The 72,089-nt window shown below is 40.2% G+C and overlaps 1 protein-coding gene across 1 annotated transcript; it reads right to left on the bottom strand.

Moving 5' to 3' along the window:
• Positions 1-24,358: 24,358 nt before the first annotated feature.
• LOC310642792 (ankyrin repeat domain-containing protein 26-like) lies at positions 24,359-60,182 on the bottom strand. Its single transcript, XM_083366718.1, has 9 exons — positions 60,088-60,182; positions 57,149-57,242; positions 56,356-56,423; positions 50,460-50,562; positions 44,457-44,509; positions 37,987-38,139; positions 26,515-26,732; positions 25,161-25,223; positions 24,359-24,494 (listed from the first exon to the last, which is right to left on the bottom strand). Exons 3-8 carry the CDS (start codon positions 56,404-56,406, stop codon positions 25,169-25,171), a joined length of 633 nt encoding a protein of 210 aa, XP_083222844.1. The 5' UTR covers positions 56,407-56,423; positions 57,149-57,242; positions 60,088-60,182; the 3' UTR covers positions 24,359-24,494; positions 25,161-25,168.
• Between the last annotated feature and the right edge of the window lie 11,907 nt (positions 60,183-72,089).

Here is a 72,089-nt window from a genome sequence, read left to right as displayed (position 1 = left end):
TAAATTGGCATGCTACCATGTTTAAAATCAATGGAATAAGTTACACCTCACTTAAATTTCATTAGTCTCAGTGGAGCTTTACCTTTCATCTATTGAATACATAGTTCTGATTGTTTGAGGCTCTAAAGCAATTGCTTATAATATTTCTATGATCTAATAGTATATCTAAAATATTAGATATTAGACTGCTTCCTTATTTACATTGTATATTATACATTAGAAGTATATTTCTATGATGTAGATTATTTTCAACAGGTAATAATGGGTTTTATATTTTTATATTCTAAAAATAAGTCGCTAAAGTTTTACTGTGGCCACATTTACGTTCTAAAATGTAATTGATGAGGTGCAGTGTCTCAAAATCGCAGTATTAGTATCATTTTCTTTGGGGGAGGGAAATGATGCAAACAGCAGAATGCATATCAGATTGTCAGCCTATAATTTGCTATTTACCTTGCTCCAGTTCTTTGATGATACTTTTTTCTAATTCCATCCGCATCTGAAATTATATTTAGATTATGATTGAAACACTAAGTATAAAATAAAAATATATTAACACAGTATCACTTAATAAGATATTTTAGCAAATTTCACATAGCCTAATATTTTAGTTTTTTAAAAAATATATCCCAGTTTTCAACTATCATTGATCAAAACTATATATCATGAATTAGCATTGATGGATCAACACTTGCTGATAATATGATAATATCCAATCAAAGGTACTTCATAGATAGCTTAAAATGCAAAATCAAAATGTTTTAACTAAACAACTCCAGATCTTCACCTATAAATATTGATGGACGTATAATGTAGCAAGCATTGTCTGTGTTTCAAAGGGAAAAACAAATTAGGCAAATGGAAGTTTTCAAGAAGACATGGCTAAAGTTCATACAGTGTTTTGGACACACATCTTATAAATAATGAGTCTTGTTTTAATAGCCAATCGAATCTCAAAAAGAATCAAGCAAACAAAAAACAAGGGGTGACATGATAGCAGTGTTCCAATATCTCAGGGGCTGCCACAAAGAAGAGGGAGTCAAGCTATTCTCCAAAGCACCTGAAGGCAGGACAAGGACCAACGGATGGAAACTAACCAAAGAGAGAAGCCACCTAGAACTAAGGAGAAATTTTCTCATAGTTAGAACAATTAATCAGTGAAACAACCTGCCTCCAGAAGCTGTGAATGTTCCAACACTGGAAGTTTTTAAGAAGATAATAGACAGCCATTTGTCTGAAATGGTATAGGATTTCCTCCCTTAGCAGGGATTGGACTAGATGACCTCCAATGTCCCTTCAACTATATTATTATTATTATTATTATTATTATTATTATTATTATTATTATTATTATTATTATTATTAAATACTTTCCCTGTCTTTTCTCCAATTTAATTTTTATTTTTATTTATTTGTATCCTGCCTTTATTATTTTTACAAATAACTGAACGTGGCAAACATCCAGCACAACTTCTGAGAAAGACTGTCCAGAAAGAGAAAGAAACCAAAATTTGTAATCTAACTTGTGTTACCTACAATTCTGCTTCAGTTCTTAATAAATTCATCTGCTCAGTGTTGTCCACTCAGTCATTATGCTTACCTTCTGAAATATATCTATAAAAAGGAACTTTACAAATAATAATAATATATTACATTTATATGCCACCCAATTCCCAAAAACTTTGAACTATTTGGAAAGTAAAAATAAAAATCTTTATGACCCTTTATAGTTATTTCTCCCCTTCATAGATTACTGCCTTGTCGTGGCGAAGGGGCTTGCGTAATTCAATGAAGCTATGAGCTATGCTGTGCAGGGCCACCCAAGACGGACAGGTCATAGCAGAGAGTTCTGACAAAACGTGATCCACTGGAGAAGGAAATGGCAACCCACTCCAGTATCTTTGCCATGAAAACCCTATGGACAGTACCAAAAGGCAAAATGATATGACGCTGAAAGATGAGCCCCTCGGGTCGGAAGGTGTCCAATATGCTACTGGGGAAGACCAGAGGGCTAGTACTAGTAGCGCCAAAAAAAATGAAGCAACTGGGCCAAAGCTGAAAGGATGCTCAGCTGTGGATGTATCTGGTGGTGAAAGGAAAGTCCGATTTTTTCTCCATAGGAACCTGAAATGTAATATCCATGAATCAAGGAAAGCTGGACGTGGTCAAACAAGAGATGACAAGACTGAACATTGACATCTTAGGAATTAGCGAACTAAAATGGACAGGAATGGGTGAATTTAATTCGGATGTCCATCACGTATACTACTGCGGGCAAGAATCCCTCAGAAGAAATGGAGTAGCCTTCATAGTCAATAAAAGAGTAGGAAAAGCAATACTGGGATAAAATCCCCCAAATGACAGAATGATCTCAGTTCGAATCCAAGGCAAACCATTCAATATCACAGTAGTCCAAGTCTATGCCCCAACCCCTGGTGCTGAAGAGGATGAAATTGACCGGTTCTATGAAGCCCTACAGTACCTTATAGAACTAACACCAAAAAATGATGTCCTTATCATCATGGGGGATTGGAATGCTAAAGTAGGAAGCCAAAAGATAACTGGAATAACAGGCAAGTTTGGCCTTGGAATACAAAATGAAGCAGGGCACAGGCTGATAGAATTTTGTCAAGAGAATATGATGGTCATAGCAAACACTCTTTTCCAACAACCCAAGAGACGGCTCTACACATGGACATCACCAGACAGTCAACACAGAAATCAGATTGACTATGGAGAAGCTCTATACAGTCAGTAAAAACAAGACCAGGAGCTGACTGTGGCTCAGATCATGACCTTCTCGTTGCAAAGTTTAGGCTTAAACTGAAGAAAGTAGGGAAAAGCACTAGGCCACTCAGGTATGAACTATATCATATCCCTGTTGAATATACAGTAGAGGTGACAAATAGATTTAAGGAATTAGATCTGATAGACAGAGTGCCTGAAGAACTATGGACAGAGGTTCGCAACACTGTGCAAGAGGTAGCAACTAAAACCATCCCAAAGAAAAAGAAATGCAAGAAAGCAAAATGGCTGTCCGAGGAAGCTTTGCAAATAGCTGAGGAAAGGGAAGCGAAAGGCAAGGGAGAAAAAGAAAGATACACCCAATTGAATGCAGAATTCCAGAGAATAGCTAGAAGAGATAAGAATGCCTTCTTAAATGAACAGTGCAAAGAAATAGAAGAAAACAATAGAATAGGGAGGACGAGAGATCTCTTCAAGAAAATTGGAGATGAAGGGAACGTTTTATGCAAAAATGGGCATGATAAAGGACCAAAAGGGACGCGGTGGCTCAGTGGGTTAGGACGCTGAGCTAGTCGATCAGAAGGTCGGCAGTTTGGCGGGTCGAATCCCAAGTGCTGCGTAACAGAGTGAGCGCCTGTTACTCGTCCCAGCTTCTGCCAACCTAGCAGTTCAAAAGCACATAAAAATGCAAGTAGAAAAATAGGGACCACTATGGTGGGAAGGTAACAGTGTTCCGTGCACCTTTGGCGTCTAGTCATGCCGGCCACATGACCAGAGAGATGTCCTCGGACAAGCGCTGGCTCTTCAGCTTTGAAACGGAGATGAGCACCGGCCCCTAGAGTTGGAAACGACTAGCACGCATGTGCGGGTGAACCTTTACCTTTTAAAGGATCAAAATGGCAGGGACGTAACAGAGGCAGAAGAGATTAAGAAGAGGTGGCAAAATTACACAGAAGAACTATACAAGAATGAGCTTAACTGCTCGTCCCTGATAACCACGATGAGGTGGTCACTGACCTCGAGCCAGACATCCTAGTATGTGAAGTGAAGTGGGCCTTAGAAAAACTGAGCAACAACAAAGCTAGTGGAGGTGACAGTATTCCAGCTGAGCTATTCAAAATCTTAAAAGACGATGCAGTAAAAGTGGTACATTCAATTTGCCAGCAAATTCTCGATCCACATACTGCTGGAGTCTAGCTTTTAGGATTTTAAGCATAACTTTACTAGCATTTGAAATGAGTGCAATGATGCGATAGTTTGAACATTCTTTGCCACTACCTTTCTTTGGAATTGGAATGTAAACTGATCTTTTCCAATCCTGTGGCCACTGTTGTTTTTTCCAAATTTGCTGGCAAATTGAATGTACCACTTTTACCTGGCGGAAGTGCTCCCCTGGTCCCCGTAGGGCTTGACACCCCCATTTCGGCTGCTTCGCAAACTGCTTCCTCCACCCCACCCCACCCCACCTCACCCCTCCCCGCAAAAGATGCCGGGGTCGACAGCGTTTTTTCTATCCGGAACAAGCAAACACGCAGGCAACCCTGCACTATTCAGCTCAGTGAAGTCACGCTTGAAACGGCTTGAAATGCCCGATCAGCTGATTTTCGGGGCGGAAAGCATGCGGTGTTGTTGTGTTTTTTTTCCCTCCCCCCGAAAGTGAACGGCAGCTTTCCGTACTAGTGAATTTGTACTGCCGCGAGTGACAACTGACAAAGCTTGCCAGTGTGATCTTGATTTTGGAACTGATGAAGTCTGTTAACTAATTGATTGGCACTCCGGTCGCTCATCGCCGTGAAACTAGACCTTGTTTTTGGGTTGTTTTTTTTTACTTTGGGCTGATCAAATGGAATAAATGGAATAAATAAAAACACTGGCATGTCAAGACACCAGCACAAAGACCAAGGTACAAGCAGCTCTCCTTCAGTCATTATTGAAACATTTGATCAGCCCAAATTCTTCTTCTTATTATTATTATTATTAAATCTGTTTTTTAACCAAGCATGACTTCACTGAGCTGAATAGTGCAGGGTTGCCTGCGTGTTTGCTTGTTCCGGATAGAAAAAACGCTGTCGACCCCAGCATCTTTTGCGGGGAGGGGTGAGGTGGGGTGGGGTGGGGTGGAGGAAGCAGTTTGCGAAGCAGCCGAAATGGGGGTATATAGAGGATGGGAGGTTCCCACCGAGAGAGCCAGCAGAGTTGTTGTCGAAGCACGTCACACGCCTTTCCAACCACCAGAGAAGGGAGGAATAAGAAAAAAAAACACACACACACACACACACCAGGAAATCGAGGAAGCTTGCGTAAGATCTGAAGGAGACACGATCGTGGGAAAGGCACCGAGCGTGCCGTGGAAAAAAAAGAAAGGGTGGACTTGGGCTCGGCTGGTTTCGTAACGGGAAATGGGAAATCCCCGCAAAAGATGCCGGGGTCGACAGCGTTTTTTCTACCCGGAACAAGCAAACGCTGCCCCAAAACTGGGGCGTTTCAAGCCATGGCTCCTCCGGCAACAGTCGCTTAAGCTGCAGTTCATCCGGTTCCCCCAGCCTTTCCAAATATTCCAGGCTGGAGCATTCACTCCCTCCGCAGTTCCTCCAGCCATTACGAGCCGTTTCTGGTTAAGTTCAAACAAATACAAGCAGATTCAAGCCGTGGCTCTTTCCGCCCCGAAAATCAGCTGATCGGGCGTTTCAAGCCGCGGCTTTTCAAAACGGCCACAATCTCCCGGCAAGACCTCCTCTGCAGTTCCTCCAGCCATTACAAAGCAACTCTGGTCAAATTCAGGCCGTTTCGGTCTAATTCAGGCAGATGCAAACAGATTCAAGCCGCGGCTCTTCCACCCGAAAATCAGCTGATCGGGCGTTTCAAGACGCGGCGTTTCAAAACGGCTACAATCTCCCGGCCAGACCTCCAGCTGCCTCACCTGACAATCGGGGAGGGGAGGGGAGGGGGGGAGGAAGGAGGAAGAAACCAGCGCACCCTTTGCCCTTTTATTGTCGCAATCGAAGAGGCAGGAGAATGCGGGGTGGGGAGGGGAGAGAGAGAGAGAGAGAGAGTAGAAATCCCTATTTTCGGAGCCGAGAAGAGAAGCGCGGCTACAGCAGTCGCTAGAGTTCCCCCCAAGGGGGCGGAGAAAGAAGAGCATTCACTCCCTCCGCAGTTCCTCCAGCCATTACGAGCCGTTTCTGGTTAAGTTCAAACAAATACAAGCAGATTCAAGCCGTGGCTCTTTCCGCCCCGAAAATCAGCTGATCGGGCGTTTCAAGCCGCGGCGTTTCAAAACGGCCACAATCTCCCGGCAAGACCTCCTCTGCAGTTCCTCCAGCCATTACAAAGCAACTCTGGTCAAATTCAGGCCGTTTCGGTCTAATTCAGGCAGATGCAAACAGATTCAAGCCGCGGCTCTTCCACCCGAAAATCAGCTGATCGGGCGTTTCAAGACGCGGCGTTTCAAAATGGCTACAATCTCCCGGCCAGACCTCCAGCTGCCTCACCTGACAATCGGGGAGGGGAGGGGAGGGGGGGAGGAAGGAGGAAGAAACCAGCGCACCCTTCGCCCTTTTATTGTCGCAATCGAAGAGGCAGGAGAATGTGGGGTGGGGAGGGGAGAGAGAGAGAGTAGAAATCCCTATTTTCGGAGCTGAGAAGAGAAGCGCGGCTACAGCAGTCGCTAGAGTTCCCCCCAAGGGGGCGGAGAAAGAAGAACTCTCGGAGCGTTTCTTTCGTAAATACGCGCGCAGGCACACACTCGCCCAGCCGCGCGCTTCGCCCAGCTTCTCGCGGGGAGTTTGCAAGCCCTTCGTTTCTCTTCAGGGCTGTCAGAAGGGCGAGCAAGTCTCTGCCCTGCCCTGCCCTGCCGTGGGGGTGGGGAGCCAAGCGCGCTTGACGTTCCTGGAAACGAGAAGGGCCTGCGGAGACTGACACCAACCTGAGTGCCCAAGCGGGTCTTCTCAGCGTCAGGCAAAGTAGCTCATATGCAAAACAAGCCCGGCAGAGGAGCCGGAGCAGCTCCACTGCTGGGGGCGTGTCTCGGCCGGGCCTTGCAGGATCTGGGCCGGGCGCCTCTGCTCGCCGCTCCGGCTCCTCTGCCGGGCTTGTTTCCCATGTGATTCCGGGCCAGGTGCTGCTGAGGGCGAGCAGAGGCGCCCGGGCGACCCCAGCAGCGTCAGGCAAAGTAGCTCGGCCGCGCGCAAGTCCTCGGTAAGTTCTTTTTTTTGTTGACTGGAGTATAAGCCGAAGTGGATTTTTTCAGCCCAAAAAGTGGGCTGAAAAATTCGGCTTATACTCAAGTATATACGGTATATCATCTGTCTGGTCTACCTAGAAAGCTGACTTCACAAGACATTATTCATACTGGTCCTAATTAAAATTAATCAGATATGTTAGTCAAGATCATTGCTAACTATTTGAAACTTAAATGAGATTAAAACATGGCTAACCTCTTCTAGATTCTAGCAAGAATTTCTACCTAGAAATATGCAACAATAAACTAGATAACTCTAAACTCTTTGTTTGAATATTTTGTTATCTTTAAAATGGCAACAGTTCAGCAATAATTTGCTATAAGTTGATACAAGGTTACAGTTAGGAAAAGAGGAAAAAAACAAAACCTTTTCTAAATTATTTAAATGGTATAAAAAGCAAAATAACTTATATAAGTAATACATAGTTTGCAATGTATTAATGTTTATGGTAGTTTTTCATTATTTATTAAGATCTGCATTCTGACAAAAATGTTATGGATAAACCAGGAAATGAAACCTATAAGAAAATTGGAAATAGGATTTCCGGTGGCGGCGCGGCGCCGAAGACAGCCTTCCCTGGCTGCCCGCGGCTCAGCTGTTTGTTTTTTCGCCCGAAACAGCGCCGATCAGCTGTTCGGGCCAAATTGAAGCCCCCTCCTCGGGAGAAGAGGAGGGGGTGAGGCCCCAGGTAGGGGTAGAGTTCTCCGAGGCCGCCTGAGCTTGGAGCTTGGGCGGCTGAAGGATTGAACTCCCCCGAAGCCTGGGTTGCTCCCAGCTGGCCGTCGTCTCTGCTCCGAACTTCTTGGAGCAGAGCCAGGCATCTGCGAACCATCCCTGCCTGAAGAAAGGACTATGATTTAAAGGAGCAGGCAGAGCGGTACAAGAGGAAAAGGTGAAGAGGATTATTTTACTATACTCTCGAACTTGTTGGACTTTTTAAACTTTAATTGAAAGTGCGTCATAATTGAGGATTAAAAGATGGCGGCTAAACCTCCCTCTAAAACTCTTCGGAGTGGAGGATCCTCGCCGGTGCAACAATCATCACTACAGGCGTTGCACCCTCCTGAAGTGCTGACATCGAAGGATTTGCGAGATGCTCTGGATAAACATGCCCAGGTACTTTTGGAATCAATTAATCAATCAATTGCTGATAAATTTGCACAGATGGAGGAGAAATTGGAGAAATTCGAGGAAAGAATGGAAGAGAGGATGGAACAGAAGTACAGCGTGATGAGGGTAGACATTTTGACTTCAGTGCATAAAGTGGCGGAATGTGTGGATGATTTAGATGAAAAAATGGATGATTTGGCTCAAAGGAATGCTATATTAGAAGTAAAAGCACGGGAGAATGAAAATGTAAGAGGCAAATTGGAAAGGGAGTTAAGCCTTGCCCAATATTACCAGATGCAGTTTGCTGTCAGAATCAGAGGTTTAAAAGAGAATGTTAAAGAAGATTTAAAGCAGCTGATCTCTGAGGCTCTCGAAGGGGTATTGAATCAGCCAGCATCTGAAATAAGAGCAGCTATGGATAAAGTGTTTCGGGTGAATTCATGGATTGCTAGACAGAGAAAGTTGCCAAGAGATGTGGTGATTTACTTTGCAAAAAGAGAAATTAGAGATCAAGTTATACAAGCTGCCTATGATGCTAAGGTTGTGATTGCTGAACAAGAAGTTTTGGTTTTAAAAGAAATTCCTCCAAGGATTTTAAGGGGAAGAAAGGACTATACATTTCTTGTGCAAGAGCTTAAGCAAAGAGATATAAGGTTCAGATGGGAGATTCCAGATGGGCTGATGGTGATGTATGAAGGTAAAAGGTACAGGCTGATTACTGTGAAACAAGCGCGTGATTTCTACAATAATGTCTTAAAAGCAACCCCATTAACGCTTCTGGAAGCTGGAAAGGGATCTGGAGAAGAAAAACAACAAGAGGAGGAAACAGAGGAAAATGGTGCTGGAGGAGATCAAGCTACAACTTCTTTGGATGATCCTAGAGAGCAAAGAGTGACGCGTGCTGCTTTAAAACGAGCAAAGAAAATAAAAGAACAAGATCAGCAAAAGTCTTCAGATTCTTCACAACGCATTCATAGCCAAGCTGTGGGAGGAGCACGGCCTAAGGAAGCTAGTCCTATCAAAGCTGTGGTCCAAGAGCTTTTCGAGGATATACATGGCAACTAAATTTTTAACCTGGAATGTTAATGGACTAAATTCACCGCAGAAGAGGAAGAAAGTTTTTCAATATTTAAAACAATTTAAGATAGATGTTATATGCCTGCAAGAAACGCATATTAGAGTTTTGGATCAAAAGTACTTATTGAACTCGAGGCTGGGTACGCAATTTGTTGCTTCTGCAGAGAATAAGAAAAATGGAGTGGTTGTTTATGTTAAAAGTGCCTTAACAGCGGATTTAATTGAAGCAGATAAGCATGGAAGATATGTTATGATCGAGCTGTTGTTAGAAGGTAAAAAGACGCTTTTAGTTGGATTATATGCACCAAATCAACAACAAGCTGACTTTTTTACTTTACTTCATACAAAGCTTACCCAGTTGGATTATAAATCTTTTATTTTTATGGGGGACTGGAATGGAGTTATGAATGTACAGTTGGATAAGGCTGGAGCCTTCAAGCGCATTCCAAGTCACGCTAGACTGCCTAAATCTTTTTTTGAAATGAAGGATGACCTGGAATTGCGAGATATTTGGCGGGAGAGACATCTGCAGGAGAAGGATTATACTTTTTATTCTGATAGACACCAATCTTTTTCGAGGATTGATTTTATTTTGTTGACTAATGATTTTCTTTTGAGAACTAAAAAGGTGAAGATCTGCGCAAGAATTATCTCTGATCACAGTCCAGTGTGGTTGGAGATTGATAAGGAAAAAGGAGATAGGCGCTCATGGCGCGTAAATGAGAATCTGTTTAGAAATCAGAGAAATGTGGAAGAATGCAAACAGCGGATGAAGGATTTTTTTGAGATTAATATGAATAAGGGTACCTCTATGGATATGGTTTGGGATGCTAGCAAGGCCTATATGAGAGGGGTGTTGATATATATGAATAATAGACATAGACGTGCAGTGGAAACTAGAAGGAAAGAACTGGAGAATGAAATAAAGGAAAAAGAAAAGGCTTTGATTTTGAACCCAGAGGATGTGAAGATCAAGGAGGCTATTAGACTGTTAAGAGGACAATTTGATAAATTAATGGCTGATCAAGTGGCGACTAATCTGCGGTTTGCTAGGCATAATACTTTTTGCAACGCTAATAAACCAGGCAGATGGTTAGCTTATAGATTGAGGAAAAAACAAAGGGCATCTAATATAGATAAGATTGAGTATAAAGGAAGGGTTGTGTATCAACAGAATCTTATTAAGGATGCCTTTGTGGATTTTTACTCGAAATTATATATTAAAGAGGACATTAATGCAAAAGATATTGATACGTATTTGGAGAATGCTAGCATCCCGGTTCTTACGCAAGTACAAAAAGAGGGGATTAATCAACTGATTACAGAAGAAGAAATTTTTACAGCTATTAAGGAACTGAAGGTGGATAAAGCACCAGGCACGGATGGCTTGACTGCGGCCTATTATAAAAACTTACAATTAGAGATGATAAAACCGTTAAAGGAACTGTTCCAGACAATCCAGAGGGGGGGAAAGGTGCCACCGTCTTGGAGAACAGCTTTTATCTCTTTGATTCCGAAGGAAGACCAGGATGCTACTTTAGTTAAAAATTACAGACCGATATCGCTTTTAAATACAGATTATAAGATATTTGCTAAGGTTTTGGCTAATAGACTGATGAGGGTTCTGCAACAGGTGATTCATGGGGACCAAACGGGGTTTATTAGTGGAAGACAAATGAAAAATAATGTGAGACATATAGTTGATCTGTTAGAGTTTTTGGAAAGGCACAACCAGATCTCTGCTGCGCTAATCTTTTTAGATGCTGAAAAGGCTTTTGATCAATTGAACTGGCAATTCTTGTTGAAAGTTTTAGACAAAATGGATTTTGGGGAAAATATTTTACAACCGATTAGGGCATTATACCAAAAACAAACTGCCCGAATCATAGTTAACAATAGTTTGACAACAGCATGTAATATTGAGAAGGGCACAAGGCAAGGGTGTCCGCTATCGCCCTTGTTATTTGTGTTAACATTAGAGATATTATTGGTTAAGATTCGGAATTCGGGAAAAATTAAGGGGATACAAGTTGGAGATCAGGATTATAGATTGAGAGCATTTGCAGATGATCTGGTTGTTACAGTGACCCAGCCAGAGAACTCTGTTGTGGACCTGATGGAGATAATAACATAATATGGGAAGGTTTCTGGATTTAAAGTAAATATACAGAAAACAAAAATTTTGGCTAGAAATATGACAGTTTCGCAGAAGGCTCTCCTAGAAGGATTAACTGGATTTGAGATTGTTAAAAGGGTTAAATATTTGGGGGTGATTTTGTCGCCCTCTAATACAAAGCTATATAAAAATAATTATGAAAAATTATGGGGGGAAATTCAAAAAGAAATGGAGAGTTGGGAAAAATTGCAATTGTCTTTGTTGGGACGGATTGCAGCAGTGAAAATGAATGTCCTGCCCAAATTTTTATTCTTATTTCAAATGATACCGATTCTTAAGAAAGATTCTAACTTGGAGGAATGGCAGCGTGGTATTAATAAATTTGTGTGGGCAGGGAAAAAGCCACGAGTTAAACTTAAGATTATGCAGGATACTCGTGAGAGAGGTGGCCTTAAAATGCCTAATTTTAAATTATATTATGAAGCTGCTGCACTAGTAGGAATAAGTGATTGGATTAATTTGACACAACCGAGGTTATTAAATCTTGAGGGCCATGATTTGTTGTTTGGCTGGCATGCATATCTGTTGTATGATAAAAAGGTAGATACTGTGTTTAGGATGCATATTTTAAGACAGGCACTGTTGAGAGTCTGGAAGAAGTATAGACATAAGTTAAGCAGCAAGATACCATTGTGGGCAATCCCAAAACACGCAATAGAAAATATACATGCTGGTTTCAAACACGATGAGACTACTTATAAGGAAATTTTAAGTTTGGAAAGGAATGTTTGGTGCTTGAAATCATATAGCTTCTTGCGAGAAGAGAAGGTTGTTCAGACTTGGTTTCAATATATTCAGTTATGGGCCAGGTGGAAAGAAGACCAGAAAAATGGATTTGCAATGACTGATGAAAATTTGATAAAGCAAATTAGAAATCAGGGACCAGCACATATTAAACGGATATATCTTGCATTGATAGAGATCGATTCAGAAACAGAGCTTGTTAAGGATTGTATGATAAAATGGGCCCAAAACATTCAGGAAGTTATTACAATGGACATGTGGGAAAAGATTTGGGTGAGGAATGTAAAATTCACTCAAGCTCAAAATCTAAGAGAGAACTTTTATAAAATGTTTTATAGATGGCATCTAGATCCTAAAAAGCTTGCAAGTATGTATCCGAATTACCAGCCTAAGTGTTGGAGGTGTGGTGATGAAGATGCAACATATTTTCACATATGGTGGACATGTAAAAAGGTCAAGGCTTTTTGGATAAAAGTCTGGTGGAACATGCAGAAGATTTTTAAACGGAGGATAAAGTTTTGTCCGCAATTTTTTTTGTTGGGAATAATTGTGGACGCTACAGTTGTGGACTCCAAGTTGATGTTGAATTTAGTTACGGCAGCAAGACTTTTGATAGGTCAATATTGGAAGAAAGAGGAATTGCCGACTATACAAGAGTGGATTTTAAAGGTTTCCGACCTGGCGGAGATGGCGAAGATTTCGGCCTATTTGAAAGATTACTCGCAAGAACATTATATTATGGAATGGAGAAAATGGATTGAGTTTATCCAGAACAAGTATAGGGTTAAGAAGTTTTATGTAGCATTCGAATAAGTCTTCTTTCGTGTTTTTTTTCCTTTTTTTTATTTTAGTCTTCTATATATATTTAATAATGCTAAGTTTTGTTTGATCCTATATAAGTTAGAGAGTGATGGATTTTAGAATTTATAGTTGTTAGTATATGGTTGTTTATGATTGCTTTTTTATATATATATACCTTGTATTTAGCTCTGGGAAGTCGGGGGGGGAGGGGGGTTGGGGGGAGGTAGGGGGGGGAGGAGGGAGGGGGGGAGGGGGGAGGAAGGGGGGAGGTAGGGAGGGGAGGAGGGAGGGGGAAGGGGGTTTTTTAAAGGAAAACTGTACTTTAAAACTTTTCAATAAAAAAAAAAAAGAAAATTGGAAATATAATTTATAGTGAGGGAAAAAATTATTTGATCCCTTGCTGATTTTGTACGTTTGCCCACTGACAAAGAAATGATCAGTCTATAATTTTAATGGTAGGTTTATTTTAACAGTGAGAGACAGAATAACAACAAAAAAATCCAGAAAAACGCATTTCAAAAAACCTGTAACTAGATTGTTTACATTGGAATGATCATAAATCTCAAAGGATATATTGCATTATGCTGCTCAATAACCATCACATGGATTTTTATTTGATTTCTTATCTATGGGAAGTGATGGACATTAACTATATGTTGAGAAGCTTAGTTTAAGAATCTATTTATATTAAAAATATGCAACTGTATTATGAAGTATATATCAGAAAACTGTATGTAAATTTCAGACATATTCTATAATATTTATTTGTATATTTATTATATTTAAAACATTACAAGTATTTATATTTATTATATAACCCCACATAACATGTGACACTGGGTCGTTTATAATAAAGAGATTAAAAAAACCCAGCCACACCAGGCATCATCCAACTAATTAACTACAAGGCCAGCAAATGGGCTCTGTTTATAAGCCCAGAGCTCCAGGCCCAGGCGCCAAACTAAATTCTTAGCAAATTCAAGATGGAACTGAAAAAACCTCTACTATCTTTGAATTACATTAATGTATCTGTGATCATTTTCAGAGATCACTGAATCTAAAATATAATTTAATATAATTTTCCTTCCCCATAAACAATAAACATTGATAAAGTATATTTATTTTTGAATTACTTTTGTTGGTTTTGCTTGAACACATATATCCTTTCATTGGCTACTTACATTTTATTCATAAAATGATATAATTACCAGATTACATTATGGTAATAAATTATTTTTATGCTATAGGAAGAAACTCATACATGATGTAATTTTACTCTATACCACTTCCGGAATCTTTTCCAGCAAACAGTATTTTCCTTTTTTCTCCATTGGAAATCCTACCAAATTAGCCTGGCATCCCAAATGTAGACAGCTTCTCCAAGAGTATAATATAGGTAGTCCTTGACATGATTTAGTCCTTAGCAGCTGTTCAAAATTAAAGTGGCCGGCCAAAAGCTACTTTCAGCTTGGTCCTGAGGTTATAGCCGCTGCAGCATCTTTGTAATTGTTCCCCTTTATGACCAACTGCAGGGACATTGTGGCTTCCCCCACCTATCTCCCCTCTAGAGCTCTACAGGTCTTAGGCCGGCTTCCCACCCCACTGGGCCCACGCCTTCTTCCCCACTTACCTTTCAAAGATCTCTGGAAGGACAGGCTGCCTTGTTTCTGGACCATGTGACGCGATCCCATTTTCTGAGCAATTGCACTGAATTGTGGAAAATTGAAGACACTTCTGGGATCATGCCACATAGCCCAGCAACTAAGTGGCTTGTCATGTTTTCCTAATGCGAGCTCCACAATATTCCACATCCTTCCCTAGCTTGGGTTAGGGAAGCATAGCAAGCTGCTTTGTTGCTGAGCTGCACAGAGGGATTCCAGAAGCAGCCATTTTACAAATAGACATGTTGAACTGTGGCCTTTGGGAAAGTGGTGGCCACTTCTAGGATCACACTCCATGGCTCAGCAACAAAGCAGCTGCCTTTTTCCCCTAATCAAATTCTGGAGCTCTGGAGATCATTGATGTGATTGGAGGAGCGTGTGGGGTTCAGTGGGTGGGAGGCGGACACAAGGCCTATAGGACCCCAAAGAGTACTGAGTGATCCAGAGGGTGGTGAAGGCCTTGGGAGATCCAGGGCAGAGCTGTATTCAGCTTCCCATAGCTTCCCCTGGGGCTCAAGGCATCCCATGCTACGCTTAATGACTCACAAGTTAATTTAATGACCGCACTGGGAAAGCAGGGATGGAGGGCTTTAAATGAGTTGATCACAGGGGTGCTTCACTTAACAGCCATCACAACCTCTGACCGTAATGAGCGGGCTCCATGTGATTCGAGGACTACCTGTATTATTTCTGTTCTTCAGAAAGATTTGACACTGGAAAAAATTAAAAACTATTCCTTGATATTCAAGAGATCATCTGATATAATTTAAAAATTCTAGCACAATAATTAAAAAGAATTGTTCAAAACTACCATAAAAATAGCTTAATAATCTATTTTATTATTTAAGTAGTCCTCAATTTACAACAGTTCATTTCGTGACCATTTGAAGTTACAACATCACTGAAAAAAGTGACTTATGGCCATTTTTCACATTTACAGCCATTACAGCATCCCCATGGTCCTATGATCAAATTCAGATGCTTGGCAACTGACTCGCATTAATGGCAGTTGCAGTGTCCCAGGATTATGTGATCATCTTTTGCAATCTTGTGACAAGCAATGTCAGTGAGAATCCAGATTCACTTAACAACCATGTTACTAATTTAACAAGTGCAATGATGCACTTAACAATTGTGGCAAGAAAGGTTGTAAAATGGAGCAAAACTCATTTAACAAATGTCTCACTTAGCAACAGAAATTTTGGGCTCAATTGTAGTTTTAAGTCAAGGACTGCCTGTATTTTAATTAATTAGTATTCAACCAATCTGTAACAAACTTCATCTGTCACATTTCTATTAAACAGGTACTAAATAAAATTCATCTGAAGCATTCAGTAACATGTGGTTATCAACTGAAGGTTGCTTTGAAATAAAAAACTACCCTCTTGCAAAATGTTCTGAAAAATCCACCTATATTTTGAATGGCTGTTTTTAATTTGAAAAAGGAGTAGTTTGAATCTGAAATAATCTGTTTACAATCTGAATAAAATATATTTTAACATCATTATGATATACCCACATATGCTAAATGGTAGTGGGAATCTGAAATATAAGATTTTCTTTCCTTGTACAAATGGTGAAAAACATATAATGCTGGTCTTTGACCATAATAAAAATTGATTGATTGACATAATGCATGCTATACAGTAACTGTTACTGAGTAGTATCATGAGAAATTTATAAAAAAATAATAATCCAAAAATTAAGTAATTCTTGCAGCAACCTAGTATTTTGCTAAATGTTTCATTACAAATCACCTTTGTAAACAAATGTTTCCTTGTATATTATGAAGTGAACAGAAAAATACTAACTATCAATACTACAAGAAAGGGAAGCCAAATGGGGACCTTCCAAAGGATAAAAGATCTTCAGCAACTGGGCAACTTAATTCTAGGAAAGGCCCTCAGATAATGATGCCTAAGTCTAAGCCATTTAAGGTTTTAATGGTCAACACCAACATCTTCATTTGTAATCAGTGTGGAGCACAATGGAGATGGAAATGTATACTGCCTTTGAAGCTGGTATTAAACTGTTTTACTAAATGCAACGGAAGCAAAACTTTTAACAATATAAGTAAAGTTCAGAACAGAACAGAGAAAAATGCTTCTTTCTGTGAGCATATGGAGCTTAAAAGCCGGCAGGTCCAGTTTAGATGGGAGATACCTATTGGAATAGTGGTGAATTATGCAGGGACACGATATAGACTTAATACAATTTCAAAGGCAAAAGATTTTTATACTTATGTCCTGAAAGCAGGTTCACCACCATCTCTACAACTTAAGAGAATAGAAGAAAGGCTGGAAGATAAACAACCAGTTGAAGGTGCAATGTCACTTGCTGTTGGAGATTTACCGCAGGCGGAGCCTATTGAACAGAGTTTGGTGTTAAAGGATGATCCAAAGGAACAGAGGATGTCTCGGGCTGCGTATAGACGTAAAGAAAAGGAGCAGAAGCAGAAGGCTAATTCTGGATCAATAACACAAGGCCCAATTACTACAGAGCCTGTGGGAGAGGAACGACCGAAGAGATCGACTGATCTTCAGGCAGTGTTCCAGAGGCTCCAGGCCACTAAGGATGGCAAAGCTTCTGACATGGAATGTTAATGGCCTGAATTCACCACAGAAAAGAAAGAAAGTATTTCACTACCTGAAACAACATAAAAATGACATTGTTTGCTTACAGGAGACTCATATTGCTGCAAAAGATCAAAAGTATTTGATTAGTTCTCAGTTGGGATCACATTTTATAGCTTCTGCCCCAAATAAAAAGGGGGGAGTGGTTATTTATGTAAGAAGAGATTTATCGGCTAGATTAATTGAATCTGATATACAAAGAAGATATGTTATTTATTGAATTAGTGCTACAAGGCAAGAAAGTTCTTATTATTGGATTATATGCCCCTAATCAACAGCAAAAAAAGTTTTATAAGTTTTTACATCACAAACTAATTCAATTGGATTACAAATCTGTTATTACGATGGGTGACTGGAATGGTGTTTTGGATTCAAGTAAAGACAAGAAGGGATCTTTCAAAAATTCTCCTAATCATTCTAAATTGCCTAAAGCTTTTTTTGATTTGAAATATGAGTTGGAATTAAGAGATATTTGGTGGGAACGGAATGTGGAAGATAGAGACTTTACTTTTTTTTCAGATAGGCACCAATCGTTTTCCAGAATTGACTTTTTTAAAATTACTACTGATCTTTTCTCCAGGGTCAGGAATGTTAAGATCTTTCCTAGAACATTGTCGGATCATAGCCCTGTATGGTTGGAGTTATTTGTTGAAGATGGGAATAGATCTTGGAGATTGAACGAAAATTTATTCAGATATGAGGTGCTTTCGCAGAAATGTAGAGAACATTTTAAAGAATTTTTTGTTTTGAATATGCATAAAGGCACATCGATGGCAATGGTTTGGGATGCTAGTAAAGCTTATATGAGAGGGGTTTTGATTCATATTTATTTATTTATTATTGGGACTTATATGCCGCCCTATCTCCCGAAGGACTCAGGGCGGCTAACAACAATAAAATACAATGATACAAAAGTTAAAAAAGAAATTAAATTAATAGCCCCAATAGAATAAGCTAAAATTAAAGTTAAAAATTAAAAAACATTTTAAAATCCCTGTCAGTCCAGGTCAGCCTGATGGAAAAGAAGTGTTTTGAGGCCGCGGCGAAAGGACTGGAGATCCGGGGCCATCCGGAGCTCAAGGGGAAGTTGGTTCCATAGGGCTGGCGCTCCCACAGAGAAGGCCCTCCCCCTGGGGGTCACCAGCCGACATTGTCTAGCCAATGGCACCCTGAGGAGGCCCTCTCTGTGTGAGCGTACTAGGCGATGGGAGATCGTTCCCAGCAGCAGATGGTCCTGCAAGTATCCCGGGCCTAAGCCATGTATATGAATAATGGATATAGGCATAAGCAGATGCAAAAACGTAAACAGCTTGAAGAAGAGATTAAATCGAAGGAGAAAGCTTTTATTTTGAACCCATCAGAGAATAGATTAAGGGTTTCCATAAATTTGTTGAAAGAGCAATTTAATATGCTAATGGCTGATCAGGTTGCAATTAATTTGCGTTATGCGAAACATAATACATTTTGTAATGCAAATAAGCCTGGTAGGTGGTTGGCTTATCAATTACAGAAGAAACAGAAATCACGTATTATAGAGAAAATAGAATATAAAGGTAAAGAGGTATATCAACAAAAGTTGATTAAAAAGTGTTTTTTAGATTTTTATACAAAATTATATGCTAGTGAAAATATACAAGCCTTAGATATAGATAAGTACCTACAGGCAGCACATTTCCCTAGACTTTCAAATGAACAACAAAAGGAGATGAATTGTTTAATTACTTCTGAGGAAATTATTTTAGCAATCAAGCAGTTAAAAGTGGGTAAGGCTCCTGGTACAGATGGATTATCAGCAATTTATTATAAAATATTATCTGCAGAGATGATAGAACCATTAAAGGAACTCTTTAATAATATCCAGATTGGAGGAGAAGTGCCTCCGTCTTGGAGAAGGGCTTTTATATCGCTGATTCCAAAGGAGGACCAAGACCTTACCCAGCCTAAGAATTATAGACCTATATCGCTTTTGAATACAGATTATAAGATTTTTTCAAAAATATTGGCAAATAGATTAATGCAAGTTTTGAAGCAAATGTTTCATAGTGATCAGTCTGGATTTATAACTGGAAGATATATGAAATATAATGTAAGACAAATTGTTAATTTAATTGAGTATTTGGATAAGAACAACCAAGTCCCTGCGGCATTGATATTTTTGGATGCTGAAAAAGCTTTTGATCAGTTGAATTGGCAATTTTTATTGAAAGTTCTTGATAAAATGAATTTTGGGGATAAATTTTTACATTCACTTAGGGCTATATATCAACAACAATCGGCACAAATTATAATTAATGGGGGATTAACAGAGGCATTTAAAATTGAAAAAGGCACAAGACAGGGATGTCCACTATCACCATTGTTGTTTGTTTTAACATTGGAGATTTTACTGATTAAAATTCGTGAATCAATTATAATAAAGGGAATAAAAATAAAACAGAATGATTATAGGTTAAGAGCCTTTGCAGATGACTTGGTTGTGACATTATCTCAACCGATTCAATCGGTTATAGACTTGATGGAAATTATAACTCAATATGGGAAAGTTTCTGATTTTCAGGTAAATAATAGTAAGACTAAATATTATCTAAAAACATGACCATGAATGAAAAGGAAATGTTAGTTAAATTGACAAGTTATGAAATAGTGAAAAAGGTTAAATATTTGGGAGTATATATTACAGCCTCTAATGTGAAATTATATAAGAATAATTATGAGACATTATGGTTAAAAGTACAAAAGGACTTAAATAATTGGAAAAAACTACAATTATCTTTGCTGGGGAAAATTGCAGCTGTTAAAATGAATGTTTTACCAAAGTTTCTCTTTTTGTTTCAAATGATACCTATTTTGAAAAAAAGATGCTAATTTGGATGAATGGCAGAAGGGTATTAATAAATTTATCTGGGCGGGGAAAAAACCAAGAGTTAAACTTAAGATTTTACAAGACGCACGGGAAAGAGGAGGACTTAAGGTGCCTAATTTGAAATTATACTATGATGCAACAAATAAAAGAACACTTTATCTTGAGGGATGGGACTTATTATATGGGTGGCATGCATATTTAATTTATGATAAAAAATTTGATAAGGCTTTTAAATCTCATATTTTAAGAAGTGCTTTATTGCGTGTCTGGAAAAAGTATTATTATAAGTTAAATTATAAAATACCAATCTGGGAGATTCCTGGACACGCGATAGAGGGTGTATTTATGGGTGTGAATTTGGATAGGATTTCTTATAAGGAATTACTTAGATTGGTAGGGAATGATTGGCAATTAAAGTCGTTAGCTGAGTTAAAACAAGAAAATATTGTACAGTCCTGGTTCCAGTATAGTCAATTGCAAGCTAGGTGGAAGTTAGATCAGAAGGTTGGTATTACATTAATGGATGAAAATTTGGTAAAACAGATTAAAGAACAAAATCCAGCGCATATAAAGAGAATTTATAATGCTTTAATAGAATTGGATTCGGAAATGGAATTAGTTAAAGATTGTATGGTAAAGTGGGCCCAAAATATTCAAGAACCAATCCCATTGGATATATGGGAGGTAATTTGGGTTAGAAATGTAAAATTTACTCAGGCCCAAAATTTAAGAGAAAACTTTTATAAAATGTTTCATAGATGGCATCTGGATCCTAAAAAGTTGTCTTGTATGTATCCTAATTTACAGCCCAAATGTTGGAGATGTGGCAGTTTGGATGCTACTTATTTTCATATCTGGTGGACTTGTAGAAATATAAAAGCTTTTTGGATTAAAATTTGGTGGAACATTCAAAAGATTTTCAAGAGAAAGATAAAGTTTACTCCACAATTATTTTTATTGGGTGTTATTACAGATTGTGATATTAAAGAAACTAACCTGATGTTGAACTTGATAACAGCTGCAAGGTTATTGGTAGGGCAATATTGGAAGAAGGATAGCTTGCCTACTATAGAAGAATGGACACTTAAAGTGTCAAATTTAGCAGAAATGGCTAAGATTTCTGCTTATCTGAAGGATCATTCACAAGAAAGATACATTTCGGTCTGGAGAAGATGGATAGACTACTGTATATTCAGAATAAATATGGGACTAAAAAGTTCCATTTAGCTTATGAGTAAATTTTAGATTGTTATTATTATTAATAGTTTATTATAGTGGAATTCTTATTAGTTTTAATTACATGTTATTACTATTATTTTTATATTGTATTGTTTAATAACTTGGATATTAATTTGTTTATGTTTTTACTATTATTATGTTCACTTTTATTTTGCTTGTATTTATGTTAAAGGGGAGTTAAAGCGCATTATGAACTTGGTTATTTATATAGTTGGTTAATGTTAGTTAGATTATGATTATTATATTTGTAACCCTGTACTCAGCTCTGGAAAGTGGGGGAGGGAGAGGGGGGTTTAGGGTGGGTTGGTTTTGGGGATTATATTGTAACTTTTATAAAACTTTTCAATAAAAAAAAGAATAACCACATAGAACTGGTGGTCATTATGGTCTTTAGTATCTTTAACATCTTGATTTAAGAGACAACATCATTCAAAAATTTCAATGCATTTGTCCAGTCTGCTCTAAAAGCCCCCAATTTTTAAATAAAGTTTGTTTTAGTGGTGTTGTGTAATATTTTTGTTTATTGGGTGAGGGAAGAGGGAGAGCAGGGAAGGGTAATTAATTCAGCAGTCACTTTAACACAAATAGACCTTAGATAGCAACAGGCTAATAACATCAATGTGTGTGCTTTGGAGAGATTTTGTGAGTTCATAACACATAAACTAGAACTGAATTCAGACTTATATGAAATAATTTGAGAAACTGAATGCTTGAGAAGACTGCAGAAAACAACTTGCAAAAGCCCCTATTCTTTTTTTTAATTTGAAAGTATCATGGTCAGAAAGATCAATACTTTACTTAGGGGTTTCTGATTAGAATGGTTTTAGGAAAAACGCTTTATAAAATGCGTTGTGTTGTTTTCTGCTATTATTTCTATTTTAATTAAACAGTAATATCTAAAAAACACCATGGGAATGAAAAAGCTGTGATTTGCATACAATTCCCTTGTTCCCTTACCTTTTCAACCACTCTTATTCAACTTCCCAGTTCTTTTTATGCTATCTTTCATTTTTTTCTTGAAATTCCATTAATTTACATTCAGATTCCTTTTTAGACTTTTTATTACTGCTACTTCCTTTTCTTCCCCTTTCATTTTGGACTAATTTGTTCAGTACTGAACTTGTTGTAGGAAGTTTCAAATTCACATATTCTGTTCATTCTTTAATTCATTATGTCTTAGCAATTTATTATACACTTCTCTATTTTGTTTCATTGTTCCTTTCTTATTGTTAAATGAAGTGTTAAATTACAGTACAACTTATTACCAGTTTCTAGTGATGGCAAACCAATGGAGAGAATTGTTGCTGCTATAATCATCATCATCATCATCACCATCCAGCATCATTAAAGTACAATTGTATAACTGTGAAACATCTCTCCCTATCTGCCCATCCCAACAGAAGGAATAGGGTAGGCTCATTTCATGTCCTATTCCTTAAGCATTGCCATCTTGGAGTCTTTGGAAGTACACCTTTTATGCTGAAGCCTCTGCCCTATGGTATGGCTTTTCCCCTGAAACTTGACAGGTCCCACGCCTTCTGTCTTTCAGGAAAGCCCTTAAAACCTAACTGTTCTCCCAAACATTGGAATAGGGCAAAATAAAGCTAGGATGAGAATGTGGCTATGGCGCCAGCTTTTTTTGTTTTTATATTGTTTAACTGGTTGTAAGCCTCCCATAATTGATTTATGATGGGAGGTTATCTAAATATTTTAAACAAACAAACTGAAAAGCAACATAGGCTACAAAAGTCAGAATGTAGTATTTATAGGAAGAAACAGCAGCAAACACTGAACTTTCACAGAAATGTTTGTATCAAAGTTGGAGTCTTTATTTCTATCAAAAGTGCTATTATATATGCAAACATAAGAATTCCATGCTTTTTTAAAAAGGCAGGCATTTTGTGCCTTTGTGATGGACTTTAGATATCATCTGGTCTATTAAGTTGCAAACCTTACTTTTTGCAGCTATTTGTAAATTCTCTAAAGCTGGGGCGAGTACTGTATTTTTCCGTGTATAAGATGCTATTTTTTTCCTGCAAACACCCTGTTCAAAAATCAAGTGCATCTTATACAAGTGCAGTGTCTTATACACGAAATAATAATGGTAACCTCCACAGCCCAGGACATGCCTGTGTGGGTTCTTTACATGCCGCTGCCATGCCACCTGGTGCAGGAGGATATCGCTGGCCCGAGATGCTGCCTGGATGGGGAGAAAGCCGGCCCGAGATGCCGCCTGGTGCTGGAGGATCGTGCTGCCCCAAGGATGCCGCCGGTCCCACTGAAGCCACCTTCTATGACCCGTTTTTCACTGGCAAAGCTCGGGCTAAAGCTGCAAAAGGCCCCGGGAAGCCGCCTCAGTACAGTGATTGACAGCCGAGGGGGTGAGCGGGACTAAGCCCACAGAGCGCCATCTGATTGGAGAAAGTCGCCTCCCTTGTGTGATGGCATGGCCACTTGTTTTATTGCCACTAAAAATGTGTTCTGTTTTCACTGTTTTGATTACCAATAAAATAGAAAATATGTGCAAAACTATAGGTGTGGTTTGTTTAATATTTAAAATGTTGATTTCTGAATTTTTGTTTAGAAAATTGGGGGCTGTCTTATACAAGGGTGCATCTTATAGACGGAAAAATATGGTATCATGTTTCTAAACTTTGCTACACATTTGGCTCTAAATTTAACTGATTAACCACAAAACAATCAAATTTGACTTTTAAATAATATTCAAAATTTCAACCAGTATTTTAAGCATTCCATAGAGCCTATCTATACATAATTTTATTGTTAAACTTCCATAAAAGAACAATAGAAATTAAGTTGTCAAGTATTTGGGGCTTTCATTGTTTTTCTCAGAAAAGCGCTATGCCTAAGACAAGGTAAGGAGTTAAAGATTGTTTGCAAAATGAAATAACTATTCACTTAAATATAACCTAAAGTTTGAACAGAAATTACAGTTTAGAATGACATTCGCAATTACTAACCTTTAAAACCTTAAAAACCTTTCTGTTTTTTGATGCTAATGCAGTTCCATTTGTGTTCAGAAATCCTCCTCCAAGGTTAAGAGATTTATTTCCCATGTGAACTGTTTCCAGGACAGGACTTGAAGAAAGGCTTCCACTTAAAAAGCTGTTGGCGAGTAAAGATTTGTTTTTCTGACGCTCATGATAGAGTTGAGTGTTGGCTTCTGCTAGTTTTGCATTAGCTCTGCAAAAGGTTTGAAACAAATCAGTAGTTAAACAAGATATCATCTTAGAATAATGATACACTTTATTTCATAAAAAGTCAGAACTCCAGGCAAAATGTAATGTATCTCTAACCTGTTCCAGAAATGTATCTATCCAGGGCCTTAACAAGTCTAAATAGAGGCCTCATTATTCTGTTCCGAGTTCTGGAATGGTAATTAAAAATCAATATTTGTTTTTTTCCTCTATTCTCCTGACAGTTTTCTCTATCCTCCTGTGCTAAAGTAAGCTGTATGCCCAGGCATAGTTAGCACCCTGTAACATTTAAAATCATAGTTGGAGGATTTTGGAAAGCAGAATATGAAGTCTTTCTTTTCCTTGATTTGAAGCCTCAATAGGATGATTGGACTGGACAGATCCCAAAAGACTGGAGTTGGGCTGACTTGGTAAACATGCTTAAAAACACCCTGAAACTTTGTCAAGGACACCAGAACAGGTGTGGATTTGAAGAAGACAGTTCCCATAACAAAGTGAACTTGTTGATATGAATTATGTAAGACGTTAGGGGTTTGGCTGGGAAAATTGTTTAAGTCTACAAATTGGTGTTGGAACCTCAGGGTTAGTTTTGCTTTGACATAACTATGCAGTGTATTCAATAAACAATAAGATTTTTGGAAATGGAATGAACCTGGAGTTTTATTTGGATTCTCGAGCTGGATGTTGACAGGGCATCACTCTCACACAGCTCAATCTATCCCAAAATCATGGAGAGAGAAAAAGAGAAAGATAGTGATATGTACATTGCCTTTTGAGTTCCTGGAGAAAAGGCAGGATATATATCTAAAAATATATATCAATAAAGACAAGGAGAGACATTTTTATTCTTAATGGAATGTATCTCCTGCCACAAAATATTAATCAAAATGTATTGGGAGTCCTTAACATAGTAATTGTTTTTCCTTCTAATTTTTTCTTTTTCAATTAATGTTCAATTTTTCATGTTACATTTAATTTGCAAAACAAAATACTCTGTGCAAATTTTAAGTATGCACTAATCAATAATTTATGTAATGGTACAAAATCAAGTGGAAAGGGAAACAAAGTTAGCAGAAGATTACTTGGGAGGGTGGGTGATATAATATATACTAAATCAAACCTAACCATCACTTTATAAGGTAGATGAAATCTATTTACCTTTCTCTCATTCACAGCATGCAAGCAGCAAGGTTCTGTTCATTTCATACATTAATTAGGATTAGCAAAAATACCTTATCTCTAATTCTAATTTTATCAACCCCTTCTCCCTCAAAGCTGTCAGGAGTTTAAAAGAATTACCCTTGCTTTGGAGAAAACAGTACATCTGAAAGATACAAGCCTGATAGAGTGCATCGCCCAGTTCTAATCCAATATGTGGGTAAAATCCATCTGAACAATGATACAATATTAGGGACTCATTTAGCCAATCTATCCCAGTTCAATTTTCTTTTATATTTCTATAAGCTAAACCCCAGAATATATAAGTCTTCATCATATTTGTTTTCTTTTCATAAGCTTAGACATATTATACATATTTTTGTATGTAACTGGAAAATCTTGTCTTTCCTTCACTCTGTTATTCAGATGATAATTCAGAACCACCGATTTAGTATTAAAATGGGTAACACAAACGACAGGCTTATTGGAATTCATAATTCATAATGAAATATGTGAAAAAGAACTTTATTTGCAGAATTATATTCTCAGAATACAAACAGAAGTATAAACAGAAAGGTTATTTTTTTAATGTATTTAAACACTAATCTGAAAAAATATTTTCCCCTTTACTATTATATTTAATAGTAAATATTAAATATTATATTTAATTATATATTCTATTTTAATATTAATTGTAATAATTCAATTTTTAATGCCCAGTGTTATAATTTATTTTATTCTGTTATTTATGGGATTGTAAGCCACCCAGAGTTGCTTGGTAGTAAAATGGGTAGCAGATTTACTAAGAAAAAATACAAGTTTACAAGAATTGAAACTTTTTTACTTACCTATCCAATTTGCTCCCCAAAGATTTCCGTATTTTTCGTTCTTCTGAATACAGTCCTTTGTATCTTTCCAATTCTGTATGTATAGATTCTTGCTGGTTGTTTTTAAGTTTGGCCAACTCTGATTCTAATTCTTTAATTTTATTTTCCAGTTGATTTCTCAAAGAAGCATTATTAGTAGCTCTTATCTGTTCCAAAGTTTTTTGAGAAGCAGCCTGTATCTAAGACACAAAATGTATTAATTTAGAAGAAGTCCTTTCTGTACACTTAATTAAATCATTGATATATTGTCTGAGTATAGCAACCTGATTTAATGAAAATATTAAGCAATTTTGTCAACAATATAACTTAGTTAATATTTGTCAATTATTTAAAAGAACCAGTCTGGTCTAATGATTAATTCACCAAACTAGAAACCAGGAGACTGTGAATTATAGCCCTGCCTTAGGTATGTCAAAGCCAGCTAGGTGAGTTTGGGCCAGTGATTTGTGGTTGTGAGGAAAATAGGAGGAAAAAGGAATAGCAGATATGTTGTCTGTCTTGAATTATTTATAACAATAATAAAGACAGGAAATAAGTAAGTAACCTGTAAAAAGAAATTGACTTCTTCCAATTTTTGTCTTATGTCGTTCCTAGCTCGTTCTTCGATCTCTCTCTTGTATTGTTCCACTTGGCTGAGATCTATTAAGTTACCCTGTACTTGGCGTTTGGGGTTAGCTACTTCTTCTTCTAGTTGCAATTTGCTTTTTTCTAATTTTGCATGATTCTTTTGGAGTGAACAGGGCAATAATGAAAATACAAATTACAAAAGTTAAAACAAGATTAAATAAATGCCCACATACTAAAATACATCATTAAAACCTAATAAAAAACAGTAGCAACCCCCCCCCCAATCCCCTCATCAGGCCAGGCCAGCTTGTTCAAAAAAGTATGTTTTTAGCTCGCGGCGAAAGGAGCGAAGGTCGGGCGCCGTCCGGAGCTCAACCGGTAGCTGGTTCCATAGCTCCGGGGCGCCCACAGAGAAGGATCTCCCCCTGGGGGCCACCAATCGACATTCTCTGACCGGTGGCACCCTGAGGAGGCCCTCTCTGTGGGAACGCACAGGGCGGAGGGAAGTCGATGCCGGCAGCAGGTGTTCCTTCAGGTACTCCGGACCCCTGCCATGTAGGGCTTTGAATACCATTACTAGTACCTTGAATCTCACCCGGAAGGCAACTGGTAACCAATGCAGCTCACGGAGCAGAGGTGTAACGTGGGAGTATCGGGAGACTCCCAACACAACTCTCGCGGCTGCATTCTGCACCAGTTGGAGCTTCCGGGTGGTCCTCAAGGGCAGCCCCATGTAGAGAGCGTTGCAGTAGTCTAGTCGAGAGGTCACAAGCGCATGAGTGACCGTGCATAGATCATCCCGGCTTAGATAGGGCCGCAACTGGCGCACCAGGCGAACCTGGGCGAAAGCCCCCCTAGTCACAGCTCCTATGTGATCTTCCAGGGTGAGCCGTGAATCTAGGAGGACTCCCAAGTTGCGAGCCCTATCTACGGGGGGGTAATAGTTCACCCCCCATAGCGAGAGGTGGAATGTCCGAATAAACCCGGGATGAAGGTATGCAAAGCCACTCGGTCTTGTCGGGGTTGAGTTGAAGTCTGTTCCTCCCCATCCAGACCCGAACCGCCTCCAGGCAACGGGACATCACGTTGAGGGCATCACTGGGGTGGTTTGGGGTCGAAAGGAAAAGTAGTAAAGCTAATAATAACAATGGTAGTTATAGTAGATTACCATAAACAATATTAAGTTTTCAATGTATAGTATTTTTCTTCCTCAAATAAATTCAAAACTGCATAAGAGCCTTGGTGGAGCAGTGGGCTAATGCCTCCTTAAGTAACACCAGGTGCCTGCAATTAGTGCAGGTTCGCATCCCACCAGGCTCAAGGTTGACTCAGCCTTCCATCCTTCCGAGGTACGTAAAATGAGGACCCAGATTGTCGGGGGCAATTAAGCTGACTTTGTAATAATGCCGCTTGGGGGGGGGCGAAAGCCCTAATAAGCAGGCATATACATAGAATGAAGGCTACTGCTAAGCTTGTAAGCCGCCCTGAGTCTTCGGAGAAGGGCGGGATATAAATGGAATTAAAATAATAAATAAATAAATAAATAAATAAATAAATAAATAAATAAATAAATATCGCATTCCTTTCTCTCTAACTCACTTATCTAGCCATTGATAGAATTTGTTCCAAGTTCTATAGTAAATTGAAAGTTCTTTCTCTTTAATCTCTAAATTGCTATCCATTTCTGCACAATCCAATATTTTCTTGATTAATACTTCTTCAGTTGGTAACTTTTCATTTTTCCAATATTCAGCATACATAATTCTCGCTGCTGTCAATACATGTAACATTAAGTATCCACTCTCCTTGTCATAGTTGGGGCCTATCATTCCTAACAGAAACACTTCTGGTTTAAATTCTATTTTTTTTAATCATCTTCTCCAACCATAGATGTATCTTAAGCCAAAACCTTTTTGCTTTAGGACATGACCACCGTACATGATAATAAGTACCTGGTCTTTGATTACATTTCCATCAGACATTTGAAGTATTTTTAAACATTTTGGCTAGTCTCACTGGTGTCATGTGCCATCTATAAAACATTTTATACAAATTTTCTTTATATGGTACAGCTTTGGTTAATCTAATATTTCTGTCCCATAACTTTTCCCATTCTTCAAGCTCTATGGTATGTCCAACATTTTTTGCCCATATTATCATTGTTTCTTTAATTTGTTCATCCTCCACCTTAAGTTAAGCAGTAATCTATAAAGTTTTTTAATCAGCTTTTCATCTGTTTTTAGCAATGTAAGATCAAGTTCTGTCTGTTCTTTATAGAGCCCCGTCGTTTTCACATCTTTTTCATATCTTGATTGGATTTGTAGGTATGGCCACCATGATAGGTCAACACCTTGTTGTTGTAAGTCTTGTCTAGATTTCAATCTTCCTTCATTGTCCAGTAAGTCTTCATATGTTACAAGTTTATCATAGTTAATTAAGTTTGGGTAAGCAAAGGCTTCCATTGTTGTAAGCCATTCAGGTATCTTAATATAATTTTTTTTCTTTTAGTTTTTCCCATTCTAAGAGAAGTGAGTTTCTTATAGCATGGTTTTGGAAATATCTATGTGCTTTATTCTTACCATACCACAGAAAGGCATGCCAGCCAATCTGCAGGTCATGCCCCTCTAGGTATAGTATAAATGATTGAGTGTTTTTATTTGAAATAGATTCCTACAGTTATTCTCAGAAGAGAACAATATTAAGCAGATATAATAATAGGCTCTTAAGAAAATCCATACATTAAGCATGCATGCCTATCCAAAGACATCCACAGAATCAGATTTTCATTAAAATAATAAAAGCAATATCATATCATAAACTCTGCTTCTTTTCAATCCCCACAAGGTCACAACACATACTAAAGTGACAGACCTTGTCTTACAACAGGGTAACACTAAAAGTAATTTGTCATTTTGTCATTTTCACCATCTTTGTGCCTGACTTCAATATTATTTATTTAGCAATTCATTTAATGTTCTCACAGACTTTTTAGGTTCTGTTTCAAATTCTAGCATATGTCTAACATTTTAATTCTTGTACTTAGCTTTAGTTCTCGATGAGCATTAATCTTTCTAGTTTTTATTTTATTTTTATTTTATATATTACTGTTACATTTCTGTAAATATTATCATAAATAAAGTTTATATATAATTTTATAAAATGTGTCCACAAAGCACAGTACAAGGCTGTGTTTGAGTATATTTAATATTAAACCCTGCTTAGAATTAATCTTTATCCAGTACCAACTGCCATTTAAAGTCATTAGAAAGTAATTCACACTTTTTGGCAAATTCACATTTTTGACAAAACTACAAGTCTTAAATGTGGCTGACAAGATCATGGTCTCTTCTGACATAGTATCCCTATTTACATCTATCTCTCCTCACTTAGCATACAAAGTAATGATAAAAAACTAGAAGAATTCAACACAGATCAGCACAACCTAATCAGGACACAAATCATGAAGCTACTCCAGAGTACTGCCAACATACCTACTTCACATTCAAAAGGGAACTAGAAGACTGTACATTTCAAAACTACAAACCTAAATTTTGGCGCTGCTATGTGGACAACACATTTGTCATCATCAAAAGAAATGCAATGAAAGACTTTCATATCCTATTAAACTCCATCTTCCCAGCCATACAATTCACAATGGAGGAAGAAACGGCTGGATATTTATCATTTTTGGATGTGCTTGTCAACAGGCAGAAAAATGGAAGCCTAGAAATCACCGTTTATTGCAAGGCCACAACACTGCACGCCTTCTTAGTAACCATCCACTGTCACCCAAAAAAAGTTGCACAAGAATACTATTTGACAGGGTGAGAACCCACTATAGTACCCAGCAATCTAAGCAACTGGAGAGAAGATATCTATATGAACAATTCAGGCAGAAAGGGTACCCACAACCACCTATTACAAGATGCATGCGCAACATGCAAGGAAATGAAGATAGAAGGTATAGGACCAACTATATGGCACACCCTGCCATACATCAGAAACATTATGGAAGCAGTAGAATGCAGCTTCCGACATCTGCAAGTGGGCAATCGCACACCACCCAGAGGCTACCATACAAGGGCAAATCATGCATTGCAAAGATTACTTAGAAGTGGTAATACTTCTAGTGTAATCTACTGGACCCCTGCATGGATTGCCAATGTGACTATGTAGGACAGATTGGGAGGAAGCACCAGACTGCAAGAACACAAGCAAGTGGTCAGACGAGGAGACCAAACTCATTGGTAGCTTCACATTGCAACAAATAAGGCCATACATTCAATTTCATAGCTACTAAGATTGTTGGCCATGCAGGTACAAAGATAGCCAGGGAAATGATTGAAGCTTGGGAAATGGGCACCTTGTCAGTCAACAGAAGTGCTGATTTACCACCAGCTTATCAGGGACTTAGGAGCTGAGAACATGGCAGCACAAGAAAACAATAGCCAATCACCGGCTATCCACACACCCATCAACCAATAGGAAGGCACCACATAAATATGATGCATCGAATAGCCCAAAGCATACATTCTGGCAGAAAGAAGTTCTCTGAAGATGGGCTCTAGCACAAGTCCGAAGCTCAGAAGACTAAACCTCTGGTCCCAGATTGGATCTTGCAGCAATTCACACTGCTTAAAATTTTTCATTTGGCTATGCTACAGTCTAGTTATGATAAAAAATGATAAATGTATATCTAATAGTAACAATTATATTCTAATTTTGCAAAATATTCTATTAGTCACAACTAGGTTCAGAACACTAATAACCCTCAAAGTGAATACATTTTGGCAAATTATCAATAATACTACCAAGCCTCCACTCATATTTTTTATTTTTTGGCCATCAAGTAAATAGGGTCAGACCTCGTTAGTATTTGGAATGGGAGTTCACAGAAAAATCCCTGAATTACAGGTAGTCCTTGATTTATGACTGGTTGTTTAATGACCATTCAGAGTTATGACAGCCTCAGAATGGGCGCTAGTTTGGTGGTTCTAGCAGGAGAGTGCAGCTATCATATAATTTTCACCAAAGATCGGTATACTTGTTTTATCTGGGATGGCTGTCCTCTTCTACCAAGCTCAGGAGGGATGCACATGGAGCAGTGAGGGAGGAAGAGGATACTCGACTATCCAGACAGATCAGCCAAATCAACACTAGTGATCAGATATCGCACCCAGATTGCTCTCACATCCAGAATGGGTGTTTATGGCCCAATAATTTGTGATGTCTTTTGCCAGTTTCCATACAGTACAATGAATTCGGACTTCCAACTGCATGACTTGCTTAATGACCCAATGATTTGCTTAATGAATGCCATAAAAATGGTTGTAAAATTGGGTTTGGGCACGTGGTAACTTGACTTATGACCATCAAGACTTAAACCCAAATCTAAACTGCATTCATAATTCAAAGACTATCTGTACTGGTAGTCTTTAACTTAGAAAAGTTCATTTAGTGTCCGTTCAAAGTTACAATGGCACTGAAAAAAATGACTCATGACCATTTTTCACACTTATGACCATTGCAGCATCCCCATACTCATGTGTTTTACATTCGGATGCTTGACAACATACTCACATTTATGATGGTTGGAGTGTCCCAGAGTCACGTGATTCCCTTTTGCAACCTTTGGACAAGCAAAGTCAAGGGAGAAACCAAGTCCACTTAACAACCATGTTACTAATTTAAGAACTGCAGTGATTCATTTAACAAATGTGGGGAGAAAAGTTGTAAAATGGGGCAAAACCTACTTAACAAATTTCTCACTTAGTAACATAAATTTTGGGCTCAATTGTGGTCGTAGGTTGAGGACTACCTGTGTAGGCTAGAATACGAAACTGAAAAACATCCTGAAAGAAGGCAATGACAAACTGTATTTTAATGCCGCAAACATTTATATGGACATACCCATAAAATCTCCAAAGCTAATAACAATTTAAAAGAGAATTTACATCTCAATATTCCTAGGCTATAAGTCTTAGTGAATACAAAATAAAACAATTAAGAAACTGTTTCACATGTCACTATTTTTCCACTTTGACTTGCTTTCAAAAGTAAAAAATGAAATGAAAAATAAAATTTAAAAGTTGGCAAGAATGTTTAAGAAGTTTAAAAAGTCCTAAAAATTTTTTTAAAAGGTCCAAATAGTAAAGCGAGTCCTAGAAGAATATTTAATTAATAATCACAATTAAAACAATAATAATAAAATAACTGTCAACTCTACAATGAGTGTAGCTGCAGCCATTTTTCCCTCTCATTCTAGGTTGCCACATAGAACGGAGGGAGGGGAGTTGCCCAGGTGCTTTGTTAGTCAAAATAATCTTTTGTCCTGTGGGAACCAAGGTCATCTATTGCTCCCGCGACTAGGAATTGGGTGTTGCATAAAGAAGCCTGCCAGATGAAAACATTGGAGAACGTAGTTGCTTGCATAGTTTTGTGAGTGGAAGATTATACTAATTGGGTAATTGTTACTTGTGTATTCAGACTTGGTTTCACTTTTGACCGTGCCAATATTTGTAACTAATAAACATGTTCTTTGAGGAATTTTCAAGCCTCGGAGTTCTGCTTTGTTTGACTCTTGTCTGTCAGAACCATAAAGACTCGGTGAAGATTTGAAGATTGAGGAAAAGAATGGAGCCATTGCTGGCTGCAAGGGAACTCCAGCTGATGGAGCGCAAGCAGCCACTCTAGCTGAGGAGGTGTCACTGGCAGGGGCTCAGCCAAAGTCCAGGTTGATACAACCTGGAAAGCTGGTACTGGAGGGGGAACTACAATCCTGGCGGACATCTATCAAGCCAAGGCTGCCTCTCAGTGCAGGAGCACTCCTGTAGCTGCTGAAGAGGAACTCTTGTTGCTGCCGTCCCAGGGGTTTTCATCCGCGGCATAAGGCAGGGGTCGACAACCTGAATGGGTCAAAGAGCCACTCGGAACCGGTTCTTTCACAAAGGCAAAAAAATGGGAGCCATAAAAAGCACGCACGCACGCACTCGCGCATGTGCAGAACAGGGGACTGAATTGAAGAATGAAAGAAGCAAAGATTGGGAACCACCGCGCTTGCTCTCTTTGGCGACAGGAGCTGTGGTGTGTCTGGGCAGCACCGCCTGCCTGCCGGGCAGTAACAACAGGAAGGTGGCAGCGGCGGCGATAGTTGGGGCGGCCTAGTGCCCTCGTCGAGAAATGCTGCAGGTGCTCCAGGCCTGGTGTGGGAGCATCCGCGCTTGCCGTCTTTGGCAGCTGCGCCAGCAGGAGCAGCAGTGTGTCTGGGCAGCACTGCTGAGCGGATGATTAAGGAAAGCGAGGGCTTGCCATCTTTGGCGGCTATGGCAGCAGGATCAGCGGTGTGTCCGGGCAGCACCGCCTGGTACTTGGAGGGGTGGGAGCTGCCTGCGCATCACCCACGCCCGCTAGCCGAGTACTGCCTACCGGGCACAGGAAGGGCACTAGGCTGCCCCAACAGCAGCTGCCACCGCCTTCCTGTTGCTGCTCCTGCCACCAAAGCCGCCAAAGATGGCAAGCCCTCGTTTTCCTTAATCATCCTCTCCACTTCCAACTTTTCCAACGAACAGCTCCCCGCCACACCCTAAAAACAAGCTCTATGCCTAGGTTCTGGCGCTTCAACGCTTCCAAACTCCCCCCCCCACTTCGCCCTATGCTGGCTACTTTCCATATTAGGAAGGCGAAGCCCACCAGCTCCAGGGATGGCCTTTCCAGGGAAAGCTGCGCACGGTAGAACCGTCGGGCCAGGCATCCCTCCCCACCCCTTCAAGCGGGTGTAAGCTGGGGGAAGCTGATTCAACCTGGGACTTGACGGGAGACCGGACTCGTCACTCTGCCTTCTGGGCTGGGAGGGCAAGGACTCTGAGGAGAGGCTTCAGCCTGCAAAGTTCAGCCAAGGAAAGGCGTGGATGCAAGAGCCCTTCGTCCCGGACCGTGCGCCGCACTTGCCCAGACGGCATCAGCTTACCTATCTCTCGCGCCTCGGCTCCCGGCTCCGCCAGTCCCACACAAACTCCCGGGCCGAGTGGGAACTGCATGGCGCAGCTAGCAACTTTCCCTGCCCCCGCTTCCGTCCCTCCCGGCTTGCTACCGGGACTGGTAGCGCCGTGCTTGCATGCTATTATGTCTGACTGCCAAGAGATCACAGAATATGGGAACCCCCCCAGCGGGGAGCCACCGTACTTGCCATCTTTGGCGGCTGTGGCGGCAGGACCAGCGGTATGTCTGGGCAAAGTAAACAAAATTCTGGTGGCATGCTGGAGCTTGCCCAGCCTCGGCTGTTGGGCCACGGTCCGCTCATTGGGCAGCCTGGCTTCCTGACGGCACATCCTGCAGGGGAGGCGGTGGTCCGGCATTGTTTACCTCCCTCCTGTGTGTGTCGGACCCGTGGGGAACGGCTAGTAGAGGTGGCGGCAGTCCGGTGTTTGCGTCTCTCTGTGTGTCGAGCCCCATGGGCCCGACACACACACAAAGAAGGGGGGGAAGCGCTGGACTGCCGCCTCCCTACCTGCCATTCCCCACGGGTCCGACACACACAAACGAGAGGGGAAAAAAGGCCAGACTCCCACCTCCCTAAAAGCTGTTCCCGTGGGTCCGACACGCACACACACACACACACACACACAAACGAGAGGGGGGAAAAATGCCGGACTCCCGCCTCCCTACCAGCCATTTCCTGTGGGTCTGACACACACACACACACACACACACACACACACACACACACACACACAAAGGAGAGGTGGAAAAAATGCTAGACTCCCGCCTCCCTACCAGCCGTTCCCCACAGGCCGACACACACACACACACACACACACACACACAAACAAGGGGGGGGTAATGCCGGACTGCCGCCTCCCTACCAGCCGTTCCCCACGGGTCTGACACACACACACACACACACACACACACACACACATAAACGAGGGGAAAAACATGTCAGACTGCCGCCTCTCTACCAGCCATTCCCCGCGGGTCCAACACACACACACAAATGAGGGGGGAAAAATGCCAGACTGCTGCCTCCCTACCAGCCATTCCCCACGGGTCCGACACACACACACAGACATAAAGGGAGTGAGAGACAGAGAGTGGGAATGGGGAAAATAAGGAGGGGGTCTGGCAGCACCTGAGACTCCATATGCTGCTCAGAAACACCATCACCATACCCGCACGCCCCATCTGACCGACCCACTAACCTTTCCAGCAGTCCTCCCGTCTCTTCCTCTGCTGCCGCCATGTGTAGTCTGAAGAAGAAGAGATTTGTGGGCAGTCCCACAAACCAAAGAACTTCAAACAATCAATTCAAACTTCACAAGTTTTTTTCCCCCTGAGAAGTTTGAATTGATTGGCTGAACGTTTTTCGTCCCACTTTTTTTTTGGACTGCACATGGTGGAGCATGTGGCTCCGGAGCCGTGGGTTGCTGACCCCTGCCATAAGGGAAAGGGATCGATCGGAGGGGACGACTCTGGAGACTGGAAGTTCCAGTCTGCAGTCCACAGCCTCTCGCTCAAGCAGCTGAAGGAGAAGTTAGGCAGGTTGCAGGTAAAAGAGATGGGTCCCGTCGCCAGGATGTGTGTGCTGTGGGGGGGGGGAATGCCAAGGGCTACCCATATCTTCCCCCCCTCACATGTTCCCCAGCCAGCTGTGCTGTCAAGCCCTGTATTCCAGCCAAGCCCACTGCCGCAACCTCAGGCTGCCAGTCCAGGAGCCTGGCAAAGGGAAATGCAGAGTGGTTCGCCCCGTCCCCAAGACCAACAAGCAGCCCAGCAGCAGGTGCAGGCAGCCCTGACGAGGTTTGAGCCGCCTCCCATCAAGCCCACCTTTGATGGGGACCCCAAGAATCTAACCTTCCTAAATCAGGTCTGGACTCATCTAGATCGCTATGCTTATGCCTACCAGGATGATGCCATGATAGTGAATGCTGTGGCGGCCAATTTAGAGGGGGAAGCAGCCGACTGGGTAACCATGATGAAAGGCCTCCTGAACTGCAGGATGCTAACCTATACATGGAGCAACTGAGAGGCCATTTTGAAGATGAACCTCAAACCCTGCTGGCCGAGAAGGAGATCCATTGTCTGAAGCAAAAAGGCTGCTCCGCTAAGGAACAAGTTCGTGAATTCAGAAGAGTTGCTGGTTGGCTGGGGCAGTGGCCGGAATGATTGTTGATCAATTACTTCAATCAGGGGCTAGACCACAACTTACTCCAAGCCTGCATCTATCGGGGCTTTCCCAACTAATTTTTGCTACCTGTAAGCTGGTTATCAATTCCTCAAAACGATTATGAACCTAGATTTCCACAAAAGAAATCGAGAGTTATTATGCAAGTTACAAATGTCTTCAGTCTTCAAAAATTCTCTAAAAATATTTTTTTATTTATATTCCTTACTATTGTTATTCATGATTTCAATAATTTTAATTAATTTATGACTTCTGAAAATAAGAAAACTAATTCACTATGCTATATTAGTTGTCTGAAATATTACATTTTTAAAAATTATAAAATACAGCAAAGCAATTAAACATGAAATCTTATTTCCCCAAAATATTATGGTTGACTTACAGAAACACTATCCTGTAGGTCTTTTTGAAGTATCTCAATTCTATTACTTTGCTGGTTTGTCACTATTGCACTGATTACATACAGAGGTTGAGTAGCCTGGGGGACACCATAACCTTTATGCATCCCACAGTATAAATGCCAGAGAGCTGAATGGTATTCTATTTTCTGGAAGGTATTCTCAATGTAGGAACAGAATCATGGCAAAACTATTTTAAAACCTAATGCATCAGAAAGTGTTAGATGTCATCTCTTCTGCTCCCACAGTAGAAGATATAAAGCATTTAAAAAACTGTTGCAAGCATACCTTACATTTCATCCTTTCTATTTCCTTCAGAAGTTGCTGTTTATCCTCCTCCAAGTCAATACAATAACGTGTTGAAACTTCCAATGAAGCTTCTGTCCTGGATTGCTTTTTGAGGGAATCTGCAAGCTCTTGCTGCAATTGCCTTATTGTACTCTAAAAAGATTTTTAATGAAATAATTAATACAAAATAGACTGAAAGGATTGCATTTTAATTCATCTAATATTTATAATAGGTACAAGAATGTTCAATTACATATATTTTTGAGTTTGTGTGTGTATGTATGTCTATGTTTATATGTACTCAATATGCAAGTATAGTTTTCCTTCCTGACCAATATCAACCGAAGCAATGAACAACCATTTACTAGCAGAAGGAAGGCAAATATAAATTATTTAAAATAAAGTCCATCATTACCATATTCAAATAATATAGTGTCTCTGAAGGAAAATCAAGCTTAATTTAGAAATCTGTATCCTGAAAAATGATTGTATTTATGAAATTGACAGAACATAAATCATGCTTACCTCTCTATCTATTTTCTCAGATTCATATTTAATGACTTGGTCCTTTAAATTATTACATTTTGTGATTAATTCTTTATTTCTCTCTTCCATCATCTGAACTTGCTTTTCAGTATCAGCTCTAAGTTTATTAAAAATATCACAGAATTTATCTTGAACATCAGTCACTGCTTTTTCTTTGATAATGCCTTTGTTCTGAAAATCTTCAAGCTGTTGTCGAAGTAAGAGATTTTCACTTTGGACCTGTGCTAAACGTTCTTGCAAAGATTCCTGTTTTATTACAAATTTGCTTATTTGATCCTTTGCAACTTGTTGTGCATTTTCAAGTTCTTTCACTTGGCACTGTAACTGGTTTACATCTCTTTGAATACTATCTAACAGCAAATTCTTTTCCCGGAGATTGTGAGTTGCATGGTGAAGCTCATTTTCTAGACTATTAGCTTTACTTTCAGCTTTCCCTAACTGTTGAGACAAGCTACTGTTTGTTTCTCGTAGAGTACATACATCATGATTCAATTTGTCTTTTAAGTGGAGCCATTCATCCCTCTCTCGCTGAAGCAATCGTTCAAGATCACTTTTTGATACCTGACAACGATCAAGTTCCTGAAGAGCAGAAGTCAAACGAGAGCGTAGTGAATCAAGTTCTATTCCCAATCTTTCTTTATTTTCCTTGATATGTTCCAATTTGGATGCTACCATTGCAACCTCAGTTTTTGATACATTTATTTGGGAGGCAGCTGAGAGAAGGGGGTGGCAGAGGCTGGATCCCCCGAAAGAAGTCTCTGCCAAAACGAGAGAATGGAGCGGTGGAAGCTTGCCGCCCATTCTCTCGGCAGAGACTTCTTTCGGGGGATCCAGCTTCTGCCGCACCGCACCGAGAGAACAGCAAGCCGCCCCGTTCTCTCGGCGGAGCGCTCCACCGCCCCATTCTCTTGGCGGCTTGCCGCCCCGTTCTCTCGTCTTGGTGGAGACTTCTTTTGGGGTGGCAAGCTGCCGAGAATGGGGCGGTGGAGCGCTCCGCCAAGAGAATGGGGCGGCTTGCTGTTCTCGGCGCGGCAGAAGCTGGATCCCCGAAAGAAGTCTCTGCCGAGAGAATGGGTGGCAAGCCTCCACCGCCCCATTCTCTCGGCGGAGTGCTCCACCGCCCCATTCTCTCGGTGGAGGCTTGCAGAGGTGGCGGTGGAGCTGCGCACGCAGCTCTCCAAACCGTCGCCGCCTGTTTGGAGAGCTGCTGCCTTGTCAAACATGGACGAAGGCAGCAGCTCTCTAAACAGGGCAGTGGAGGTTTGGAGAGCTGCGCTTGCAGCTCTCCAACCCGTCGCTCTCCAAACCTCCACTGCCCCGTTTGGAGAGCTGTTGCCTTGTCAAACATGGACGAAGGCATCAGCTCTCCAAACGGACGGCGGTGGTTTGGAGAGCTGCGCGCACGCAGCTCCCCAAACCTCCGCCACCCCATTCTCTCAATGGGACTTTTTTACTCCCACTTTTTTTCCAGAATGGCAGAGCAGGACAGGGAGCCGCAGCAGATGGCTTAAAGAGCCGCATGCGGCTCCGGAGCCGTGGGTTGCCGACCCGTGCTCTATGGGATAGGAGTGTCCAATAATACGTAGCCTCTTCTCAACTCAGTCAATATCTCACTGATGGCCCTCCCAAATTGAAAACAATCCTGTGCAAATGGTCTAGAAGTGGTACCAATTACTAGAACTTTATGAAAGTCATCTTTTGCAACTACAGAACATATCTCCCATAGAAATTTTATTAAATTTATATTTAAAAGTTATTGTGATATGACCTATCAGGTATACATTATTATTTCTTGCCAGTGTGTAACAAAACCGCTATCACCAATATGGACCATAAATACCAAGCATAATCATGTGTCATAATCAGCATTACTGATTAAAAGGACCATAATTCTACCAAATCTTTAAATACAGATACAAATAAAAATACTATTTTGAGACTGAATAAGGTACAGCACATCTGAAGTGGGGTAGGAAGGTACTCCAGAGAATGGATGACAATTTTTTTTCCAAAGCTGGCATCAAATTAATGTCCATAGTAGTGACCCGATCAAGCAGGAACAATGATTTTCTTTCAATTACCATTCTCAAGTATCAATGCAATAAGTTATTTAAATTTTTGAATTTGGAATTGTTAATTTCTGATTCTAGTCTGGTGTCAAATTGATACCTACGGTACACTTCTTTTAGCAGTGCTGTTATACAGTACAACAAAGCACAACTTAATCTAATATAATTTCATAGTATTTGTAAAAACCTTACAAGGTGCCAATTTCACAATTCTGTTGTTCTGCTGGAAGAGAAGTTAGTTCAGTTGAATTGCACAGTTGCAAAGTTACCCCATGGAAACAGCTCCAGTGGAAACTCCTAAATTTAATCTGCAAGCTACAATCTGCCTGGTTTAAGTAGGGTATTTTCAGGTCACGTGACTAACAGGTTCTCTCCAGGAACATCATTATGAATAAAGCTCCCAGAGGTATCTGTTAGCTCAAGAATATGTGTACATGATTAAAAACAATTCATTGGTTCTAATAGATTCTATAATTTCTAAACAAGTAACAGTTCATTATAATATTTACTAATTTGAATACACTACAGATGTATAGACTTTCACTCTCAGGATTTTACCAATTCCCCATTGCTAAGGAATCTAAGAATTAAGTCCATGAATTTGGAAGATTAAGACTGAGGAAGGCAACCTATCATGCTAGGAAGGAATTTTTAATATTAAAATTGGGTGTGGACAGACAAAGGACAGGAGAGATATATACCGTAATCTTATACTTATTTGTATAATAAATTTTATTAAATTTGTTTTTATATAATGAATCATAGATTGGAAAAAACAGATTAGAATAACAAAATTAAAACTTTGTGCTTTGGTGCCAAGATATATGTCAGGAAACATATAAGAAAATAGTATGTCTTGATGGTTTAACTTACAGGGAATCATATAAATGTGAGTTAAAGCTCCATAAATTTAATTACTACACAGAATCAGAAAGCCTTTCTGGTACCATTTTTGTCCCAAAAACAGAGCGTTTAGTTTTTCCTTTATATACAGTCATGGCCGAAATTGTTGGTACCCCAGAAATTTTTCAAGAAAATCAAGTACCGTATTTCTCACAGAAAAGTATTGCAGGAACACATGTTTTGCTATACACAGGTTTATTCCCTTTGTGTGTATTGGAACACAACAAAAAAGGGAGGAAAAAAAGCAAATTGGACATAATGTCAAACAAAACTCCAAAAATGGGCCGGACAAAATTATTGGCACCCGTAACTTAATATTTAGTTGCACACCCTTTGGAAAAAATAACTGAAATCAGTCGCTTCCTATAACCATCAATAAGCTTCTTACACCTCTCACCCGGAATTTTGGACCACTCTTCCTTTGCAAACTGCTCCAGGTCTCTCTTATTGGAAGGGCGCCTTTTCCCAACAGCAATTTTAAGATCTCTCCACAGGTGTTCAATGAGATTCAGATCTGGACTCATTGCTGGCCACTTCAGAACTCTCCAGTGCTTTCTTGCCGTCCATTTCTGGGTGCTTTTTGACGTATGTTTGGGGTCATTGTCCTGCTGGAAGACCCAAGATCTCGGACGCAAACCCAGCTTTCTGACACTGGGCTCTACAGTGCAACCCAAAATCCTTTGGTAATCCTCAGATTTCATGATGCCTTGCACACATTCAAGGCATCCAGTGCCAGAGGCAGCAAAACAACCCCAAAACATCATTGAACCTCCACCACATTTCACTGTAGGTACTGTGTTCTTTTCTTTGTAGGCCTCATTTCGTTTTCGGTAATCAGGAGAATGATGTGCTTTACCAAAAAGCTCTATCTTGGTCTCATCTGTCCACAAGACGTTTTCCCAGAAGGATTTTGGCTTACTCAAGTACATTTTTGCAAACTGTAATTTTGCTTTTTTATGTCTCTTTGTCAGCAGTGGGGTCCTCCTGGGTCTCCTGCCATAGCGTTTCATTTCATTTAAATGTCGATGGATAGTTCGCGCTGACACTGATGCTCCCTGAGCCTGCAGGACAGCTTGCATTCCTTTGGAACTTGTTTGGGGCTGCTTATCCACCATCCGGACTATCCTGCGTTGCAACCTTTCATCAATTTTTCTCTTCTGTCCACGACCAGGGAGATTTGCTACAGTGCCATGGGTTGCAAACTTCTTGATAATGTTGCACACTGTGGACAAAGGCAAATCTAGATCTCTGGAGATGGACTTGTAACCTTGAGATTGTTGATATTTGTCCACAATTTTGGTTCTCAAGTCCTCAAACAGTTCTCTTCTCCTCTTTCTGTTGTCCATGCTTAGTGTGACACACAATGCAAAGACTAAGTGAACTTCTCTCCTTTTTATCTGCTTTCAGGTGTATTTTTTATATTGCCCACAACAGTTACTTGCCCCAGGTGAGCTTAAAGGAGCATCACATGCTTGAAACAATCTTGTTTACCCACAATTTTGAAAGGGTGCCAATAATTTTAACCGGCCCATTTTTGGAGTTTTGTTTGACATTATGTCCAATTTGCTTTTTTTCCTCCCTTTTTTTGTTGTGTTCCAATACACACAAAGGGAATAAACCTGTGTATAGTAAAACATGTGTTCCTGCAATACTTTTCTGTGAGAAATACTTGATTTTCTGGAAAAATTTCTAGGGTGCCAACAATATGCTGATGATACCCAACTTTTTATTTCGACCCCAAACCACCCCAGTGATGCCCTCGCTGTGATGTCCCGTTGCCTGGAGGCGGTTCGGGTCTGGATGGGGAGGAACAGACTTCAACTCAACCCTGACAAGACTGAGTGGCTGTGCATTCCGTCTCCCCGGGACACTTGGGATGTTCCATCTCTTTCTATGGGGGGTGAGTTTTTACCCCCTGTGGATAGGGCTCGCAACTTGGGAGTCCTCCTAGATTCACGACTCACTTTGGAGGATCACATAGTGGCCGTGACTAGGGGGGCTTTTGCCCAGGTTCGCCTGGTGCGCCAGTTGCGGCCCTATCTGGACCGGGAGGCCTTATGTACGGTTACTCATGCGCTCGTGACCTCTCGCCTAGACTACTGTAATGCTCTCTACATGGGACTTCCCTTGAAGACTACCCGGAGGCTCCAACTGGTACAGAATGCGGCCGCGAGAGTTGTCTTGGGAGTTTCCCGGTACTCCCATGTTACACCTTTGCTCCGTGAGCTACATTGGTTACCGGTTGTCTTCCGGGTAAGGTTCAAGGTTTTGGTTATGATCTTTAAGTCCCTACATGGCATGGGTCCGCGATACCTCGAGGACCACCTGCTGCCGGCGTCGATTCCCCTCCGCCCTGTGCGCGCCCACAGAGAGGGCCTCCTCAGGGTGCCTCCTGTCAGGGAGTGTCGACTGGTGGCCCCCAGGGGGAGGGCCTTCTCTGTGGGTGCCCCGGCTTTGTGGAACCAACTGCCGGTGGAGCTCCGGACGACATCAGACCTCCGATCCTTCCGTCGCGGGTTGAAGACCCATTTATTTGAACTAGCGGGTCTAGCCTGATGGGGGTACATGGGTTTTTATTGGCTTGTTTTATTCTTGTTTTAACTTGGGCACTGATTTAATTGTTTTTTAATGTTTGTAATGTTTATATTGTTATTTATATTTATGCCCTGTAAACCGCCCTGAGTCCCTTTGGGAGAAGGGCGGTATATAAATCTCAATAAATTAAATTAAATTAAATTAAATTTCGGCCATGACTGTATACACCATTGAGTTCCATAATTCACAACTACAAAATAAACAGTTAATGATACAGGATAAATATTCCTTCATTTCATTTTAATGATAGCTAGTTAGTATTAAACGTGCCTTTAATTTCAGAACTAAATGTTAAAATTTGTTTCAGCCATATAATACAAACAAATATCAATATTAAAATGAACTTTGCATACTTACCTTGCCTTTACTTTTAAATTCTTTGATGATTTTGTGTTCACTATATTGCTGACCTATAATAAAAATGTTGGATAACATACTTGTAATTATTATAATTTGTTAGTTGCACTGCACTCTGAAAACCTTTCCGAGATATGTTTGTCTTAAGATGAGGTTGAATATAGATAATTGTTTCACAGTGAAGGTGAATTTTGAATATTACCAAATAAAAAATTCCAGGCATAGCAAGTGAACCTTGTACATAAAGAATAAAGTTGTACTCAATAGCTTTTATCTGTTAATTTCCTACTCAAATTTGTTTGTTCTATAAAGAAAAGCATTAAAAAAATACACGGGCATGTGCATAAAATCTAGTACAACTTATTTTTGCCTAATTCTGCTATTCCATGTTGTCCTCATATACCATGAGCATACGTTATATATTTATAAGAAATGAGTAGCTTCTCATATATACAGTGTATTCAGAAAGTTTCAGACCCCCTTCACTTTTGTCAATTTTGTTATACTGCAACCAGATTCTACAGTTGTTGAAATTCATTTTTTACTCATTAAACTCAATACCCCATAATGACAAAGTGAAAACAGAATTTTAGAAATGCCGGTAAATTTATTAAAAAGAAGAAAACCTGAAAGATCACATTGGCATAAGTATTCAGACCCTTTGCAACAACTCTTGATCATTGCTGACATGTTCCTACACCTTGCTTGGAGTCGACCTAAGGTAAATTAAATTGATTGGATATGATTTGGAAAGGCACACAACTCTCTATAGAAGGCCTCCCAGCTGACAAGGCATAGTGTAGCAGAGCAAAAGCCATGAGGTCAAAGGAACTGCCTGTAGAGCTCAGAGTCAGGATTATTGCAAGGCACGGATCTAGGGAAGGCTACAATAAAATTTCTGCTGCACTGAAGATTCCTAAAAGCACAGTGGCCTACATAATTCTCAAATGGAAGAAATTTGGCACAACCAGGACTTTTCTAACAGCTAGTTGCCTGGTCAAACTGAGCAATCATGGGAGAAGGGTCTTGGTAAGAGAGGTGACCAAAGAACCCGATAGTCACTCTGACTGAGCTCCAAAGATCCTGTGTGGAGATGGGACAGAGTTCTAGAAGAACCACCATCACTGCAGCCCTCCACCAATCTGGCTTTATGGCAGAATAGCTAGAATTCTTCAGTGCAAAACACACAAAAATCTGCTTGGAGCTTGCAAAAAAGCACCTGAAGGATTTTCAGACTACAAGGAGCAAAATTCTCTGGTCTGATTAAACCAAGATTGAACTGTTTGGCCTCAATTCTTGACGTTATGTCTGAAAGAAACCAGGCATCGCTCAACTCCTGCCTAATATCATCCCAACAGAGAAGCATGGTGGTGGCAGCATCATACTGTGAGGGTATTTTTCAGCAATAGGGACTGGGAGACTGGTCAGGGTTGAGGGAAAGCTGAATGGAGCAAAGTACAGGGATATCCTCAATGAAAACCTGTTCCACAGCACTCAGGAGCTCAGACTGGGCTGAAGGTTCACTTTTCAACATGACAATGATCCTAGCACATAGCCAAGACAACACAGGAGTAACTGAGGAACAACTCTGTGAATGTCCTAGAGTGGCCCTGCCAGAGCCCTGGCTTGAACCCTATTGAACATCTCTAGAGGGACCTGAAAATGGCTGTCCACCAACAGTCAGCATCCAACCTGACAGAGCTTGAGAAGATTTGCAAGGAAGAATGGCAGAAAATCCCCCAAACCAGGTGTGCAAAGATTGTTGTGTGTTATCCAAAAAGACTCCAGACTGTAATTGCTACCAAAGCTGCTTCAACAAAGTAATGAGTGAAGAGTCTGAATACGTACGCCAATGTGATATTTCAGTTCTTTTTAATAAATTTCCAGACATTTCTAAAATTTTGTTTTTACTTTGTCATTATAGGGTACTCAGTGCGGATTAAAAAAAGAATTGAATTTCAACAACTGTGGAATCAGGCTGCAGCATAACAAAATTGACAAAAGTCAAGAGGGTCTGAATACTTTCTGAATACACTGTACTTCTGAATATCATTTTAGGATACTGAAAAATAGATATGTAAAAAGGCAGAAACGACAGTTTCACCAACTTAGTTTCATGTATGTAGCTCCTGATATGCATTTTCAGTCTGAGGTCTTGTAGTTCATTCTATTTGGGTCCATTCTTTTGTACACATAAGGGAATTTAATATGGAGTATTTTAAATATTATTGCAGTTTTTTTCAGTCAAAGTATCTATAACTTAGAATATAATTACGAGCAATTCAAAACCCCAAATTTTGATTTCTCTATTTCTTAATGGAGCACAAGGTCCGATTTCATTTTTAGACAGCTTCCAGGTTTACATGGTTATCCATTAGGTTTATGCAAAGCAATTCAGATTAATCTTCACAAACAGATTTGTGAATGAAGACAAATGTTGAATCTTCCCATCAAAGGAAAAATGCAATGGAATTTGCTTTGTATTGTTTTAAAACAAAAGTATCCCTGTAACAAGCCAAAGTCAGAAGAATCTTATTCACAAGAATTTTGGGTAAGAAAAACCCAAAGTGGCTTTTTGTGAGAGTATGCGATAGTAAACAGAAAGGTATATTCTTGGGCACAAGTTCCCAAAATTTTGGTGAGCTTACTGGAGGAAGTGTCTTCCAGTAACATATGCCAAATCTGACTGGTACATCTGAACAAAAATTAGAGGATATGCAGAGGTGATCACTTGATTTGGAAAGCAGCTTCAAAGGAAACCTGCACTTAAACCTTTATTGAAATTAAATTCAAATATAAATATTTTGTCACTAGATTTTAGCTATACAATCTTATGGGTGCTGGGTCATCCATTCACTATGGAACGAAGAAACAAATGACTGAAACAACTGCAGAATTCTACCCAGGAAAGGACATACTGCTTTGTTTTTTTCTTTCAGTTACTATTGCCTGTGGACTAATGTATTAATGAAATATAAGAAGAAAAAATCAATAAAATTTCATCCTCTATCTGTAGGCAATGGAAGGCTTTATTAGATTTCAATCTTCTCTAGGAAGGATTTTTTTTCTACAGAAAAAGAAAAAAAACTTGCTTTCTAATTAGCAAAACATTATAATAAACTATCATTCTGAGTCACTTCGGGATGTCAGAATGTTTCCAGTAGAAGAGTGGAAGAAACAATGAATTATTTGTTTCGGATTAGGGTTATCTAAATTGTGATCAGAATTATTCTCCCTCCTCTTGCACAAAATTTTGATTTTTTCCTATTTGAGATGAGGCAGGGAGAAAAACAGGCAAGAAACGCAGCTGGGGAAGTGTCATCCTTCATGAGGAATGAAGAAATGCACCACTGCCTGGAAGTGGCCAGCACATGGCCCTCGCCTACTTCACATATCCATCTTGGTGGGCTCTGGGGGAGGGGATGCCATGAGCAGCATGAGAGTCGATGTTACCTGCACAGTGCTGCCCAGCCCCCAGCCTGCCCGGTTTTGGCAGGCAGTGGGGCACTTTCCTGACAGTGCCGAGAGGCTGAGCCGAATGGCACGAATCTGAAGAGAAGCACAACGCTGCCCAGGCCCTAGCCTGCCCAAAGTAGGCACGGTCACATGTTGGCCACTTCCAGGCGATGGTGCATTTCTTCATTCCTCACAAAGGGTGATACCTCCCCAGCTTGCGCCCAGGGGGCAGTGCCGATGCGGCATGGGCAGGTCCCTCACTGTTTCCAGATGGCCTTGTGAAGCTAAGACTGAATGTATTTCAGCATAGATGACCACCATGAAATTGTACATTGGCTCCCAGCTGGCCTGGGCCAGGGCAAAGGCAGCAGGGGCCGTTCCCTCATTGTTTCCAGAATGGCTTCGCGGGCCACCTGAAACCACTTCGCGGGCTGGATCCGCCCCCCGGGCCTTGTGTTTGACATGTCTGGGTTAGGCTGAAACCGGAAATAAGATCTGTCCCGTGTTTGGGACTTAAGCAAGTGCATTCTAAATACTTAACAAACATTTAACATATATATATATACATACACACACACACACACACACACACACACACACACACACACAGAGTCATGGCCGAAATTGTTGGTACCCCAGAACTTTTTCCAGAAAATCAAGTATTTCTCACAAAAAAGCATTGCACGAACACATGTTTTGCTATACACAGGTTTATTCCCTTTGTGTGTATTGGAACACAACAAAAAAGGGAGGAAAGAAAGCAAATTGGACATAATGTCAAACAAAACTCCAAAAATGGGCTGGACAAAATTACTGGCACCCTTAACTTAATATTTGGTTGCACACCCTTTGGAAAAAATAACTGAAATCAGTCGCTTCCTATAACCATCAATAAGCTTCTTACACCTCTCACCAAGAATTTTGGACCACTCTTCCTTTGCAAACTGCTCCAGGTCTCTCTTATTGGAAGGGCGCCTTTTCCCAACAGCAATTTTAAGATCTCTCCACAGGTGTTCAATGTGATTCAGATCTGGACTCATTGCTGGCCACTTCAGAACTCTCCAGTGCTTTCTTGCCATCCATTTCTGGGTGCTTTTTGACGTATGTTTGGGGTCATTGTCCTGCTGGAAGACCCAAGATCTCGGACGCAAACCCAGCTTTCTGACACTGGGCTCTACAGTGCGACCCAAAATCCTTTGGTAATCCTCAGATTTCATGATGCCTTGCACACATTCAAGGCACCCAGTACCAGAGGCAGCAAAACAACCCCAAAACATCATTGAACCTCCACCACATTTCACTGTAGGTACTGTGTTCTTTTCTTTGTAGGCCTCATTTCGTTTTCGGTAAACAGGAGAATGATGTGCTTTACCAAAAAGCTCTATCTTGGTCTCATCTGTCCACAAGACGTTTTCCCAGAAGGATTTTGGCTTACTCAAGTACATTTTTGCAAACTGTAATCATGCTTTTTTATGTCTCTTTGTCAGCAGTGGGGTCCTCCTGGGTCTCCTGCCACAGCATTTCATTTCATTTAAATGTTGACGGATAGTTCGCGCTGACACTGATGCTCCCTGAACCTGCAGGACAGCTTGCATTCCTTTGGAACTTGTTTGGGGCTGCTTATCCACCATCCGGACTATCCTGCGTTGCAACCTTTCATCAATTTTTCTCTTCTGTCCACGACCAGGGAGATTTGCTACAGTGCCATGGGTTGCAAACTTCTTGATAATGTTGCGCACTGTGGACAAAGGCAAATCTAGATCTCTGGAGATGGACTTTTAACCTTGAGATTGTTGATATTTGTCCACAATTTTGGTTCTCAAGTCCTCAGACAGTTCTCTTCTCCTTTCTGTTGTCCATGCTTAGTGTGGCACACACAGACACACAATGCAAAGACTAAGTGAACTTCTCTCCTTTTTATCTGCTTTCAGGTGTGATTTTTATATTGCCCACAACAGTTACTTGCCCCAGGTGTGTTTAAAGGAGCATCACATGCTTGAAACAATCTTGTTTACCCACAATTTTGAAAGGGTGCCAAAAATTTTATCCGGCCCATTTTTGGAGTTTTGTTTGACATTATGTCCAATTTGCTTTTTTTCCTCCCTTTTTTTGTTGTGTTCCAATACACACAAAGGGAATAAACCTGTGTATAGCAAAACATGTGTTCCTGTAATACTTTTCTGTGAGAAATACTTGATTTTCTGGAAAAATTTCTGGGGTGCCAACAATTTCGGCCATGACTGTACATACACACACATATATATATATATACACACACACACTTATTGCAAAAGTTATACACACACACACACACATATACACACACACTCGTGTGTGTGTGTGTGTGTGTGTGTGTGTGTGTGTGTGTGTGTAACTTGTGCAATAAGGCATAACTTGAATCAGGCAGACCCAGGATAAAGTTTTACTCAGTTATGGAAATTTGCTGGCAATATATCCATTATATTTTCTATATTTAAATGACTGAAAAACATTTACAATATTTATATATGTTAATATATCAAAAAAGATAATTTATGACAAATTTACCATTAAATGGTTCTTCCATAATACTGTGCATGTATATTCCAGTTTTGGCAGGAGATGTAGGCAAAGAATTAACAGTTAGTTTCCTGGGGCTTTCTGAAGTACACTATTGGAAACACACATATGTGAGAAACATACATACAAATATAGTCATATACGCATTTTATTTATCTTTATATTTTTACAGAAAAGAAAGATATTTCTGAACATATTATGAAAGCTTTTAGTTACAGAGAACATAAAAGCAATTTAAGGTTTAAGTTTAGCTTTTAAGAAATGTTTGAACAGACATTCATATTATAGATTGTAAATGTTCTCATTTCAAATTATTAGAGTAGAAAAGTAGAAAAGATAAGTGGAAAGTCATTTTTAACAAAATTCAAAAAATATGATCTGTGCTACGCACTAAATTTCAAATCTCCCTTCTGAACTACCTCACACCTAGTTTAATGAAGAATGCATTCTAGAATGAGTTGGTTACAATTCAGGATCAAAAGCAAAGTGAACTACTAGTATTCCAAAATTATAAGTATCAATTATCACTATTCTTATGTGCCATATAAGAGAAGCCATTAGAGTCTCATACAAGAAAAACATTTTAATAAATACAAAAAGAATGTATTTATAACTAAAGTAACCTTTAACCATAAAGACAATTCGTAATGCTAAACTATAGAATGTTAGATCAAGCCTTCAATATTAACACAGCTCCAACTATGGACCCTATACCATATTGATTTATATTTCATATAATTAGAAACTTACTCCTTTATTTAACTCTGTGGGCAGGATTTCAACTAAGCAATATTAAACACCATTGGTAAATTCTATGACCACACTTGTACCTACTGTGCCTTGTGGGGCAGCCTTAATTCAACGCAGCAATGAAATATCATGGAGGTGACAAAGAGACAGAATTATGTCTCTCAAGGAGGCACTTTAAGCTGATTTATCTAAATCAACCAGCACTTGCAGGAAAGCGAAGTAGTAAGTTCACGTTGCTTTTAATAATAAGGGTGCTATAGAGCTATGCATACAGGTTTAAGCGATAATTTACTTAAATCCTTATTGAAGTGAAGGACTTCATTTCATTTTGATTTTAAGAATCAAATGTATAGACAGAGCATGTCTATATGTTTCCTCAAACATAACGTATTTCAAAAAAGTGGCTTATTCTCATTACCTATTGTAAATTATATTATTATTATTGATCATCGCACAGTCAGCCAGATGTTCAGACTGGATTTGGCATTTTTGTCTACCTATCGAGTCCTTACCAAGTACCTGGGATAGGCAGATGTGGATGTTTGATGGTATTACAAATATTGTCGCAGGATGGAAGCAGTTCCCAGTAAGGCTGCCTTTTGCAATCGACTAATGGGGAATTTGTCAATGCCAATGGTGTTCTACTTTGTCATGCTGCTGCTTGTAGTCAGTCTGTGCGATCTTCTTGCAGCAGCTTACCAAGTGGCCCACTGTTTCTTCAGCTTCTTTGCATAGGCGGCACTTACTGTGTGTTGCTGTCTTCTCAATTTAGACTTTGTATGCATTTGTCCTTAAGGCTTGGTCTTGTGCAGCCAGAATTAGTCCCTCGGTCTCTTTCTTCAGCTTTCCTGCTCTTAGCCATTGCCAAGTCTTGTTATTATCTGCTTTCCCAGCTATTTTTTTAATGTACTGGCCATGTAGTGCTTTGTCTTCCCATGCCTCTATTCTGTTCTTCATTTAGTCTTTCTCGTAGGCCAGTTTGATCTCTCCAGTAGTCAGTAAGCCTTCCTGATATAATAATTTCAGTGCATCTTCATCATTGTCCTTCAGATATTCTTCCAAAGCCATTTTTTCTTCTTCAACCATCTGATGTACTTGCAGCATTCCACGTCCACCTATTTGCCTTGGTAGAAAGTGTCTGTCAATGTCACTGCGTGGATGAAAGGCATGATTCATTGTCATTATTTTTCTGGTCTTCCTATTCATTGCTTTTAGTTCTGGTTGAGTCCAGTCCATTGTTCCAGCTGTGTATCTAATGACTGGAATTGCCCAGGTGTTAATTGCCTTCACGGTATTTCCCCCATTGTGTTTGGACTTTCAAGATCTTCTTTACTCTCTTGATGTATTCACGTCTAATCTTTTTCTTGACTTCAGTGTGCTTGATGTTGTCAGCTTGAAGGATACCAAAGTATTTGTAGTAATCTTCCTCATACAGACTCTTAATGTTATTTTCGTGGGGCATCTTGATTCCTTCAATTTTCACTATTTTTTCTTGTTTGATAGTAAGTGTGGCACATTTGTCCAAGCCAAACTCCATTGCAATATCTTGGCTATATATCCGGACAGTGTTCAGCAGCGATTCTATTTCAGATGATTTTTTTCCATACAGCTTCAGATCATCCATGTAAAGGAGGTGGGATATAGTCTGGCATATGTTTTTGATGTTTGATAGCCATGTCCTGAGTTATACAGTATTGTTGACAGAGGAAACAGTGCAGTAACAAATAGTAGTGGTGATAATGAACCTCCTTGAAATATTCCTCTCGATATTAACCTCTCCCAGTCTTTCACCATTGACCGGCAACTGTGTCTTCCATTGTGCCATCAATCTTTGCACAAATTTTCTGATGTTTACACTGACTCCTGTTATTTCTAGGCATTTGTTTATGGAGTCATGTGGCAGAGTCAAATGCCTTTTTGTAGTCAATCCATGCCACATTCAGGTTGGTCTTCCTTTTCTTGCAGTTTTCCAAGATCATTTTGTCTATTAGGAGTTGATCTTTTGTTCCTCTGCTATTGGGGCGGTTTCCTCTCTATTCGGGTGGAAAGAGATTGTTTTCAACTAGATGCTGTTGTACTGCATCAGCTACCACACCAGTTAGCAATTTGAAAGTTGTTGATAAGCAGGTAATTGGCCTGCAGTTGCCTGGCGTTGCCCCTTTTGCTGGATTTTTCATTATTAGGTAGGTTTTCCCAGTTGTTAGCCACTTTTCAATTTCTCCTCCTTGTAGTATATTGTTGAACTGCTTGGCAATGAGTGGGTATATAATCATAATCATAATAGTAAAGTTGGAAGGGACCTTGGAGGTCATCTAGTCCAACCCCCTGCTCAGGCAGGAAACCCTTGGTGGAGCAGTGGGCTAATGCCTCCTTAAGTAACACCAGCTGCCTGCAATTAGTGCAGGTTCGCGTCCCACCAGGCTCAAGGTTGACTCAGCCTTCCATCCTTCCGAGGTAGGTAAAATGAGGACCCAGATTGTTGGGGGTAATAAGCTGACTTTGTAAAAATGCCGCTTGGGGGGGGGGGCGAAAGCCCTAATAAGCAGGTATATACTCAGAATGAAGGCTATTGCTAAGCACATTGTGCTTTAGATTGTAAGCCGCCCTGAGTCTTCGGAGAAGGGCGGGATATAAATGGGATTTTAAAAAAAATCAGGCAAATGGCTGTCCAGTCTCTTCTTAAAAACTTCCAGTGTTGGAGCATTCAGAGCTTCTGGAGGCAGGTTGCTCCACTGGTTAATTGTTCTAACTCTCATGAAGTTTCTCCTTAGTTCTAGGTTGCTTCTCTCCTTGATTAGTTTCCATCTGTTGCTTCTTCTCCTGCCTTCGGGCGCTTTGAAGAATAGCTTGCCTCCCTCTTCTTTGTGGCAGCCCGAGATATTGGACACTGCTATCATGTCTCCCCTAGTCCTTCTCTTCATTAAACTAGACATACCCAATTCCAGCAGCCGTTCCTTATATGTTTTAGCCTCCAAACCTCTAATCATTTTTTTTATTAAAGAGTTTTACAAAAAAAATTTACAATACATATCCCCAAAACCCACCCACCCCAAACCACCCCCTTCCCCCCACTTCCCAGAGGTTATAGATATAATATTAATAATAATAATAATCATATTCTAAATAAAAGTGTCCATTATAAAATTAACCAAATTCATAATGTGCTTTAACTCCCCTTTAACATAGATACATTCAAATTATTAAAAACATAATAACTTAAACAAAAATATAAACAATACTAATACTAAAATTAATAACAATATCCCTCTAAAATCTACTCATAAGCTAAGTGGAACTTTTTAGTCCCATATTTATTCTGAATATAATCTATCCATCTTCTCCAAACTGAAATATATCTTTCTTGTGAGTGATCCTTCAAATAAGCAGAAATCTTAGACATTTCTGCAAGATTCGATACTTTAAGTACCCATTCTTCTATAGTAGGCAAACTATCCTTCTTCCAGTATGGTCCCACCAGTAACCGTGCTCTAATCATTTTTGTTGCTCTTCTCTGTACTCTTTCCAGAGTCTCAACATCTTTTTTACATTGTGGTGACCAAAACTGGATGGAGTATTCCAAGTGTGGCCTTATCAAGGCATTGTAAAGTGGTATTAATACTTCACATGATTTTGATTCTATTCCTGTTACTGCAGCCTAGCACTGTGTTGGCTTTTTTGGCAGCTGCAGCACACTGCTGGCTCATATTTAAGTGATTGTCCACTAGGACTCCGAGATCCCTCTCAGTTACTATTATTGAGCAAGGTACCACCTATACTATACCTGTACATTTGGTTTTTCTTGCCTAAATGTAGAACCTTACTTTTTTCACCACTGAATTTCATTTTGTTAGGTAGCGTCCAGTGTTCAAGTCTGTCCAGATCCTCCTGTATCTTAAGCCTGTCTTCTGGAGTGTTGGCTATTCCTGCCAGCTTGGTGCTGTCTGCAAATTTGATGAGTTCCCCATCTATCCCTTTGTCCAAATCGTTGATGAAGATGTTGAAGAGCACTGGGCCCAGAACAGAGCCCTGGGGCACCCCACTACACACTTTCCTCCATGTAGATGCGGTTCCATTGAGGACCACACGCTGGGTACGGCCGGTCAGCCAGCTACAAATCCATCTGGGGGTGATGCTGTTTAACCCACATTTTTCTATCTTATCAAGTAGTATGTTGTGATCTACTTTATCAAATGCCTTACTGAAGCCCAAGTAAATTATATCCACAGCATTCCTCTGATCCACTAATTTTGTCACTTGGTCAAAGAATGCAATAAGATTTGTCTGTCATGATCTGTTTTTGCCAAACCCATATTGACTTTTAGTAATGACTTTGTTTCAGCCAAAACCCACGCAGTTCATTTTCACCTGGTGCTGACCAATTTTTGATATTCCTTGCTCTTTTTTCTACCATTTTTGTCGTTATTACTAGTTCTTTCATTTTAACTTCTGTTTTATTTGCATCCACCTCTTTTAACAAAGCCGCATCCTTGTTGTGTTTCTTTGGGTTATCCCATATCTGCTTCCAGAACTGCACTGTTTCTTCCTTGTCAGGTACTGACTGATTCATTGCAGATTATTATTATTATTATTAAATTTCTATCTATCTCTATTTCTCCATCTATTGAGAGAGAGAGATCAATACATGGAAAATTTTACCTATATAATATCTATATAGGGAGATGAATTCCTAGAATTCTGTATATAAATAAATGGTTTGAAATTAGAAAAAATATTTTTGTCGCTGGCCACTTTGAGAATGCAAAATACAAAATGGGTAAAGCTTATGGGTAATTGTGTGGAAAAGAACTCAAACTAAACTCCTTGGAGCTTCAAAAATTATTCTGATTTAATAAGAAATGTTCTGTGCTTAGGAAAATAACTATATATATCCATAAACACTAGAACAGACATGTCAAACTCGCGATGTCACGTGATGTATTGGAGCTTTTTCTCCATTGCCGGAAATGGGGTGGGCGCAGTTTCTTGATGACGCGTCCGGCCTGTGGGACGGCAGTTTGACACCCTTACACTAGAAGCTAAAACTGATTAATACAAGAAACAATATATCAAAACAGATTTTAAAATGGAAGTATTTCTTTGAACTCATAGAGCACAGAAAATTTTTAAAACCTACTTCTGAATCCCATGGAGATTCTGTACAGTTCTCCTCTTCATCTTTGTCCATGCCCAAAGTTGATTTAGCTGTAAAATAAAATAGTAAATTCTTTACAAAACACTTAGTATTCATTATTCAAAAACTGAGATTGTGGCAATTCAGATTTGAAAAGTATTGTCAGATGCTATTCATTCCTCCACCTCCGTATTTGTTTGGTTGTGCCAATTTATCATTCCTCAGTCCTATTCTTATAGTCACACCTTGCTAAAGCAAGACAAAAGAGTTAGCTAGATTATAGTGCAATTATTTAATTTAAATACGGTAATTAAATGTTTCTCATAGCTATGTCGTTCTGACATTAGCTATGCACACTACTTTTACTAAATATTGCTGAGGAGTTAAAGCAAAATTAATTGTATTCTTGGTCAGCCCCCAAATTAAAAAGAAGTTTCCACAAAAGAAAACAACCTTCTCCTGACACAGATTTTTAGAAACCAGCCACAGCATTTTTTAAACATAGAGCATGAAAAATGAAATGTAACATGATAGCATCCCAACAGATGTCCAGTTCATAATAAAGCATTTACTTACAAACAGGCTATTTCCAAAAACAATTTTGTTTATATATTTTAATCTTTTAATATTAAACTGTATTAAAAATAATGGCAATAACCAATTAATTATTTGTTTTATGAATTTTAATTATTAAACTATTAGCTGAATGAAACTGTAATGGATAAACATATAAAGTGACTTTATTAGATCTAATTTGCATGTGATGCAGATTACTTAAGATAACTAAAACTTATACCTTTTGGTGAAAGACTCCAAGACTGCCTACAAACAATACTTTTTTTATTGGCAATATCCTGTTCACCACGTTCATCATCTTTTGAAGATTTCTCCTAACAGAAAGAACAACATTCAGTATTTATTGTACATATCAGTTGGAAATTGTAATGTTCTTTTATTACTTTAAATAAGTATTTAGAATTTATGAATAAAATTTTAATCTATGTGATTTTATCAGGGAGTCATAAACTGTCTGGGATATTGCCAAGAATATATACGGTAATCACAAATGTACTGACTCTCCCAGGACTCCAAAATATTAAAATTATTTAACAGCCTATGCTTAAAAATACAATATTAAATTCCTATCAAACAATCATGAGAAGTAAATGCATCAATTTAATTTTTAATATGATAAATATAGATATGTATAGCCCATGCAAACAAAAGCTCTTTTGGGGACCTCCATAATTTTTACAAATGGGAAAGGGTCCTGAGAGAAAAAAGTTTAAGAAACACTGAACTACTAAAGCAGGGGTGTCAAACTGCCGGCCCACAGGCCGGACATGTCAACCAGAAGCCACGCCCACCCCTGCCGGCAATGGCAAAACTGTCCCGATACATCTTGAGACGTCACGTGACGTCGCGAGTTTGACATGTCTATAAAGTATCCTCAGTGTAATGTAAAGTATGACATGTTATAATACCAGAAAAAAATGTTATAATACCAAGACCATAAATTATACATTTATTTATTTATTGTGTATATTATGTAGTTATTATTACCATCAACAAAATAATGGTTATTACTATCATTTTATTAATCAATAAAACAATTACAGTATTAATCAATCTATAAAAAATATAATTGTGTTATAGTATGAATCTGTATGCCTTGTTTTCTTTGTAGCATCTTCCAAAAAATTTACAATTAAAATTATAAAATTAATTTTGAGAAAAAATTAGAAGCCATTCTTAAAGACTGATATGCAGTATGGGGGTGTGTGTAAGTGTACTAACATGCCTATTGTCCGTCACATTTTAGCTTTTTCATTTTGCTTATTCAAATTTATATTTTTTGTTTGATGAATGAATGAATGAACATTGGGTATTCTAGCCATAAGTAATTTTGGCTTCATAGAATAAAATCAGCACCTTGAATTGTATATACTGTAGAACTAAACTATTAAGCCCGTTTGGATATTTTCACTTCATTTGAATATTATCAAATCTCTGCATTAATCTGGATTCTTTACTCTAAATCAGCGGTCCCCAACCTTTCCAGTATGGTGGCCCAGCCTAGCATGGGGGGGGGCTGTGAATGGCAGGCACATGCACAGCTCCATTTGTGTCAGTGGTGTATATGCGTGCCCTCCACTTGCACAAATGGAGATTGTGCACAAGCGGAGGTTGCTTGCACTTACGTGCAAAACTCCACTTGTGTGAGCGGCAAACACTTCTGCTTGTGAGTAAAGCTCTACTTACGTGAGTGGAGAGTACTTGCACTCATGAAGCTCCACTCCTGCAAATGGAGCTTCACATGTGAGCCCAAGCGCCCTCTGCTCAAAAGTGGAACTTCATGCGTGTGCTTGCCCATTCTCCCATGGTTCGGTTTCGAACAGGCTGCAGCCCGGGAGCTAGTGTGCCCTAGTCTAAATGATTAGGAATGGATTTTATTTCTGCTGTGCCATTAAAGTATCATTAATGAACAAACTTGTTAAAGTACAGTTTTTTATTTATGAAATCCAATTTTATTAAAAACATTTTCCCTTTGCAATAGATTCACTTACTTTCAAATCAGATTGGAAAGTTTTCAGATTTTCATCCTCACTATGTTTATATATTGTTGGCTCATATATTGCTTCTTCGTTTTTTTTTTAATCCATACATTCCTTTTCTCCAGGGTTCTGATATCCTGCAAAATCAGGATTCCTATTCTGTTGTATATTCGTGGTTTTTCCAAGTTCTGCTTCTGATCCACAATTACGATTTTCAATATCATCCAGAAGGGAATCCATGCCATTTTCATGGGAGTTAGTAGAGAAAGTAAAGAGTGTAGTTTTTCCAACATTCTCCAAAGAAAAAACATTTTTGCAAAACCGTTTTTGATTTTCATATGACAATTTATTATTATTATCAGTGTCCTGGGGTTTTTGTAACTTCTGAATTTGATTTTCATAACTAGATTTTTTTTCAATTGAATGTTCAGGCAGTTTCCTATTTACCTTGTTAGTAATTGCATGGTCACGTGAAGATTCAGAATGACCAGAAATAAAAGCTTCACAAATATTAGTACCACCTTGCATCTTGTCATTTTGTACATTGCATTCTTCATTATTACACTTAAAAAGATTTGCTTCCCTCTCGTGTTCATTTTCTCTGGAATGTTCTTTCCCTCCTGATGTGTCAACATATTCTTCTTCCTTATTTTCTGCCTTGCTCCAAATTTGTTTTATGTTTTCTTCCTCCCCTTCTGTATTGCAGTGCTCCTCCATTTCTTTTACTTTTTCCTCCTCCTCCTCTTCTTTTTCATTTTTCTTCTCTTTTTTCCTCTTCCCATTAAATTCTTCTTCCTTACTGCTTGCAAAAGAACTGTCAGAATCATTTAATTCTTGCTTATTGGGATTAATCTTTTTTTAAAAATTCCATTTATATCCCGCCCTTCTCCGAAAACTCAGGGCGGCTTACAAGCGTAGCAGTAGCCTTCATTCTATGTATATGCCTGCTTATTATTAGGGCTTTCCCCCCCCCAGCGGCATTATTACAAAGTCAGCTTATTGCCCCAAACAATCTGGGTCCTCATTTTACCTACCTCGGAAGGATGGAAGGGTTTTTGCATATTTCTTTTAATAATTTCTTTTGACTGATTTTTGTTTTCATTGTCTTCACAAAATCACATGTGGGTATAAAAATATACAATAAATAATACAATACAATGGATGAATTTAAACTTATTACCTGTTTAGAATGCAAGGTTCTCTGGGAACATTTAGAAAAGGAGCCAGGAGAGGAATGGATAGAATGAGGAAAGGTTTTGACTTGGAACAAAGGCTTAGGAAGGGATTCATTGCATTCACAATCTGCTTTATTTTGCTGTGAACTGCCTAAGACTTCTGTTTGGATGGCGCAATCTTTCTCATCTACTGCATCAAAATACAAATACACACAGCGATTAAAAAAAATTTAATGTTTTCTGTAGATAGGCAGTATAATCATAACTTATTTTTCCAAGCAACTTACAATTTTTCAAGAAGTCCCGTGCACCTTTGATTAGCTGAGCCAAACTTGTTTTTTCTGGTTTCTAAGAATGAAAGTTGAAGCAGACAGAAGTTTTCACTGTAACAAGCATTTCTATACTATCTTTACATTTTGCTCTTCTTCCAAAAAACCTTGATTGATAAATGTTATCAACCCTCCCCTTTCCTACTTTATTCTGTAACCAACGTATGAGCTAAGTGAAACTTAAAACAGTGTGTCTTCCTGGTCTAGTCCAAACTTCTACCCACACTGACAAAATCATATTATTTTAATTTTAACCACCTGGCTAATTTGGAATACAGCATTAAGCAGGAGATAGAATTGATGAATAAATGGCCCCTTTCAATTCTGATTCTATGCATATTTTTCAAATGACAGTCATCCAAATACTAGTACAAAACCATACTCACTCCTGAGCTCAACACAGCTTTTTCAAATGGCTTCAGCTTAGAAAATCCTGTTCCAATATTTTTGTTCCAAATTCAGAACCAAACTTTTTGTTCTAAGCTTGGGGTATTTTGTTCTATATCAGGGGTCCCCACCCCGGTCCGTAGACTAGTACCGGGCTGCGGCATGCCAGCAACTGGTCCACACAAACAAGCAAACCCCCATCCATGAGATGTAGGCAGCACACAAAACCACGCACCCTCTGGTCCACAGAAAAATCTTTCTCCATGGAAATGGTTCCTGGTGCCCAAAAGGTTGGGGACCTCTGTTCTATACGATTTTAGGTCCAGTGACTGGCTAGTTTTAAATACTTACATATAATGAAGACTTGTAGAATTATCAACCAATAAAATAGCAAGTTCATCCTATTCTTGCTACTATTCATTGGAAGTAAAGGGCAGAAATGCTGAAGAACAATTAAATTTAGAGAATAGAAACAATTGCAGAATTATTGATTATAGAGAAGTCCCAGTTAATGGATGGTAATGTAATGTTATCTTTATGAGATTTCTATCCTTTTTTCCAGCAATTTTCCAACTGCAAAAGTATGAAATTGCATTATAAATATTGCTGTGATGTTGAGCTTTCGAGGTTCTAAATGCAACCTTTGGTTTTTTAATTGAACTTAACAAAGTGAGTAAGTTTTTGCTATTGAACCCAGTCTACCATCTGTTGTCTATTTCTTCTCTGGGCTCAGTTCTGTGGCTGCTTCCATAGGTCTACCAGGTTGCAAAATATGGACTTAATTGCTGTTTAGATTGTTTGCTATAGGAATTATTTTTAACGTTTTAATCTGTTTTCCTGTAGAATGGGTATTAGTGGAGTTCGAATGGCCTGCTCTGCCTCCTATTTTTGTGAAACTAGAACAAAAAACAAAGCATTTGTTTTAAATTCTCATCATTCTCCACAGTGGAACATCATGAATTATTTTCTTTCACATGAAATAGTTAAAAGTATTTTGAATGTTGCTGTATCATAAACAAGGCACATGAATCTTTCTGATGGAACCATCCCAAAAGGATCTGTTTTGTTCTGATTGCAGGTCAAAATACGTTTTCTGATTCAGGTGCTCCCTTATTGGGCGTTTTTCAGTAGTATCCACATTCTTGAAACTAGGATAGCATACTGTATTCAAACTGCTCTACTTGTTCCCTTATTCTATGGCTGCACTCACTCTTCAGATTAAAACCTTTTGCTTTAGTTTTTCAATAATTTCATTTAGGATCTCATCTGTAAAGTCTGAATACTGATTAGCTATAACAATCAATAGCAATAGCACTTAGATTTATATAACGTTTCATAGTGCTTTACAGCCCTTTCTAAGTGGTTCACAAAGTCAGCATATTGCTTCCGACAATCTGGGTCCTCATTTTACCGACCTCAAAAGGATGGAAGGCTGAGTCAACCTTGAGCTGGTAAGAATCAAACTGCCAAACTGAAGGCAGTCGGCCGTCAGCAGAAGTAGCCTGTAGTCCTGCATTCTAACCACTGCGTCACCACGGCTCAAGCTGTATGTATTGCATTAAACTTAGGATCTGAATTGTAGTTCATATTTTCTTTCCATCCAAACAAGTATTAATTAGTATCATAACAAGACTGTCATTGTTAGTGGTTTTGAGTATTCATTGTACAAAATCCTACCTTGGGACTGCAGCCTAGATCCTCTTCTTCTGAAGAAAGCCAGCTATCATCATCTGCTTTTTCAGAATTGCTTAAACAGAAATGCATATATATACAAAAATAAGAATCTATCTCTTTCTGGAACTTCCTGAATTTAAATCGAAATTTAAATCCTACCTTACTGAATCTCCAGAAGAGTGGTTGTCAATAACTGTAAAAAACCCAAACAAAGAAAAATAAAAATGCAGAAAATAAAGTGACAAAATTATAAAAGAGCATATACTAGCCGGCAGCTGCCAGTGGGATCTTGCAGCGGCCTCCAAATCAGCTGTTAAGCGGCCTGCTTGGATGCGCGGCATGTGGAAGCCTGCAACGGACATACAACGACCTGATCGATCTCCCTTCGATAGACAAACGGTCCGGCCCTGCAGCCACCTGTGGAGGAGCTGTAACGACCTGGGGCTGCCTACAAAGGTAGCCCGGACGGCGAGGCTCCAGAATTGGTGGCTGCTGCCCCCCATCTGCCCATCTATAAGATCATCGCGCTCCCCCCCCACGACAGAGGTCTGTGGGATGATGGCCACCGTCTGTAGGCTAGAGCGCCATTTAAAACCCTCCTATATCTGGTCTGGAGGGCGGAATTCACCAGGGACCACCTGAAGCTTTATTTGGAGGTGGGATGTGCCGAAAGGCCCCCGAGATAGCAGTTATCCTCTCGGGATCATACTTTAAGTCCAGATAATCCCTCCTTCATTTTTTCACCGGAGACTGACTACAGCCCCTCGGTCGCGATGACATCTTAGGCATGGAGATAGATGAACTACCATCGCTCATCACCGGAGCTACGAAGTTATCCACCAACAGACTATGCTAGCATTCACCGGACTCTCTCTCCTCCTGCGACCTACCCGGAGCTGGATGGTGACCCCCTGAGATCCTGATCACTGTGAGAGGGTGACCATGTTCTCAGGAGCCACTACTTCAGCTCTGTGGTCTTGATATGCAGTTGTTCCTACCAGCTCGTCCTTTACTCCTATTTCCACCTCTGATGGCTTACACCAGAAGTGAGCTACTTGCCCTGAGAGCTTCCCCACTCTCTCAGAGATGGCCATCAGACCTACGCCGCCGTTTCCTTAATGACGGGTCCTGGGACCCCGAGAGGTGGCATGGCGCCAAGAAGAGGCTCTTGGGTTTTCTTTTAAAAATTTTTGAAGGGTTAGGGAGGGGGGAGGGTCAGGCCCAGCAAATCGAGGGGAAGATCCCACCGGACCTGTCTCAGCCTAAGTTGGCCAATGGTCGCGGCAATATGAGGGCCAAGGAGAGTCTTGTAAACCAGGGGGATGGGACAGGGATACCGATCCCCACAGTAATTGGGAATGGCAGCAGATGGAGGAGCAGAGGGTCATATCGTATTCTGAGATCACGCCCACGCTATCTTCTTGCTGTGGCGCGCTCTGACCCTCTGGCTCCCGCTTGCTGCCCTGGGGAAGAGGGAGGTCTGACTCCTGAGCTCAGGCTGATCTATTTTAATGCCAGGTCTGTTGTGAATAAAGCTCCCCTCATCCATGACTTGATCGAGGAGGAAGGCGCAGACCTGGCATGCATCACGGAAACCTGGCTGGGCCCAGAGGGAGGGGTCCCTCTGACTGATTTATCCCCTCCAGGTTTCCGTGTGCTACATCAACCTCGAGCTCAGGGTAGGGGAGGTGGCGTGGCGATCGTTATCAGAGAGACCCTCCATCCGCGGGAGGCCACTGCCCCTCAGATAGACGGATGTGAATCCCTCCTCTTAAGGTGGGGTCCTGGTGGTCAGTTGGGTCTACTTCTGGTATACCTCTCTCCAAGCTGCACAGCAACGGTTCTACCCAAGCTACCTGACGCCATCTCAGGATTGGCGGTCGAATTTCCAAAGCTTATGGTACTGGGAGACTTTAATCTACCTTCCCTGGGCAGTGCATCAGAAGTGGCCCGAGAGTTCATGGCCTCCATGACGGCCATGGACCTTACTCAAATTACTCAGGACCCAACTCACGAGGGAGGAAACATGCCGGATCTAATTTTTGTCTCTGGGCAGTGGCTAAATGGGCTGGGTGGGGTTACTCCAACATCACAACCCCTTTCATGGACAGACCACTACCTCCTGCGGTTGGGCCTCCGTCACGTCACCCCCCGATGTCAGGAAGCGGAACCGACCAGGTGGTTCCGCCCCAGGCGCCTGATGGACCCAGATAAATTCCAGATGGCGCTTGGACCGATTCCCACCTCCCTCTCCCACAACCCGGTCGAGTCCTTAGTTAATGCCTGGCAACAGGCTGCTTCGGAGGCGCTCGACCGCGTTGTCCCTTTGCGGCCTCTGACCCGGCGCAAGTCCCGACTCGCTCCTTGGTTCTCCAAGGACCTGCGGGAGATGAAGCGCCAGAGAAGGGGCCTAGAGAGCATTTGGAGAGCCAGTCGGTCTGAGTCTGACCGAACACAGTTAAGATCCTTTTCTAGATCCTATCTTGTGGCAATGAGGGTGGCAAAGCGCGCCTACTTCACCACCCTCATTGCGTCCGCAGATAATCGCCCGGCCGCCCTATTTAGAGTGGTCCGCTCCCTTTTAAGTCAAGAGACGGGAGAGGACCCCCTACATGGACGGGCTGAGGAATTTAGTAAATATCTGGTGGACAAAATTGCTCAGATTCGGGCTGGTCTGGACTCTGACTGGGCAGTATCTAATGAGAGGAAATCGATGAAGTTGGCCAAGTACATCTGGGAAGAGTTCGATCCTGTGACTCCGGATGAAGTGGACAAGATCATGGGGAAACTAAGTGCCGCCACATGTTTGTTGGACCCGTGTCCCTCCTGGCTAGTCTATGCTTCTCGGGAGGTTACACGAGGCTGGCTCCTAGCAGTTATCAATGCCTCACTGAGTGAAGGGTACTTCCCTGCTGCCTTGAAAGAGGCGGTGGTAAGGCCCCTCCTCAAGAAACCGGCACTGGACCCAGCTGTTTTAAACAACTTCCGTCCTGTCTCCAACCTTCGCTTCCTTGCGAAGGTCGTTGAGAGTGTGGTGGCACGACAGCTCCCTTTGAACCTGGAGGAAGCTGAATATCTAGATCCGTACCAATCGGGTTTCAGGCCGGGGCACAGCACGGAGACGGCATTGGTCGCGCTGGTGAATGATCTCTGGCGGGCCCGAGATAGAGGTTATTCTTCTGTCCTGGTCCTATTAGATCTATCAGCGGCTTTTGATACCATCGACCATGGTATCTTACTGCGTCGTCTTGAGGGGCTGGGAGTGGGAGGAACCGTTCTGCGTTGGTTCTCCTCCTACCTCTCGGACCGTTCGCAGACGGTGTTGGCAGGAGGGCAGAGGTCAAGCCCTAGGCCTCTTAATTGTGGAGTGCCTCAGGGTTCGGTGCTCTCGCCCCTCCTGTTCAACATCTATATGAAGCCGCTGGGAGAGATCATCCGTAGCTTCGGGGTGAAATATCATCAATATGCTGATGATACCCAGCTATTCATCTCCACCCCGAACCAACCCAGTGATGCCCTTGATGTGATGTCCCGTTGTCTGGAAGCAGTACAGATTTGGATGGGAGAAAACAGGCTTCGACTCAACCCGGCCAAGACTGAGTGGCTGTACATACCGTCATCTCGTTTAGTCCAAGAGGTTCCATCTCTGACTATAGGAGGAGAGATGTTACCTCCCATTGATAAAGCACGCAATCTGGGCGTCCTCCTAGATTCACGACTCAGTTTTGAAGATCACATTGGAACCGTGGCTAGGGGGGCATTTGCCCAGATTCGTCTTATATACCAATTGCGCCCCTTTTTGGACCGAGATGCCCTACGTACAGTCACCCACGCACTCGTTACCTCCCGTATTGATTACTGTAATGCTCTCTACATGGGGCTGCCCTTGAAGACCACCCGGAGGCTTCAGCTGGTGCAGAATGCAGCTGCACGGGTTGTGATGGGAGCTTCCCGATACTCCCATATTACACCCCTCCTGCGTGAGCTGCATTGGCTACCAGTTGCCCTCCGGGTGAGATTTAAGGTGCTGGTACTTACCTTTAAAGCCCTACATGGCTTAGGTCCGGGATACTTGCAGGACCATCTGCTGCCGGGAACAAATTCCCATCGTCCAGTACGCTCACACAGAGAAGGCCTCCTCAGGGTACCGTCAGCTAGGCAATGTCGGCTGGCGACCCCCAGGGGAAGGGCCTTCTCTGTGGGAGCACCAACCCTATGGAATCAGCTCCCCCCTGAGCTTCGGATAGCCCAAAACCTCCAATCCTTTCGCCGCGGCCTCAAAACACACCTGTTCCACCAAGCTGACCTAGACTGACAGGCATTTTAATTAATTTATATTTAGTATTTTTAATTCATTTTAAAATTCTCTAATTTTTTATTGCACTGATGTTCTCAATTTTCATTTTATCTTGATTTATGTACTTATTATATGTTTTATTGTGAGCCGCCCTGAGTCCTTCAGGAGATAGGGCGGGATATAAATCCCATCAATAAATAAATAAATAAATAAATAAATAAAAACATTTGATATTAAGGTACTTCAAACTACATCAGTTTAAATGAAGAAAAATACCTTAAAAATAAAAAACAACTTCCTCAGTTAGCAAACATTATTTAACTAGATTTTTGTATCTATTGTGAGGCCTTCCAATTTTTAAACTGGAAGTTATATTTGGTATAAATATTTGTATTCCGTCGCATCTTAGATTGTATAGAAGTTCATGATGTAACAATTTTACTGCTTGTTTTATGGAATTTCCATTTCAATATTAATTTTTTATTTGGTTCAATAAAAGAATGACATTATATGTTATTCTAAGAGTGAAATATGAAAACGGGCTTGTATGCACAAAAAACCCATAAGCATTCAGCAATCTCATATAGAATGAGACCAATTTTTATACTAATAAGACCTAAGCGTATGATTAGATTAACAAACTGCATAAAGTTACTATGGTGATCCAAGAGCATCCAATTTGATATATAAATAAAAAATAAATAACAAGTTCACTCTTACAATAAAACCAATAGGGTTCCCGAGGCTTGGGATCAAAAACTATATGCAGCCATTGCTATAAATTTTCACCCAAACTCTATAAAGTCTATATACAACTTTATTACTATATGTCTGTACTCTCTGCTGACTTGTGATAATAACTGAGGCACAAATGTTTGACTATCTTGTAATGGCTTATAAAATCACATGCTTAAATTTATGTAAAACTGCTCAAAAAGAGGGTCCTAGGATTGGATGCAATTTGTGACTGAATGAAATTTAGGCAGTGGTTTGCTCTCCAAGCTTCTTTCAATTTAGTTCTAACTTCTTCAGATTATAGAGAAAATGAAAAATTCTGAACTAACATCTGTATAGTTATGAAGTAGATATTGAGAAGAAAGCTGACATTTGATATATTTAATTCAGAATCATTTTCTGCTTCAATAGTGGTTATTATTTGTTTTTAATATTTTATTTCTGTAAACATATGTCTAGGGTTATACATGAGCATAGAATTATTTTATTGAGAATTTGTTAAAAAGACTTAAATATTAGGAACTTAGAAATAGAAGGAACATTATAATAGTTTTCAAATCATTCTTAGCAGCTGTCTTTGCGTACTAATCCCCAATACCTGTCTCTTTTCACACAAAATGGTAATATTATGCACAAGATAAATCTGTGCAAGGCCTTCTTAGCCACAGCTGCCATAACTAAAAAACACCCTAGAACCTGTTGGACCCTGAATTTATAGTCACTTGATTCTATTAATGTTTAAGGTTGTTCCTCTCATCCAGGCCTTGACAGCTCTAGGCACTGGGACAAGCCCTTAACAGTATCACTCGTTCAGTCACTGGTTTATATATACAGCTGAGTATGATTCATCTACTGATTATACCTGACCTGAAGCTGATAGTGATCTTTCCCAACAGCTTCATATAAATGTTAAACTGAAGGGGCAAGAATACTGAGCTCTATGGCCCCATGCAAACTAGAGGCTTCAGACTCAACCCCTCTCTTTGCATCAGCAGGTCATGGAGAAAAGAGTATCACTAGAACATAGGCTTCACAGTCCCTGTTATCAATCCTGAACTATATCGCTATCAATGGCATTGAAAGCTACTAAGAAACCAAGGAGCACTTAGGATGGTTGCACAACCACCAATCAGAGGTTATCAAGAAAGATCATGCCTCAATAAACAAATTCAGGCCTGCCCAGCCAGAGTTCACCTCAAAGCAAATCCAAGATACTTTATTTGTCAGATGCCTAAAATATTCCTCACAGTAGCCCTATGAATATTCTTGCGTGAGGGAACTGATCATTTTAAAACAAGCTGCTGGTTTGTATCTGTGGATGCCCAAAAGTAGAAAAATTGTTATATTTTGCTGCTTTTATCACCATGATATAATTGCTAATATGGTTATTAAATGTGTTCGGTCAGATTTACTCTCCGTCATTCTTCAATGGTGGGCTAAGCAATTCTTCTGTCATTTCATCCCCCAGATCTTATTTCATCCCATAGGATGAAAAACACCAAGATACTCCATAGGAACAATTCAAAGACCCTCGTCACAAGCCAATTCCAAGTGGAGTTAAGGGTTTCACTCAAACTAACAGATTCATGCCCCCTCCCCAAATTCCTTTCTCTGAAATCAGTCCAGCTTCATCAGTCACCTTCTGATCTAACAGGGCCATGTTAAATATAGTAAAGTCCTCGAAAGAAGAATTACTAGTTGTTGTTTTTAATTATATCACTAGATGGAGCAGCTCTGTTAGGGCTGTGGAATAAAGAAATTCTGCATCTAGAATTTTTAGTCCTCACACACTGATTCAATATTATGCTGGTTCTCATTTTCAAATTAGCCTTGCTAGATACTAAAAATTGCTATAGATCTGCAACTAAGCCTTTTCTAAAATGAGGGGTCCTTGGTGCTCTCTCAGTGGAGTTGTTTTCTTGCAGACATTTAACTAGGTAACATCATCAGTGTTAGTAGGAAGCCCTAGTGGCTTGCCCTGCCATTGTGGGTGGGAAAGTCTTGATGGTTCTTTGATTGGGCTGTTTACTTTTAGCATCAGTTCTGTCATGAACTTAGTGCTTTTCTGGCAGCCTGCTATAAATTGTTAGGGAGCTGGGGAGGACGAGGAAATAGGCAACTGGCATGTAAACTGTATATCTCAGAGAGTCAACAGGTAATGGTCCTACAAAAAATTCCCGACTTAAAATTGGCTGGGCATTTTGGCTTCATAAAAACCCTACACCTTGTGAAGCACCAATTCTGGTTGCCTTCACAAAAAAAGGACATAGAGAGCTATGAAGCCAGCTGCCCCATTTATGCCTCCACAAAAAGGTGCCAAGGGAAAACCCTGGGACTCCTCCAGCCACTGTCTAAAGCTAGAGTCTAAAGCTCCATGGAAAGAAATTTAAATGGACTTTAATTCAGGGAAATCCATAATTTGGGTGATAACTGACCTCTTCTCTAAACAGGTGCACTTTGTGCTGTGCCAAAAGGTGTCCCCTGAGCTCACTCCTTAGCTAAACTATTCGTACAGCATATTTAGAGACTTCACGGGGTGCCAGAGAGAATCATATCAGATTGCAGGACTTAATTTACATTGTGGTTCTGGCAAGAGTTCTTGAAACTGTTGGGGATCACCTAGGGACTTACAGTTGCAAGAAAAAGTATGTAAACCCTTTGGGATTACGTGGAGTTTTGCATGAATTGGCCATAAAATGCGCTCTAAACGTCATGTAAGTCACAACAATAGAAAAACACAGTCTGCTTAAAATAATACTACACAAACATTAGCTGTTGTCATGTTTTAATTGAACATAAGATGGAAATATTCACAGTGCAGGGTGGAAAAAGTATGTGAACCTTTGGACTTAATAACTGGCTGACCCTCCTTTGGCAGCAATAACCTCAACCAAACGTTTCCTGTAGTTGCAGATCAGACCTGCACAACGATCTGGAGTAATTTTGGACCACTCCTCTGCACAAAACTGTTTCAGTGTAGCAATATTCTTGGGATGTCTGGTGTGAATCGCTCTCTTAAGGTCATGCCACAGCATTTCAATCGGGTTGAGGTCAGGACTCTGACTGGACCACTCCAGAAGGCGTATTCTGTTCTGTTGAAGCCACTGTTTTGTTGAATTACTTGTACGCTTTGGGTCATTGTCCTGTTGCATCACCCATCCTCTGCGGAGCTTCAGTTGGCGGACAGATGGTCGTACGTTTTCCTGCAAAATGTCCTGATAAACTCTGGAATTCATTTTCCCATCAATGACAACAATCCGTCCAGGCCCTGAGGCAGCAAAGCAGCCCCAAACCATGATGCTCCCTCCGCCATGTTTTACAGTGGGGATGAGGTTTTGATGTTGGTGTGCTGTGCCTTTTTTTCTCCACACATAGTGTTGTGTGTTTTTCCCAAACAACTCAATTTTGGTTTCATCTGTCCACAGTATATTTTGCCAGTAGTGCTGTGGAACATCCAGGTGCTCTTTTGCAAACTTCAAACGTGCTGCAATATTTTTTTTGGACAGCAATGGCTTCCTCCGTGGTGTCCTCCCATGTACTCCATTCTTGTTTAATGTTTTGCTTATTGTAGATGTGTCAACAAAAATGTTAGCATGTGCCAGAGATTTATGTAGGTCTTTAGCTGACACTCTAGGATTCTTCTTTACCTCATTAAGCATTATGCGCTGTGCTCTTGCAGTCATTTTTACAGGACGACCACGCCTAGGGAGAGTAGCAACAGTGCTAAACTTTCTCCATTTGTAGACAGTCTGTCTTACCGTGGACACATGAACATCAAGGCTTTTGGAGATACTTTTGTAACCCTTTCCAGCTTCATGCAAGTCAACAATTCTTGATCGTAGGTCTTCTGAGAGCTCTTTTCTGCGAGGCATGGTTCACATCAGACAGTGCTTCTTGAGACCAGTAAACCCAAAACAGGTGTGTGTTTTTAAAAGGCAGGACAGCTGTCAGCAAGACATCCAATATCATCACACTGGTTGGAGTCAAGGTTGGCTCACTCCTGGCTCCAATTAGCTCTTGGAGAAGTCATTAGGCTAGGGGTTCACATACTTTTTTCCACCCTGCACTGTGAATGTTTACATGTTATGTTTAATTAAAACATGACAACAGCTAATGTTTGTATAGTATTATTTTAAGCAGACTGTGTTTTTCTATTGTTGTGACTTACATGATGTTTAGAGCGCTTTTTATGGCCAATTCATGCAAAACTCCACGTAATCCCAAAGGCTTTACATACTTTTTCTTGGAACTATAGCTCCTCCCACAATCCGGAAATGAATGGGGGGTGAATGTGTGAATGGAGTCCTGGAACAATACATCAGATGCTATTTTAATTACCAGCAAAACGATTGGCACACCTCTTCCCTTTTGCTATGGCTTATAACATTGTGGTACATAATAGCACTGGATTAACCCCATTCAAAGTGGCTACAGGCAGCCACTCCTCAAACAGCTTCTTTAAAAGAATGGAATACACAATTGCAAAATTCCTGAACTGCAATTAGTAAGCACTCGAGGAGGTAAAGGAATCATACAAAAAAAACAACAACAAGCTGACAAGAAATGCTCCAAACCAAAAGAATTC

This window comes from Vipera ursinii (genome assembly GCF_947247035.1).
Source record: "Vipera ursinii genome assembly, chromosome: 6".
NCBI classification, from domain to species: domain Eukaryota; kingdom Metazoa; phylum Chordata; class Lepidosauria; order Squamata; family Viperidae; genus Vipera; species Vipera ursinii.
Note: the sequence above shows the minus strand (reverse complement) of the source record. Positions and strands in the feature narration are given on the sequence as shown.

What these genes read in the sequence shown, in the direction of transcription:
- LOC310642792 (XM_083366718.1), bottom strand. Translation starts at nt 56,406, where the DNA reads ATGGACAAAGATGAAGAGGAGAACTGTACAGAATCTCCATGGGATTCA. An exon ending in TAGAAAGGATGAAATGTAAG is followed by an intron (nt 26,733 to 37,986) that starts GTATGCTTGCAA and finishes TTTGTGTCTTAG; the next exon opens with ATACAGGCTGCTTCTCAAAA. An exon ending in TTGGGGAGCAAATTGGATAG is followed by an intron (nt 25,224 to 26,514) that starts GTAAGTAAAAAA and finishes ATTTTGGGATAG; the next exon opens with ATTGAGCTGTGTGAGAGTGA.